This window comes from Pseudophryne corroboree, chromosome 1 (assembly GCF_028390025.1).
Source record: "Pseudophryne corroboree isolate aPseCor3 chromosome 1, aPseCor3.hap2, whole genome shotgun sequence".
In the NCBI taxonomy this organism is placed as follows: Eukaryota; Metazoa; Chordata; class Amphibia; order Anura; family Myobatrachidae; genus Pseudophryne; species Pseudophryne corroboree.
Genome location: NC_086444.1, coordinates 974,393,966 through 974,454,913, shown reverse-complemented (window position 1 = coordinate 974,454,913; position 60,948 = coordinate 974,393,966). Strand labels below are relative to the sequence as shown.

General features: G+C 44.9%; 2 pseudogenes; one reads left to right on the top strand and one right to left on the bottom strand.

Moving 5' to 3' along the window:
• Nucleotides 1–13,889: 13,889 nt before the first annotated feature.
• On the bottom strand, nucleotides 13,890–14,008 carry LOC134949560 (5S ribosomal RNA; annotated as a pseudogene).
• A 336-nt stretch (nucleotides 14,009–14,344) lies between these two features.
• LOC134949556 (5S ribosomal RNA) lies at nucleotides 14,345–14,463 on the top strand (annotated as a pseudogene).
• Nucleotides 14,464–60,948: the final 46,485 nt, after the last annotated feature.

The following is a 60,948-nucleotide window of genomic DNA, read 5'->3' as shown; positions in this document are numbered from 1 at the left end:
GTTTGTATTGTGGTGGTAAGGGACATATCGCACGTAACTGCCCGAACAAGCCGGGAAACGCTCTGACCAAGTGAATTGTGAGGGGGTTCACTTGAGTCTGCAGTTAATCTCCTCTAATAATTCTCTTTTAGTTCCGGTAAAGATTTCCTTTGGCAGCCTCAGTTCGTTGGTGTCGGCCTTCATCGACAGTGGAGCTGCAGGAAATTTTATGGATTTAGCTTGGGCTAAGGCTTTAGGCGTTCCACTTATACCCTTAGATAGACGTATCACCATGCACGGCTTGGATGGGGGTCCGCTTTCCAATGGGGTTATTACTCACCGCACACCTTCAGTATTGCTGACAGTGGGGGCCCTACATTCAGAAGAAATAGAATTTTACCTTACACATTGTCCGGCAGTTCCAGTAGTTTTGGGTCACCCCTGGCTTGCCTTTCATAATCCCACCATAGATTGGCGGTCTGGGGAGATTTCCCAATGGGGTTCTTTTTGTGTTAAGGAGTGTATTTCCCATCCTGTCCGGGTTGCGGCAGTTACCCCAGAACTTATTCCTCTGGAATATCAGGATTTTGCTGATGTGTTCTCCAAGGGTAATGCGGACGTTCTGCCTCCCCATCGGTCCTATGACTGCGCTATAGATTTAGTTCCCGGGGCCACTTTACCTAAGGGGAGATTATATGCCCTCTCCGGGCAAGAAACCACGGCTATGGATAATTATATCCAGGAAAGCCTGAAAAAAGGCTTCATTAGGCCTTTGAAATCTCCTTTGAGTGCAGGATTCTTTTTTGTTGAGAAAAAAGATGGGTCGCTCCAGACCATGTATTGATTTTCGGGCTCTGAATAAAATTTCTGTTAAAAACACCTACCCTTTGCCTTTGATTTCAGTACTTTTTGATCAGTTACGCTCTGCCGTTATCTTCTCAAAAATCGATCTTAGAGGAGCTTACAATCTCATCCGAATAAGATCTGGGGATGAGTGGAAGACGGCTTTCAGCACACAGTCGGGTCATTATGAATACCTGGTGATGCCCTTTGGGCTGTCAAATGCTCCTGCTGTATTTCAAGACCTCATCAATGATGTTCTTCGTGACTTTCTTGGAAAGTTCGTTGTCGTTTATTTAGATGACATTTTGATTTATTCTGAGTCTATGGAACAACATATTACCCATGTGCGTCTGGTTCTTCAAAAACTACGGGAGAATCATTTATACGCAAATCTAGAGAAATGTGATTTTCACATCACGGAAGTGTCCTTCTTGGGGTATATTATTTCTCCCCAGGGATTTTTCATGGAACCGAAAAAACTCCAGGCCATCCTTAATTGGGCGCAACCCACAAATTTAAAAGCAATTCAGCGCTTTTTAGGGTTTGCAAACTATTATAGGCGGTTCATTCATACCTTTTCTGATTTGGTCGCTCCTATAGTAGCATTCACTAAAAAAGGAGCGGACCTTTCCAATTGGTCGCCTGCTGCCGAGTCTGCCTTTCGGGCCTTAAAACAGGCCTTTGTCTCGGCTCCTGTTCTCAGGCACCCTAACCCGGAGCTCCCCTTTATAGTCGAGGTAGATGCCACAGAGGTTGGAGTGGGGCCTATCCTATCTCAGGAAGATCCGGAGTCTCAGGAATTACACCCTTGTGCCTTCATGTCCAGGAAATTCTCCTCCGCAGAATCCAACTATGATGTTGGTAATCAAGAATTGCTGGCAGTTAAATGGGCTTTCGAGGAGTGGAGGCATTGGCTGGAGGGAGCTAGGCATACTATTACAGTGTTTACTGACCATAAGAACCTGCAGTATATTGAGTCAGCTAAATGGCTTAATGCTCGGCAGGCACGTTGGGCATTGTTTTTTACTCGTTTCAGGTTTATTATGTCACGATCCGGGTATCTGGACGCCATTACTTACCCTTCAGATGCCTCCTAAGGCTGGCTCAGCGTTCCAGGACCGGATCCCGCTGTTTCTGAGTTTCCACATGCAGAATGTCAGAGTGGTGATTTCATCAGCCGCGGCCTCCGCTGTGCCCGCGTGGTTAAATGTGCGCTTGTCAGTCTGGCGTCTCCTGTCTCCTGTGGCCGGCGTCGCCATTACTGTTTCAATTCTCACATGGATTACAAACCAAACTTCCCTCCAAGTGTCTGCATGGGCGCAGCCATCTTGGATTTTGTCATCTGAGCATTTCCACCAATCTGCTGTCTGTATTGTTGATTTGCATAATTGCCTAGCCAACCCCTTCCTTGCTGCAGGTATAAGTAAGCTGTGCCTGAGCAAGGAAGGCGTCAGTGCTTTGGTTGTCTAACCTAGTTCCAGTTTGTCTCTCTCCTGTGGTTGTCTTCCAGGTTCCAGCTCCTGTCTCCAGACTTCTGCTATAGAGACCCGCACCAGCATTCCATCTGCGGTGTAGCCTGACTCTCCGATCCATTCTGGACTCACCTGTTTCCAGCTACTACAATCACCTGCTTCCAGCCCAGCTTCCAGCAGTGTATAGCTTCTCTTAAAGGGCCGGTGTCCTTTTCTGCAGTTTACCACTCTCCACCGGTATTATTATTTCACCGCTCTCAAACTCCAAACTTCATTATTATTTCACCGCTCTCAAACAATCACCTGCTTCCAGCCCAGCTTCCAGCAGTGTATAGCTTTTCTTAAAGGGCCGGTGTCCTTTTCTGCAGTTTACCACTCTCCACCGGTATTATTATTTCACCGCTCTCAAACTCCAAACTTCATTATTATTTCATCGCTCTCAAGTTCGTTTATTATTTAACTGGTTCCAGCCAGTATCCACTCCGTACCAACAACAGTCTGGTTCCAGCCAGTATCCACAACAGCCGTTTTACCTTCAGCAGCCCAGCCTTTCCTGGAACATCAGCTGGTACGATCCTGGGTTCTCTCCATTGCTACAGTCAGGCCTGGTAAGGACTTTCCGACTAGAAGATTATAAGAACTGTCTCACACTACCAGTGCCTGTGGCCCTTGCCACCCTGTAGTACCCAGGAATTGTATTTATCCTCTGTTGACTTTTATGTTTCCTTTTACTGCTGCTGTGTTACGGAGTTTGTCATAATAAACATCATTGACTTTTATCCTGGTTGTCGTGGTCACGCCTTCGGGCAGTTATTCTACATGTTACTTACATGTCTAGGGGTCTGATACAACCTCCCAGGTTCCGTTACATCTCAGCCCCTACAACTGAGGCTGCCTCCCGTCAGCTCAGGCCCTCAGTTGTGACAGTAAGCACTGACCTAATGAATCCAGCCGGAGACCAGGATCAAGCGGCCAGGCCGATGCAAGAACTGGCAGCCCGACTTGAACATCAGGAGGCTGCACAGGGCCACATCATCCGCTGTCTCCAGGATCTCTCTACACGGCTGGATGGGATTCAAACGACCCTCCGTGGACCTGGCACGTCCGGTGCGTCCACTACAGAAACACCAGCTGTAACCCCACCCACCTTACCCATTTCCAGTCCACATCTTCATCTTCCAACGCCAGCAAAATTTGATGGATCTCCAAGGTTCTGCAGGGGATTTCTCAATCAATGTGAAATCCACTTTGAGCTTCTACCTGGCAATTTCTTCAGTGACCGTACCAAAATTGCCTATATCATCTCCCTTCTCAGTGGCTCAGCCCTTGACTGGGCATCACCTTTATGGGAGAAGTCTGATCCCCTGCTATCCTCCTATACTGACTTTGTAGCTACATTCAGGCGCATCTTCGACGAGCCAGGCCGGATAACATCTGCTTCATCTGAGATTCTCCGTTTACGCCAGGGAACACGTACTGTGGGACAGTATCTTATACAGTTTAAAATCCTGGCATCCGAACTGGCATGGAACGACGAGGCCCTGTATGCTGCATTCTGGCATGGCTTATCAGAACGCATCAAGGATGAGTTAGCTACCAGAGACTTGCCCTCTAAGTTGGATGAGCTAATTTCTCTTTGCACGAAGGTTGATCTACGTTTCAGAGAGAGAGCAACCGAGCGAGGAAGATCATCTACTCCTAAATCTTCTGCTCCTCCTCCTCGTCAACCATCTCCATCCAAGGATGAGCCTATGCAAATTAGTCGTTCCCGTCTATCTCCCGCTGAGCGCCGAAGACGTCTCTCTGAGTCTCTCTGTCTCTACTGTGCAGCTCCGTCGCACACTATCAATGCCTGTCCCAAACGTCCGGGAAACTCCAGATCCTCGCTCGCCAAGGAGAGGGCCGGCTAGGAGTAATGATCTCCTCTCCATCTCCTCATGACTGTAACCTCCCAGTGTCGCTCCAAATTGCTCAACGTTACAGGAACGTCATTGCCCTCCTTGATTCCGGAGCAGCTGGGAATTTCATAACCGAAGCTTATGTTAAACGGTGGTCCCTACCCACCGAGAGACTGTCCTCGTCCATCTCTTTGACTGCCGTGGATGGCAGCAAGATTTTTGACGCAGTCATTTCCCTAAGGACTCTTCCAGTTCGTCTGAGAGTGGGAGTTCTTCATTCTGAGTATATTTCTTTTTTAGTGATTCCAAGAGCCACACATCCAGTGGTTTTAGGCCTTCCATGGCTCCGTCTCCACAACCCATCAATTGACTGGACGACTACGCAAATACTGGCATGGGGTCCCTCCTGTGCTGAGACTTGTTTAGCCAAAGTTCTTCCTGTTTGTTCTTCCTTCCCCAGGTCATCTGATGTTCCGCCTCCTCCATATCAAGACTTCACGGACGTGTTCAGTAAAGCCTCTGCTGATATCCTTCCTCCTCATAGAGAATGGGACTGCCCAATCGACCTCATTCCAGGGAAGGTTCCACCGCGAGGCCGAACTTATCCGTTGTCTCTGCCTGAGACACACTCCATGGAAGAGTACATCAAAGAGAACCTGGCGAAGGGTTTCATCCGACCATCTTCTTCTCCAGCCGGCGCAGGCTTCTTCTTCGTTAAGAAGAAAGACGGTGGTCTGCGTCCGTGCATCGACTACAGAGGTCTGAACGACATTACCGTCAAGAACCGATACCCTTTACCCCTGATTACCGAGCTCTTTGATAGAGTTAGTGGTGCAACTATTTTCACAAAGCTGGACTTGAGGGGTGCCTACAATCTCATCCGAATCCGTGAGGGTGACGAGTGGAAGACCGCCTTTAACACCCGTGACGGACATTATGAGTACCTCGTCATGCCCTTCGGATTGAGCAATGCTCCAGCAGTCTTCCAGCACTTCGTGAATGAGATTTTCAGGGACATCTTGTACCGCCATGTCGTGGTTTATCTAGACGACATCCTCATCTTTGCTAATAATCTCGAAGATCATCGTTTCTGGGTAAAAGAGGTTCTTTCCCGTCTCCGTGTCAATCACCTCTATTGTAAATTGGAGAAGTGTGTGTTTGAAGTTAAAACCATTCCGTTTCTAGGTTACATTGTGTCCGGTTCCGGACTAGAGATGGATCCTGAGAAACTCCAAGCAATCCAGAATTGGCCTATACCCTTAAGCCTCAAAGGGGTCCAGAGGTTCTTAGGGTTCGCCAATTATTATAGAAAATTTATACGAGACTTTTCCACCATTGTGGCGCCTATCACTGCATTAACCAAGAAAGGTGCTAATCCGTCCAAGTGGTCCGAGGAAGCTACACAGGCCTTTCACCTTCTGAAGCAACGGTTCATCTCTGCACCAGTTCTGAAACAGTCCGACACCGACTCTCCTTTTATCTTAGAGGTAGATGCCTCCTCCGTTGGAGTAGGAGCAGTGTTATCCCAGAGGGCCAAAGATGGACATCTACATCCTTGCAGTTTCTTCTCCCGGAAGTTCTCCCCAGCTGAGCGCAACTATGCCATTGGCGATCAGGAGTTGCTAGCCATCAAGCTCGCTCTGGAGGAGTGGAGATACCTGTTGGAGGGAGCTTCCCACTCAATCACCATTCTTACCGACCACAAAAATCTTTTATATCTCAAAGGCGCACAATGTCTGAATCCTCGTCAGGCCAGATGGGCACTTTTCTTCTCTAGGTTTGACTTTAAACTCCAGTTCTGTCCGGGTTCTCAGAATCGTAAGGCCGATGCCCTTTCCCGCTCATGGGAGCAAGAAAATGAGTCCGAGTCTGCAGACAAGCATCCTATTATTAATCCGTTGGCATTCTCCACGGTAGGGATGGACTCTACGCCTCCACCAGGGAAAAGTTTTGTTAAGCCAGTTCTAAGGAAGAAGCTCATGCATTGGGCCCATGCTTCCCGTTTTGCTGGACATACAGGCATTCAGAAAACCCTTGAATTTATTTCTAGGTCCTACTGGTGGCCAACTCTGAAGAAGGACGTTATGGAATTTATTGCCTCCTGCCCAAAGTGTGCCCAACACAAAGTCTCCCGCCAGTCGCCTGCGGGGCAACTGGTTCCATTATCTGTTCCCCGTCGACCTTGGACCCATTTGTCGATGGACTTTGTTTCCGATCTACCTATCTGCAACAAGTTTAATACCATCTGGGTGGTAGTTGACCGGTTCACCAAGATGGCACATTTCATCTCTCTCACCGGTCTTCCGTCAGCTTCCAAGTTGGCTCAAGTGTTTATACAAGAGATCTTCCGACTTCACGGTCTTCCTGAAGAGATCATCTCGGATCGTGGAGTACAATTTGTAGCCAAATTTTGGCGAAGTTTGTGTCAAGCCCTCCAAGTCAAGTTAAAGTTTTCCACGGCTTACCATCCTCAGACCAATGGTCAAACCGAGAGGGTGAATCAGGACTTGGAGGCCTTCCTCCGTATATATGTGTCTTCCTCTCAAGATGACTGGGTTCAACTCCTTCCTTGGGCCGAGTTCAGCCACAATAATCAATACCATTCCTCATCTTCTTCTACACCATTCTTCATTAATTATGGATTCCACCCTAAAGTCCCAGAATTCCAACCGCTTCCCGCAACTTCTGTTCCAGCAGTGGATGTCACCTTGCGTCAGTTTTCAAATAACTGGAGGAACGTCCGCGCAGCCCTGCTTAAAGCCTCATTCAGGTATAAGAAGTTTGCCGATAGAAAGCGTAGAGCGGTTCCTGCTCTCAAGGTGGGTGATCGTGTGTGGCTGTCCACGAAGAATTTGAGGTTGAGAGTTCCCAGCATGAAATTTGCACCTCGCTACATCGGACCCTTCAAGATTGAACAAGTCATCAATCCTGTTGCCTACAGGTTACAGTTACCATCCTTCTTGAAAATACCCAGGACATTTCATGTTTCTTTGTTGAAACCGCTGATCCTGAATCGGTTTCATTCCGCACTTCCTCCAGCTCCCAAAGTTCAGACTCAACGGGGAGTCGAGTACGAGGTGGCCAAGATTTTGGACTCACGTTTCCGTTACGGTCAGTTACAATACCTCATTGACTGGAAGGGCTATGGTCCTGAAGAACGCTCTTGGACCAATGCCTCAGACGTCCATGCTCCTGCCTTGGTCCGAAATTTCCACGCAAAGTTTCCTTTAAAGCCTAAGAAGTGTCCTGGGGCCACTCCTAAAGGGGGGGGTGCTGTCACGATCCGGGTATCTGGACGCCATTACTTACCCTTCAGATGCCTCCTAAGGCTGGCTCAGCGTTCCAGGACCGGATCCCGCTGTTTCTGAGTTTCCACATGCAGAATGTCAGAGTGGTGATTTCATCAGCCGCGGCCTCCGCTGTGCCCGCGTGGTTAAATGTGCGCTTGTCAGTCTGGCGTCTCCTGTCTCCTGTGGCCGGCGTCGCCATTACTGTTTCAATTCTCACATGGATTACAAACCAAACTTCCCTCCAAGTGTCTGCATGGGCGCAGCCATCTTGGATTTTGTCATCTGAGCATTTCCACCAATCTGCTGTCTGTATTGTTGATTTGCATAATTGCCTAGCCAACCCCTTCCTTGCTGCAGGTATAAGTAAGCTGTGCCTGAGCAAGGAAGGCGTCAGTGCTTTGGTTGTCTAACCTAGTTCCAGTTTGTCTCTCTCCTGTGGTTGTCTTCCAGGTTCCAGCTCCTGTCTCCAGACTTCTGCTATAGAGACCCGCACCAGCATTCCATCTGCGGTGTAGCCTGACTCTCCGATCCATTCTGGACTCACCTGTTTCCAGCTACTACAATCACCTGCTTCCAGCCCAGCTTCCAGCAGTGTATAGCTTCTCTTAAAGGGCCGGTGTCCTTTTCTGCAGTTTACCACTCTCCACCGGTATTATTATTTCACCGCTCTCAAACTCCAAACTTCATTATTATTTCACCGCTCTCAAACAATCACCTGCTTCCAGCTTCCAGCAGTGTATAGCTTCTCTTAAAGGGCCGGTGTCCTTTTCTGCAGTTTACCACTCTCCACCGGTATTATTATTTCACCGCTCTCAAACTCCAAACTTCATTATTATTTTATCGCTCTCAAGTTCGTTTATTATTTAACTGGTTCCAGCCAGTATCCACTCCGTACCAACAACAGTCTGGTTCCAGCCAGTATCCACAGCAGCCGTTTTACCTTCAGCAGCCCAGCCTTTCCTGGAACATCAGCTGGTACGATCCTGGGTTCTCTCCATTGCTACAGTCAGGCCTGGTAAGGACTTTCCAACTAGAAGATTATAAGAACTGTCTCACACTACCAGTGCCTGTGGCCCTTGCCACCCTGTAGTACCCAGGAATTGTATTTATCCTCTGTTGACTTTTATGTTTCCTTTTACTGCTGCTGTGTTACGGAGTTTGTCATAATAAACATCATTGACTTTTATCCTGGTTGTCGTGGTCACGCCTTCGGGCAGTTATTCTACATGTTACTTACATGTCTAGGGGTCTGATACAACCTCCCAGGTTCCGTTACATCTCAGCCCCTACAACTGAGGCTGCCTCCCGTCAGCTCAGGCCCTCAGTTGTGACATATTATCACCTTCAGGCCCGGTTCCAAAAATACTAAAGCTGATGCCCTGTCACGTTGTTTTCTTCCGGTTCACAATAACCATCCTGCTACTACCCCCATAGTTCCATCATCTGTCATCCGGGCAGGCCTCACACAGGATTTATTTACTCAGTTAGTCCAGATTCAACAGCAGGCTCCTAAACCGAATCCTGCTGATCGTCTCTTTGTCCCTGAATTTCTGAGAGGCACTGTTTTAGCTGAGTTTCATAACAACAAAGTCTCTGGTCATCCAGGTATCACTAAGACCTTGGAGTTAGCCTCTCGCTCGGTGTGGTGGCCTAGTCTTTCTAAAGATGTAAGGGAATTTGTCCATTCCTGTCAGGTTTGTGCACGGCATAAGGTTCCTCGTTCATTGCTGATCGGGCAACTCGTACCTTTAGCCGTTCCTCTCAGGCCATGGTCACATATATCCATGGATTTCGTGGTGGACCTTCCTCTTTCAGCAGGATTTTGAGTCATTTGGGTGGTAGTAGATCGTTTTAGTAAGATGGCTCATTTCATTGCTCTTCCCCGATTACCCTCTGCTCAAGGGTTGGCAGTCTTGTTTCTCCGTCATGAGTTCAGGCTACATGGGTTGCCCAGGGATATTGTCTCTGATCGGGGTCCGCAATTCATTGCTCGTTTCTGGAAACGTTTTTGTGCCTCATTAAATATGAAACTCTCTTTAACATCTGGGTACCATCCACAATCTAACGGACAAACCGAACGAGTTAACCAGTCATTAAAACAGTATTTACGGTTGTATTCGGCCAAACTCCAGAATGATTGGTCTGAATTTCTTCCGTTAGCCGAATTTGCTTATAATAATATAAACCAAGCAATTCCTGGTGCTATGATTCCACAGATGTGGAAGCTGCTCTTTCAGGGGCAATTGGTTATTTGTCCCTAAAATCAAAAACTAAAAAATGCAAACGAAAGAACGCTATTCACATCCAAAGTGGATTTTATTTTACAATACCAAAATATAGCAAATTTACATGCCGGCCGGCAATGCATATACATATATTAAAAATTACAATGTGGCCACATAAAATCCTAAAAAACAAATAAATGACTGATTATATTCAAAGCAATCCTTTACACATGCATGTTTAAGAATAGCCGTCCCATTGATTAATTTATATCTCCTTATTCCTCAGATATCCAGAATTATTGTTATGCTTTCAATCAGCCGGATATTCTGTGGATGCCTTATGTCCAACAATAAAGCAATTATATTCACATGCGCTGCTCACTCTCTCCCCAGCCTCATGCTAGAACGTGCTTATGTCCATATATCCGTTTAAACTGATTAATGTAGCATGTATTCATCATATATAAAGTGCATCCTTATTCACAGCTGGTTCATGATTTAAAGTGATTAGTGCAGAGGTATTTTTTGTGACCAAAAAGTGGGTATACCATGCATATACTTAGGTTTGTTCACAGTGCAGGTATAATTCCTCCTGGCTAATTAACCGTGATTGGCTTTTTATATGGTAGATACAACCTTGCGCTTTGTCCACGGAAAACGTGCTTTGCCCTCCCGGCCGGTGCTCGTATTCTCGGCCTTATCTGGAGTCCGTGGGCAGATGAATCATCCAGCGCTCCCCTCCTCAAGGGTGAAATACAGCCGGCCAGCTGATAACTTTTCCGTCTGCTGTAGTCTGTGATTTGTAACGGAGGTACTGACAGACGTGTTTCCCCGCCTACTACCAAGCATCGGCGGCTTCCTCAGTGTCAGGACACTGAGGAAGCCGCCAATGCTTGGTAGTAGGCAGGGAAACGCGTCTGTCAGTACCTCCGTTACAAATCACAGACTACAGCAGACGGAAGAGTTATCAGCTGGCCGGCTGTATTTCACCCTTGAGGAGGGGAGCGCTGGATGATTCATCTGCCCACGGACTCCAGATAAGGCAGAGAATATGAGCACCGGCCGGGAGGGCAAAGCACGTTTTCCGTGGACAAAGCGCAAGGTTGTATCTACCATATAAAAAGCCAATCACGGTCAGGACACTGAGGAAGCCGCCGATGCTTGGTAGTAGGCAGGGAAACGCATCTGTCAGTACCTCTGTTACAAATCACAGACTACAGCAGACGGAAAAGTTATCAGCTGGCCGGCTGTATTTCACCCTTGAGGAGGGGAGCGCTGGATGATTCATCTGCCCACGGACTCCAGATAAGGCCGAGAATACGAGCACCGGCCGGGAGGGCAAAGCACGTTTTCCGTGGACAAAGCACAAGGTTGTATCTACCATATAAAAAGCCAATCACGGTTAATTAGCCAGGAGGAATTATACCTGCACTGTGAACAAACCTAAGTATATGCATGGTATACCCACTTTTTGGTCACAAAAAATACCTCTGCACTAATCACTTTAAATCATGAACCAGCTGTGAATAAGGATGCACTTTATATATGATGAATACATGCTACATTAATCAGTTTAAAAGGATATATGGACATAAGCACGTTCTAGAATGAGGCTGGGGAGAGAGTGAGCAGCGCATGTGAATATAATTGCTTTATTGTTGGACATAAGGCATCCACAGAATATCCGGCTGATTGAAAGCATAACAATAATTCTGGATATCTGAGGAATAAGGAGATACAAATTAATCAATGGGACGGCTATTCTTAAACATGCATGTGTAAAGGATTGCTTTGAATATAATCAGTCATTTATTTGTTTTTTAGGATTTTATGTGGCCACATTATCATTTTTAATATATGTATATGCATTGCCGGCCGGCATGTAAATTTGCTATATTTTGGATTGTAAAATAAAATCCACTTTGGATGTGAATAGCGCTCTTTCGTTTGCATTTTTTGCTTATAATAACTCTTGTCATTCTTCCACCAAGGAGTCCCCATTCTTTTCAGTCTTTGGCTTTCATCCTAGAGCCAACTCTTTTTTTCCTCATTCTCCAGTCTCCTCGTTGACCTTAACCTCCCATCTCAGAACAATTTACAGAAAGGTGCACCTTGCCTTGAGAAAAGCTGCCTTCCGAGAAAAGACATTTTCTGATAGGCTCCGACGTCCTTGCACTTTTAAGGTGGGAGATAAGGTATGGTTGTCAACTCGCAACATCAAGCTCCGACAACCTTCGGCTAGATTGGGATCCAAATTTATTGGACCATTCCTTATCATTAAGAAGGTCAACCCAGATGCTTTTCGGCTACGCTTGCCGAGATCTCTCAAAATTGGCAATACTTTTCACTGTTCTCTTTTGAAACAGTATTTTTCTTCCAGGAGATTTCCTCGGAGGACTTCCCAGGGTAGATCTTCGGTGGATGTTCAGGGGCAACAAGAGTTCTTGGTGGAGAAGGTTTTAGATTCTAAGCTTTCTCGGGGTCGGCTCTATGTTTTGGTCCACTGGAAAGGTTATGGCCCTGAAGAAAGATCTTGGGTGTTGGATAAAGATTTACATGCTCCCAAGCTGAAGAGGATTTTCTTTCAGGAGTTTCCTCAGAAACCTGGCTCTAGGGGTTCTTTAACCCCTCCTCAAGGGGGGGTACTGTTAGGCGCGGCGGTCTTCAGCCGTGCCCTGACTGAGCAGCGGTCACGGCCGCCGCGCCTCTCCCCTTCCCTGTCCCCCGCACGGCGCCTAGCAACGCCAGGACGCCGTGCGCACGATAGCCGCCGGGTCCCTGGCAACGCAGGACGCCGTGCGTGCAGGGCCGCCGGGTGCATAGCAACGGGGACGCCACAGGTGGACCGCGTTCCCCGTTGCTAAGAATAGTTAATTAGGTTGCTCGTGCAGCAGGGCAGCTGCACGGCAACTAGTAATTAGGGTCTGGGGGCTGGTCCTGCTGGCCCTCCTGTTATTGGCCAGCAGGGCCTTTTTATGTGAGCCAGCACACTGCAGCCCCGCCGGTGATAGCTTCTTGTATGCTGTTCCTGCCTTCCAGAACTCTGTTCCTGTCAGCCGTGTTTGGTGGATCTTGCTCCCTGCCCTTTGGTACTTTGGAGGTCCGAAGCCGGTCCTGGGAATCCTACTAGTCCTTGCGAACCTGTTTGTCATCTGGGGTTCTCGCCCGGTTTCGTGAGTAGCGGCTTCTGCCGCGTGTTGCGGCCTATGCCGCTTAGTGTTTACTTTACTGTGAATTGGTGCATTTGCGGAGGTTTCCGCTTTCACTGTCCTCCCCGGAACTCGGCGGTGCCGTGTAGGGGAGTGGACAGTGGTTTCTTTGTAGTTCTTTTTCCTTTGGCGGCGTGCCGCACATACGTTTAGTTTTTAGGTAGTTTATAGCCCCTAGCGTGGTTGTTTCAGTTAGAGGTCCCCTTGTTATTACCCTGTCTCAGTTCACGCCTTGTCTCTCTTTAAGACCTGAGGGGGCATCGGAGTTGAACATAGAGAGGGGCGACCCGGCACTGGTCATATGGGTAATTCACATTTAATTAAGAAGAAACCAATGTTGGACAATTTTATAGATGATTCATTGGTTCAATGTCCAGCTTGGTGGTGCGCCCAGAGCCAGAAACACGTATGTCAAAAAAAAAAAAGAGGAGAAGAAAGAAGGCTCTTGTGTGGGCGCACTCTTGTCAAATTGTAATCACTATTTGTGATTAACACATTAATTATTCTAATTACTGATAAAACACAGTTTTATTGAGATAAACATTAAGATCAATATAGATGCCCATGTCCAAAATATGCATAATCCAAACTGGTTATAAGGTTAAATTGATAAAATGTTCTGGTCCTGCCTCAGGAGATGAGATAGAAATGGGTGAAGACACTGAGAAGTCATACACCCATTTCACCCGGCCAGTACAGGTAATCTGTATTGATAAGACCGAATTGGTCAATTAATCCATAAGTCTGTCATAGTCAAGGAAAATTATTAGCATTGACTGGACAGTACAAGGTTCTTGTTATCTGTTGCACAACTATGCCGATTACACTGGTACCTCTAACTGTATATATTGTTGGAGGACTAACTGTGGTACCTTCCCTTAAGAGAAGTAGATAGAAAAATAGATAGAAAATAGGAACAAGTGGTGATTCTGCTGTTGAAGTCACATACCACACATCATATAAAATGATTAAAGCTCTACAACACTGGATATTCCCTGTGAGTCTCCTCTTCAGGTACTGACTCAGCCCAACACTGTTTCGCTTCCAAGATCGGACGAGATCGGGCATTAGCAGTGTGGTTTGATAGTAGAGAGTGGTCAGACTCCAATGAGAGTGCACCTATGTAAAAGAGGGTGACTGATGTTGTCACGGAAGATGCAGTGTGGATCTGCTTTTTACGTTAGGCAGGGGACATCAAATCCCACCGAAGTGGTATTGTGCCCCTGGATCATAAATGAGAGTCCACGAAAAATAAAAAAGGTGATGAAAGTTTAAAATGTAGTATATTAATCATTAGCTATGTTTACATATAAGACTATTAGTATAAGGTTCGGAAGGTGCAATCCCAAAATTCCGAACCTTATACTAATAGTCGGACATCAGTCACCCTCTTTTACATAGGTGCACTCTCATTGGAGTCTGACCACTCTCTACTATCAAACCACACTGCTAATGCCCGATCTCGTCCGATCTTGGAAGCGAAACAGTGTTGGGCTGAGTCAGTACCTGAAGAGGAGACTCACAGGGAATATCCAGTGTTGTAGAGCTTTAATCATTTTATATGATGTGTGGTATGTGACTTCAACAGCAGCATCACCACTTGTTCCTATTTTCTATCTATTTTTCTATCTACTTCTCTTAAGGGAAGGTACCACAGTTAGTCCTCCAACAATATATACAGTTAGAGGTACCAGTGTAATTGGCATAGTTGTGCAACAGATAACAAGAACCTTGTACTGTCCAGTCAATGCTAATAATTTTCCTTGACTATGACAGATTTATGGATTAATTGACCAATTCGGTCTTATCAATACAGATTACCTGTACTGGCCGGGTGAAATGGGTGTATGACTTCTCAGTGTCTTCACCCATTTCTATCTCATCTCCTGAGGCAGGACCAGAACATTTTATCAATTTAACCTTATAACCAGTTTGGATTATGTATATTTTGGACATGGGCAACTATATTGATCTTAATGTTTATCTCAATAAAACTGTGTTTTATCAGTAATTAGAATAATTAATGTGTTAATCACAAATAGTGATTACAATTTGACAAGAGTGCGCCCACACAAGAGCCTTCTTTCTTCTCCTCTTTTTTTTGGGGCATCGGAGTTGGGCAGACCTAATCCGCCCTTCAAACGCGGCTGCCATGGGCCCAAGAAACCATAGTCGTTCAGGCGTGAATTGATAACACGGGTAAGACAACGGAGGTAGGGTGCTAGGGGCTATTTCCTTCCCATTTCCCAATCCCAGCATTCCGTCTTGGTGCTCAGGACTCACTACATAAGATCTCCCCTGTCCTGAGCATCAGGATCGTAACACTGTTTTTAGCAGCTTTGCACACGCTAAGCCGCCGCCTACTGGAAATGAATCTTAGCTTATCAAAATTGCGAACGAAAGATTAGCAGAATTGCGAATAGACACTTCTTAGCAGTTTCTGAGTAGCTCCACACTTACTCGGCAACTGCGATCAGTTCAGTCAGTTTCGTTCCTGGTTTGACGTCACAAACACTCCCAGCTTTCGGCCAGACACTCCTCCGTTTCTCCAGCCACTCCCGCATTTTTCCCAGAAACGGTAGCGTTTTTTCGCACACACCCATAAAACGGCCAGTTTCCGCCCAGAAACACCCACTTCCTGTCAATCACATTACGATCACCAGAACGAAGAAAAAACCTCGTAATGCCGTGAGTAAAATACCTAACTGCATAGCAAATTTACTTGGCGCAGTCGCACTGCGGACATTGCGCATGCGCATTAGCGACTAATCGCTCCGTTGCGAGAAAAATATAACGAACAAACAACTCAGAATGACCCCCATTGTACATGGTACCAGCTGCGTGGCAATATTAATGCTATATATGTATACAAAATAGAAAGACATTCACTATTGGTTCTAACAATACTATACTACAGATCTGTCTGTATGTAGCAAATAAAAGCATTGGGATTTTGTTAATATTTTAATCATAACATTTAAGTGTGCATCGTCAAGGGACGCGCGTGCGCACTGCGCATAGTAATTCAGACTGCAATCGCTGCTGCTGCAGCAATGCAGTCTGAATTACCCCCTGTGGTCTCCACTTTCCTCATGACACCAGGCCTGGTGACAGGAAGGTGGATTGGACATTTTACACCACATTGCACATTTATATTTCTACACGGGGCGGATCTACTGTGAAACTAATGAAGCTTAAGCTTCTAATCCTAGAGGAGTCCTGAATCAACTTTCTTTTTTAATGAGTGAATATTTCAACAAAATCGATGAAGTTTTTTAAATGTGTGTTATTAAAATAAGGTTATTTAGTGGTAGAATCATCACTCATCTCACTAGTGCATTTTAACATAAAAAAAATCAGATTTTTACCTCTTGTTTTTATGTATTGTATGGTTATAGCGCATCACCAATAACACCATGACAACCAGGCTCTTAGTACAGCATAGCTGCTATTACAGCTTAGATGCACTTCGCTTAGTACTGCGGGAGCTACTAGGAGATGTAGTCTAGCTCTGTGATTTACGCTCTGTAAATAGCGTGAAACCTGTATCCGTTTTAAACTACAATTCCCGACAGACTGCACAACTTCTTTTTGTGACATTCCCAGGCATAGCAGAGCCTCAGAGGGCCCATCCTAGGAAGGAGGCTGGGAGCAATGAAAGGTGAGAAGGAGCCCGGGACAAGGAGGCTTCTTATAATGTAATTTGCTGGTGCTGAGCTGTGTGCAATTTCCTTGCAAGGGTAGCAAGGCCCTGGACCTACTTGGATGTTGCCCTACTGTTGTTGGTTGTGAAGGGACCCCATAACAGTTCAAGCTTCAGGGCCCCAAAAATGTAGGTCCACCACTGTTCCTACAAAATGTCACACTACATGCTATTCAATTTTCAGTCCATTGTTTGACATGCCCACCTTAATCTTGGATGATTTTAACATCACCATTGATTATCCATTTTTTCTTTGTGCCTCAAAACTAATTTCCCTATAAACTCAGCCATTACACACTAAAGAGACATGATGCATAAGAATATTTCTCCTAAAACAGAACAATTATGGTGAAAGTCTCTCATTTGTAATGATTGCCAAAAATGCTTTCCATTGAAATACTCTGGACATTGCCAATCATACTTCCAATATATCTAGCTGCTGAAGCTTCTACAGATCCTCCAATTCTCCATTAATACATTTAAATCTCTTCTCAACCATTCCAAGCCATCCTCTTTGATGACTGCTGGTGCCCATGTACTTTCTTCTTATTTCAAGATCAAGATTAACAAGATCCTGGATGAAATGATACACTGTGTAGCTTTCTCTGACCAACAACCTTCTCAATTACTCTTTGCTACATCCTCAGGTACCTTACCATCATTACTGAAGCATACTGTTATTGATAATATTCTGAAAAAAGTTATTACGACCCACAGTCTCTTTCAGATTACAGTTCCATCTCTCAACTCTGATGGCCTTCTAAGCTTTCTTCGAGACGTGCTTACACTCAAAGACAGTTATTACCTGCTCCCATTCCCAGAAATAGGACTTTTACAGGTTGCACGCTCTCCTTTGTAAAATTAGACTTTTACTTAACCCCCAAATATTCAAGGGTTCCATAAATCTCATGTAATCGGGCAACCTAATTAGACTCCCAACCACCCATTTAAACTTTAGTCCATTTTAACTAAGTACCACCACTCTACAGTTCACTCAAACTTACATTTAGAGATCGATTTATTAGAGCCAGAAATGTGCTCAATATTCCAAAAACACAAGAAAGAAATGGAAGGTATTAACACTAGCCCAAGTCGTTGTCCCTCCTTACCTGGAAGCAGCAGCTGCAGCTCTTCTCCTCAGCCCAGCACATGCAGCTGTGTGGCCAGTTAGGTGCTTAAAGTACTATTGTTTCTAATGGTGCAGAGCCACGCCTCCCATGATTAGGTCCCACCCCCTGAAAAGTACCTGGGATCTCTACTGCCCTGCAGGAATGATGTTAGGAAAGCAGCAGTAAGCTGCACCAGAGATCTGTGCCAAGATGTGAGCAGTCAGGTAGAAAACTGCTAAAGGGGTCTCACAATTTCCATTGCACTTTCATGTTGTAAAGGATCCCAGTACTGTACTTTCCATATCTGCATCAATAGGTTATTTGACAGACTAGTATATACAGTAACATACCTGCAAAGAATTACCAATTTTGAGCCCCTTTATATTTTCTGTGCCTCACTTTATCAGAAAATGGCCCTAACACTTTCAAGTTCCAACTCAAGATGAATGTCATTTGTATACATACATTAAAATAATTGGAAATTATTCATATCATGATAATTTATGTCTAATTGAGAAAATGATTAAATGTTTATTAAATGTTTATAAGTAAATAATATTTTTTATTATACAAAATTTCAAAAAGTGTAAAATCCTGGGACTGTTCCAGCCTAATAGCATGGCTATAACAGATAAATGTGAGGTCTGGTGTGACAATCTAACACATTTTTTGCCGGAAGACCTAGTGTGACTAAAAGTACTGGGGGTATATGTACTAAAGTACAGGTGTTTTTAGAAGTGGAGACAGTGTAGGACTGGGGCATGAAAGGCCCACCTTGGGAATGCAACAGTAGGGGCCCATGCTTGACCAACCATTAGAGAGGAAATAACCTGCAGACAATAGTGCCTGTACCTATATAGTAGAAATGTGCGCTAGCCCAAATCTTGGATTTTGGTTTTGGATTTGTATATACTTCATGTTTTGGATCTGTATTGGTTTTGACAAAAACGCCCTTGCTGGTTTTATTTTTGTTTTTGGATCTCCATAATTTTTTTTTAAATCATAAAAACACCTAAACTCATAGAATTTGGGACTGTTTTTGTTCTTACAGAATTATGAACCTCAATAACATTTATTTCCTGTCAGTTTCTCTCTATTCTGACCATTTCACAGTTCACAATATTCATTTAATCCAGTTTAAGACAAAAGGTTGCACGAAGCTAGCTGACTGACTAAGCTAAGCGACAGCAGTGGGCAGCAAACACGTGGCAGTTAACAATATATTTTTAAATGCTGTAATCATCTGTTAAAATTATTTTCAAAGTAGGATCAAGTTCTCCTGTACCTTAAAGATATCTTTGACATGGAGAAGGTTCGCTAATCATCCGTTAAAATTATTTTTAAAGTAGGATCAAGTTATTAATTTCCTGAAAGATATCTCTGACCTGGAGAAGGTTCGCTAATCAACCATTAAAATTATTTTCAACCTCAATGTAGGATAAAGTTCTTAATTTCCAGAAAGACATCTTTGACCTGGAGAAGGTTCGCTATTCGAGCATGGAGAGTTTGTTAGAAGATATCATGCAGTGTTTGACTTGTTTGTACCATTGCACAGAGATGTTTTGGGCATATATTGGAGCCAGCTCACTGAAGCCAATTTGTGTCCAATCCTATGTGAACCAAGTTCAACCAGCCATCTAAAACATGATCATCTGAGTGACATCTACAGAGCACCTGTCGCAAACACACAGTGTGTGCAGCCATTTTGTGCCACATCCTCATGAATATTGATAACCATAGGGAGCAGACTATAAATGGCTGCTCCCAGTGTGACTGAGTGACAGCTATGCTACAGTATATATTTTTTTGTACATCTAATAGAAAGGTGGTGGCCTTGTTTGTGGAGGTGCTAATAGTACACACTGTAAACAGATGTTTAGTTTGTGCTCAGGGTGTTTGTTGGGGATAATGGGACCAAGATTTGCTGTTCTACATCAGAGAAAAGCAGCCTGTGGCTCGCCAGCTGAACTATACCTCCCAGGATTCATGATGTTTGTCGGCCCTGCTGGAAGTTGTTTGTCAACAACGGATGGAGTGCCTCAGGTTGCCTCAGCCAGCTTTACACGCAGTACCAAGTTTTAAATATGTATGTTTTTGACCAATATACACAACTAATTTTTGTATTAATTACTTAACTAGATCAGGGGCCTATGGGAGGTAGAGTATGTATGTAGTTGAAGAAAGGATTGATTAGTAATTTAATTTAATTTGTTTGATTCTAAAAATGTAAAATAATCAATGGGGGCATTGGTGACTGTCTTTATTGCAAAGACAACAATTTTTTTTGGCTATTGCAGTAATCCGACTTTTACTAATCCAACCTTTACTTTTTCTTTGATTTTACATGCCCTGACTTTAGCCGTCTATGCCATTGGGCTTCGACCTTAGTAGATGACGTTGATGGACTTGTTTCATCATGACTGGTGGCAGCACCTGCGGCAGTAGTAGTATGTGCTTCCTCCTCTCAATTGCTCGTCCTTCATATCTATCATCAAACACGAACTAAGTGGGATACAGCACACACAATTTGTACAAAAAATGTACCACCTACAGTGTTACAATATGTGTATGAGTCAGATAAAATTCTAACACTACGGTTTATTTTCACTTACAATGTCACACAATACGTGTATGAGTACGAAATAAAATATATTACTGCGGTACCACCTTCACACACAGTGTCACACAATACATGTATGAGTATGAAATTAAATATATTACTGAGGTATCACCTTCACCCACAGTGTCGCACAATACGTGTATGAGTATGAAAATATATTACTGTGGTACAACCTTCACCCACAGTGTCGAACAATATGCGTATGAGTACGAATTAATAATATACTACGGTCTGATCGGCAGTGTCACAGTACTTATGAAAATAATATACAGTAAAAATTGTATAGTACACTGGGGTACAGCACAAACTAAAAATTATATATATATTTTATAATTACATTTTAGGCATTTTAGTTTTCAATATTTTAAGTTTACTCTGGGGCGGAGCCCCTGGATGGATTCACCCAGTGGCGTAATTACTGTAGGTGCAGGGGGTACAGCTGCTATGGGGCCTGAAATGCTTCAAGGGTCTGCAGATCCCCTGCACCCAGTCACAGGCTGCACCTGATGCCTGCCGCTCTCCTTTCACCCCACCCAAAGGATGAATGGCCGCCTTAACACCCCTTTGCAGCCATGTGGAGGATGAGGCAGGGGGGTGGGAAGGCCCTACCTGGAAGACTCTGAGCACCTGCAGCAAAGCAGTGCAATGCTGTGATTCAAAGGGATTTAGGGGTGGGGCCTAATGCCATGAATCCCCACCCCCAACAGAGTCTCTGCTGTAGCAGGAAATGTATCTTCTGCTCGCTCCCCCCTCTCTCTACCTTCGCTCTCTCCCTGACACTTTCTTTCTTGCTAACCTCTCTCTCTCCGTTACACTATCTCTCTCTCACTCCCTTAACACTGTCTCCCTGACACTCTCTCTCTCTGTCACTGTATCTCCCTCTCTTACTCTCTCTGACACTGTCTATCTCTCTCCCTGACACTTTCCTTCTCTCTCCCTCTCTCTCTGGCGCTGTCTCTCCCACTCTCTCTCTCTCATTCGCTGACATTGTCTCTCTCGCTGGCATTGCCTTTCTCTCTCCCTCCCTCTCTTCCTCCCTGACACTATCTCTCTCAATCTCTCCCTCTGACACTCTCTCTCCCTGATACTGCCCCCCCCCCCCCCTCTCTTTGCACTCTAGGGGGGGAAGGGGCCCTTTTAAGATTGTTCTATGGGACCATAAAGGTTCTGACCATGATAGCACCCCTTGTCAGATACAGCAGACGACAGACAGAGCAACCCTGGACTGAGACTGATAGGACACCCCAGCCCCTGGATGTACACAGTTTATTGGGTTTTTAATTAACGCTCGGACAGAGCCCCTGGATGTATGGACAGATCGCTATGGGGTGGTCATAGCACCCCTTGTGAGATACAGCAGACGAAACACAGTGCACCTCTTGACTTATATTAATAGGGCACATCAGCCCCTGGATCAGTATACTGGGTTTTCAAATGACACTGGGGAAAAGCCTCTGGATGTATGAACAGATTACCCCTAGGTGGACAGATACACCAGACAACAGACAGAGCACCCCATGACTGATAAACCGGGCCCCCACAGAAGCCACCAACCCCATACCCACGATATATAACCCAGCATTGAGACAGACACCTCCGTTCAGTACACTCTCCACCCCTGGGTTGAAAATGGTGCCAATCATCAGAAATTTATAGAATCCAAAACCCAGTGAGAATCTGACAGTGGTATCATGACGTTTTGCCTCGTTTTGGGATCCAAGTCTCATGGAAAACCCTGAGCTGGACATTTTGCCATCTTTTTGATATCTTATCAGCCATAAGAGGTGCAAATTGACGCCATTAGAAGGAGCCAGCAAAAAAACTGATGATTCCCATATCATAACATCCTTCTCCTTCTCACCCCCCCCCCAACTGATTTCTTTAACCAGCTGCTGGCCAATACATTGCTCCTGCCCGTTGTGACACTTGTATTCTATGATGTCACAATGTGCAGCTGGAGGCCAATAAAATGCTGCCAAGCTGCAGCTGCACATTGTGACATCTTAGAACACACTCCTAAAGCCTCATATTGTAAAATGTATGGCAAAATGTATTATTATTATTATTATTATTATTATTATTTTAATCAGTAATGTTTGAATAGATTACCTGCACTTGTTCTCTTTGTGTATAGTATCAGAAAGGTCAGGCTCACACATAGCACTCATGGACACACTTATAATATCAGGGATTTGTGACATTGTGACAGCACTAATTTTCTGGTTTTAATTTTTTTGTCTCTTCTTGACTTTGAGTGAGAAGGGTTTGCATCATCATGAGAGGCAGAAGAAGATGCCTCACTGACAGTTACAGAACCACTACTCATAAATAAAGGCCAAGGCCTGAGCGTTTCATTGCCACTGCATGTGGTGAATGGCATGTTGGCAATTTTGATTATTGATTTCAGATGGCCTAACTTAAACCCTCTATGCATCAGCTTTAGTTAGGCTGACCATATAATCCCTTTAACCTGGGACACTCATGAATTACACAGGTTCTGTGACTACTTAAAACTAGAGATGTGCACCGGAAATTTTTCGGGTTTTGTGTTTTGGTTTTGGATTCGGTTCCGCGGCCGTGTTTTGGATTCAGACGCGTTTTGGCAAAACCTCCCTGAAATTTTTTTGTCAGATTCGGGTGTGTTTTGGATTCGGGTGTTTTTTTTCAAAAACCCCTCAAAAACAGCTTCCACTCATTTACAGTCTATTCTGAACACCTCACAATACAATTTTTAGTCCTAAAATTTGCACAGAGGTCACTGGATGACTAAGCAAAGCGACCCAAGAGGGCGGCACAAACACCTGGCCCATCTAGTAGTGGCACTGCAGTGTCAGACAGGATGGCACTTCAAAAAATTTTCCCCAAACAGCACATGATGCAAAGAAAAGAGAAAAACAGGTGCACTGTGGTCACTGGACGGCTAAGCTAAGCGACACAAACATCTCAATATCACAGGAATTATTCATTCTAATCAATGGTATTATTGGTCCAAATCACTGGAAGAAAATGACAAAATCACTGGAATTATTCGTTCTAATCAATGGTATTATTGGTCCAAATCACTGGAAGAAAATGACAAAATCACTGGAATTATTCGTAAACATTTGTAGAAAGTCGCTGCTTTCTGATTACAGAAATGCTCAGATATTCCTGCGAATCCACAATCCCTTCCCAGAGGAAAAAGAAATTGAGAAACCATTGTTTAAGAACGTTTGTTCTCTTTGCCTTACAAAGGAACAAACCACTTTCCAAGAAGACTGACGTTTTTGGGATTATGGAGACATAATGTTTTGGAATATAAATCCTAAAGTAGGTGGTGTATTAGAGCAAAAGAGTGCAAGAGACCAGCCATGCAGTTTCTGAAATATTATGAGAAAATGTTACTGTATTTCATAAGCACTCATTCCTAACTCTGCTAAGTACTGTTTGGTATACTGTATCTGGTTTCCATGAGGTAGTTGTCCATTATTTCAGCTTTCATTGACCTTTTTGAAAGTAGTAGAAGTTATCGAATCTTTTTTTTTTTTTTCCCCTATTTTTAATTTTCTCCTGCATAGCCCAGTAAAATGTTGCAATGTTAAGTATTGACTTGTGCCTTCTGGGGTCCACCACTTCACCAAACCCAGCCAAATCTCATCCTAACCCTCTGTTCCACGCTCTCTATGTACCCTATCTGTGTCACCCATGTCTGTCTACCCCTCCCCTTTAGATTGTAAGTTCTCACGAGCAGGGCCCTCTTCCCTCATATGCCTATCCTTTGTCTTTAATATTCTTCAACTGTACCCCATCCAGCAGTCTTCTGCCACCTGATACTTATTCCAGTGTCATCTGCTGATGTAACTATGTGTATTTACCCTGTACTTGTCCTATACTGTCATCAACTGTAAGTAGCTGTTTTCCTGTTTGATTATTTATGTACTCTGTAATTGGGCGCTGCAGAACCCTTGTGGCTCCATATAAATAAAGGATAATAATACTACTACTACTAATAATAATAATAATAATATAGGGTGTATAATCCCCAGGTGTATCTCACACATCACACAGTACAGTATATAGGGTGTATAATCCCCAGGTGTATCTCACACATCGCTCAGTACAGATTATAGGATGTATAATCACCAGGTGTATAACACACGTCGCACAGTACAGTATACATACTGGTCACAACAATGCAGCAGATATTGAGAACTGATCAGGATACTAGAAGTGACACAGAGCTGCAAGATACAGCAATGGCCTACTGTACTGTACAACTATATATTGTTGGTCACCAAAATGCTGCACTGTAATACTATATATACTGCTCACAAAAATGCAGCACAGATATGGAACGGATACTTGCAGTGACACAGAGCTGCAAGATGCAGCAATGGCCTACCGTACAACTAAATACTGTTGGTCACCAAAATGATGCATGTAATACTATATATACTGCTCACAATAATGCAGCACAGATATGGAATGGATACTTGCAGTGACACAGAGCTGCAAGATATAGCAATGACATACTGTACTGTACAACTATGTACTGTTGGTCACCAAAATGCTGCACTGTAATACTATATATACTGCTCACAAAAATGCAGCACAGATATGGAGTGGATACTTGCAGTGACACAGAGCTGCAAGATACAGCAAATGCCTACTGTACTGTACTATATATGTATACTGCTGGTCACCAAAATGCTGCACTGTCCTACTATATACTGCTCACAATAATGCAGCACAGATATGGAATGGATACTTGCAGTGACACAGAGCTGCAAGATACTACAGCAATGGCCTAATGTACTGTACAACTATATACTGTTGGTCACCAAAATGCTGCACTGTCCTACTATATACTGCTCACAATAATGCAGCACAGATATGGAATGGATACTTGCAGTGACACAGAGCTGCAAGATACAGCAATGGCCTACTGTACAACTATATACTGTTGGTCACCAAAATGCTGCACTGTAATACTATATATACTGCTCACAAAAATGCAGCACAGATATGGAATGGATACTTGCAGTGAGTGACACAGAGCAGCAAGATACAGCAATGGCCTACTGTACTGTACTACTATTATACTGGTGGTCCCCAGTCCCCACAATAAAGCACACTGAGCACAGATATTTGCAGCACACTGAGCACAGATATGGAGTGTTTTCAGGCAGAGAACGTAGATATTTTCAGCATACTGAGCACAGATATTTGCAGCACACTGAGCACAGATTACGGAGCTTTTCAGCCACGTCTTCTCCGTTCAATCTCCAATGCACGAGTGAAAATAGCGGCGACGCACGGCTCTTTATATAGAATACGAATCTCGTGAGAATCCGACAGCGGAATGATAACATTCGGGCGCGTTCAGGTTAACCGAGCAAGGCGGGAAGATCCGAGGCTGCCTCGGAACCGTGTAAAATAGGTGAAGTTCGGGGGGGGGGGGGGGGGTTCGTATCTCAGAGAACCGAACCCGCTCATCTCTACTTAAAACCAGGTGAAATGCAGGCTTGTAGTCAGCCAGCCACAGAACCTGTGTAATTTATGAGCGTCCCAGGTTAAAGGGATAATATGGTCAGCCTACTTTAGTAGATGATGTTGAATGACTAACATCAACACAACTGGTGGCAGTAGCTGCAGCATTAGTATTTGGTTGCTGTTCTTTTCTTCTTTCCACTGATCGTGACCAATAACAATGAACACACACAAGTTGTACAAAAAACAAATTTAATATTTATTTATGTGAACTTATTTTGCAAATGACAACACAAACTGTGGACTCACAGTGCTTATATTTATGTGAAGTGAACACAGTGGGGTATTGCATTTAAAGCACACACAAGCTGTACAAAAAAATAGGATTTTGATACCTACCGGTAAATCCTTTTCTCCTAGTTCGTAGAGGATGCTGGGGATGACATCAAGACCATGGGGTATAGATGGGATCCGCAGGAGACATGGGCACTCTAAAGACTTTTCATTTGGTGTGTACTGGCTCCTCCCTCTATGCCCCTCCTCCAGACCTCAGTTGAAGGAACTGTGCCCAGGGAGACTGGCATTTCGAGGAAAAGAATTACTTAACTAGTGGTGCGATATCTACCAACTCACACCCTCAACCATGCCGCACACATGGCATTCAACATAACACACGCCAACAGGCATGAACCAAATGCAGCAACATGCTGAAACTAAGATAACACAACTTGTGTAACTGTAATAACTAAACTGCAGGTAAAATACGCACTGGGACGGGCACCCAGCATCCTCTACGGACTAGGAGAAAAGGATTTACCGGTAGGTATCAAAATCCTATTTTTTATACGTCCTAGAGGATGCTGGGGATGACATCAAGACCATGGGGTCTATACCAAAGCTCCAGTACGGACGGGAGAATGCGGATGACCCTGCAGCACCGATTGACCAAACTTTAGGTCCTCATCGGCCAAGGTATCAAACTTGAAGAACTTAGCAAATGTGTTTGAATCTAACCAAGTAGCTGCTCGGCAAAGTTGTAATGCCGAGACCCCCCGGGCAGCCGCCCAGGATGAGCCCACCTTCCTAGTGGAGTGGGCCTTTACTGATGTCGGTAACGGCAATCCAGCCGTAGTATGAGCTTGCTGAATCATATTCCCAATCCAACGTGCAATAGTCTGCTTGGAAGCAGGACAGCCAATCTTGTTGTGAGCATACAGGACAAACAGAGCCTCTGTTTTCCGTATACGAGCCGTTCTAGCAACATAAATTCTCAATGCTCTAACAACATCTAGAGATTTTGAATCAGTGAATGTGTCAGTAACTACTGGCACTACAATAGGTTGGTTTATGTGGAAAGACAAAACCACCTTCGGAAGAAAATTTTGACGAGTCCTCAACTCTGCCCTATCTTCATGGAAGATCAGGTAAGGGCTCTTGTGAGACAAGGCACCAAACTCAGACACCCGCCTTGCGGATGCCAAGGCTAAAAGCATCACCACTTTCCAAGTGAGAAACTTCAACTCTATCTCTTGTAGAGGCTAAAACCAATCCGATTAAAGGAACTGCAATACCACGTTAAGGTCCCATGGTGCTACTGGAGGCACGGATGGAGGCTGGATGTGCAGAACCCCTTTCACGAAGGTCTGAACCTCTGGAAGAGAGGCCAATTGTTTTTGGAAGAACACTGACAAGGCCGAAATATGGACCTTGATTGATCCCAATCGGAGGCCAGCCTCCACACCATCCTGCAAAAAATGGAGAAAACGTCCTAAGTGAAACTCTTCTGTAGGAGCTTTCTTGGATTCACACCAAGACACATATTTTCTCCAAATATGGTGGTAATGTTTCGCCATTACTCCCTTTCTGACCTGAATAAGGGTGGGGATGAACACCTTGGGAATACCCTTCCTGGTTAGGATACGGCGCTCAACAGCCATGCCGTCAAACGTAGCCGCGGTAAGTCTTGGTACACGCACGGCCCCTGCTGCAGCAGGTCCTCTTGAGGAGGAAGAGGCCGAGGATCTTCTATGAGCAACTGCTGAAGATCTGGGTACCAAGCCCTCCTTGGCCAGACTGGGGCAATGAAGATTGCTGAAACCCTTGTTTTTCTTATGATCCTAAGAACTTTTGGGATCAGTGGAAGTGGAGGGATGACATACACTGACGGAAAAACCCACTGGGTCAACAGTGCATCCACTGCTACTGCTTGAGGGTCTCTCGACCTGGAACAGTATCTCTGAAGTTTCTTGTTGAGATGAGACGCCATCATGTCTATTTGAGGAACTCCCCAAAGACTTGTCACCTCTGCGAAGACTTCTTGGTGGAGGCCCCACTCTCCTGGATGGAGATCGTGTCTGCTGAGGAAGTCTGCTTCCCAGTTGTCTACTCCCGGAATGAAAATTGCCGACAGAGCATGTAGATGTTTTTCTGCCCAGCGGAGGATTTTTGTCGCCTCTGCCATAGCCGCTCTGCTTTTCGTTCCGCCCTGCCTGTTTATGTATGCGACTGCTGTTACATTGTCCGCCTGGATCTGCACGGGACGGTCTTGAAGAAGATGTACCGCTTGTTGAAGGCCGTTGTAAATGGCTCTTAGCTCCAGAACGTTTATGTGAAGGCAGGCTTCCTGATGTGACCAACGTCCCTGGAAGTTGTCTCCCTGAGAGGCTGCTCCCCAGCCTCGGAGACTTGCATCCATGGTTACCAGAACCCAGTCCTGAATCCCGAACCTGCGTCCCTCTGGCAGGTGAGAGCTGTGCAACCACCACAGGAGCGAAATCCTGGTTCTTGACGACAGGATTATCTTTCTGTGCATGTGTAGGTGTGACCCCGACCACTTGTCCAACAGGTCCCACTGGAATACTCTGGCATGGAACCTGCCAAACTGTATGGCCTCGTAGGCCACTACCATCTTCCCCAACAACCGAATGCATTGATGGATTTACACACTTGATGGTTTCAATATCTGCTTTACCATTTTCTGGATTTCCAGAGCCTTTTCCAGCGGAAGAAATACCCTCTGAACTTCTGTGTCCAGGAAAGACAACCTTGTCATCGGTTCCAATTGTGACTTTGGGTAATTTATGATCCACCCGTGTTGTTGGAGTATTGACAGAGAGAGTGATATGTTTTGTAACAACTGCTCCCTGGATCTCGCCTTTATCAGGAGATCATCCAGATAAGGAATTATATTGACTCCTTTCTGACGAAGGAGGACCATCATCTCCGCCATCACCTTGGTGAATACCCTCGGCGCCGTGGAGAGACCGAAAGGCAACATCTGGAATTGGTAATGGCAATCCTGAACCGCGAATCTCAGATAAGCCTGGTGAGGAGGATAAATGGGAACATGCAAGTAAGCATCCATTATTTCCACCGACACCATGTAGTCCCCCTCCTCCAGACTGGCAATCACTGCCTGAAGTGATTCCATCTTGAACTTGAACCTTCTCAGGTAGCAATTCAGATCTTTTAGATTTAGGATCGGTCTGACCGAGCCGTCCGGCTTCGGAACAACAAAGAGGCTTGAATAAAAACCCCGCCCTTGTTGTGACAACGGTACCAGGACTATGACCTGGTCTTGACATAATTTTTGGATTGCCGCTGTTATTGCTTCTTTCTGGCGGAAAAACTGGCAAGGTCGATTTGAAAAATCGGCATGGAGGCACGTCTTGAAACTCCAGTTTGTATCCCTGGGATACTATTTGCAACACCCAGGGATCCAGGCCAGACAGAATCCAACCCTGGCTGAAGAGTTTGAGACGTGCCCCCACCTGAGCGGCCTACCGCAAGGGAGTTCCAGCGTCATGCTGAGGATTTGGCAGAAGTAGGGGTAGACTTCTGCTCTTGGGAACCTGGAGCCGCTGTGGGCTTTTTTCCCCTTCCCCTTCCTGCAAAGAAGGGGGAACCTCTCGCCTTTTTGTATTTATTGAGCCGAAAGTACTGCATTTGCGGGTGATATGTTTTTTTTGCCGGTGCAGGCGCAGAGGGCAAAAATGTCGACTTACCTGCGGTAGCCGCCGAGACTAACGCATCCAGGGCATCGCCAAATAAGGCCTCACCTTTATATGGGAGCGCCTCCATGTTTCTTTTGGAATCCGCATCCGCGTTCCACTGGCGAATCCACAATGCCCGCCTAGCCGATACTGCCATGGTAGCGGCTTGTGAACTCAAAAGTCCAATATCCTTCATTGCTTCCAGCATGTAGGCGGCAGCGTCTTTGATATTCCCTAACTTAAGGAGTATCTCATCTTTATCAATCGTGTCAATTTCTGATGACACGCTTTCTGACCATTTTTCAATAGCGAGACTCACCCATGCGCAGGCAATTGTGGGCCTGAGCAGCGTACCATTGGTAACATAAATGGATTTCAATGTCGTTTCCATTTTACGGTCTGCCAGCTCTTTAAGAGAAGCCATGCCAGGAGCACGGAGAATCACCTTCTTTGTCAACCTGGAAAGTGCACTGTCTAACACAGGGGGTGACTCCCATTTTTTCCTGTCCTCAGCCGGGAAAGGGTAAGCTATGTGAATCCTTTTGGGAATATGACATTTTTTATCAGGATTCACCCACATCCCTTCAAACAGAGCATTTAGTTTGTGTGAAGGAGGGAACGTGACTTTGGATTTCTTTTCCTTACATAAATAAACCTTCTCCTGAGGTACAGGAGTGATTTCTGTAACCTCCAACACGTCCCTTATAGCCACAATCATATATTGTATATTTTTTGCCAATTTATTTCTATCTCTCTGGATTCACTATCGTCGACACAAGAATCAGAGTCTGTGTCGGTATCAGTGTTTACAACATTTGCAAATGGTCTCTTATGTGACCCAGAGGGGCCGCTGCATAAGGAATAACAGCATCCTGAAAAATCACATCTTCCACAGATTTTCTCCAGCATGCAGCCTTAGATTCAGACTTATCTAACCTTCGGTTAATCAGATGCATACTGTCACGTTTCTCTTTCACCCATGCAGGCTCTTGGTGTGCCGGTAGCGCCACCACATTACAACTCTGTGTCCCTAAAATGGCTTCCTCCAGGGAGGAACTCCCTGCCTCAGACATGCCTCACACGTGTACAGCACACTCACAGACACACTGGGACTTATTTTGGGGACAGACCCACAGTAAAATCTGTCAGAGGGACACAGGATAGGAGCAGCCAGTTCACAATCCCAGCGCCAGTGTTGCCTGTGAACACAGTATGCCCACAGCCCAACAGCGCTTTTAAATAGTAATTTACACTACTATATGCACCACAATCACTTTGTGCCCCCCCTTAAAAGCACCCTGTACTTGTCAGAAGTGGAGGAGAGGACCAGCGTGTTCTCTGCAGCCTGAGCAGTGTGCTGGCTGCCTGAGGAAGAAGCTCCGCTCCTGCAATGGCGTGTCCTTACACTCAGTATACTTTCTAAAATTTATACTGGCGGGGGTAGGGCTGTGCCAGCGGCATCTTATGCCCCCTTTTAGCCAGTTTGTGGTATTTTTCTTGCTGCCCAGGGTGCCCCCCCCCCCGCGCCCTGCATCCTTCAGTGCCTGTGTGTGTGGGCAGCAGTGGCGCGTTGCGCTCCCGCAGGCCGCGCTTCACCTCAGCCGTCATTTACTTGATTGAAGATCATTCTTCTCATACTCACCTGTCTTCTGACTTCTGGCTCTAAGAGGGGGGTGACGGCATGCTGTGGGAGTGAGCATCTAGACACGGCTAGCATTCAGTACCCTTCAGGAGCTAATGGTGTCCTGTCAGAACCAGAGCCATGAAACTCTTTAGGAAGTTGGTTCTGCTTCTGCCCCCTCAGTCCTACAAAGCAGGGAGTCTGATGCCAACAGATCTCCCTGAAAATAAAAAACCTAATATAAGTATTTTCAGAGAAACTCAGTAGAGCTCCTCAGAGTGCATCCAGTCAGCCTGGGCACATTTCTAAAACTGAGGTCTAGAGGAGGGGCCAGTTCACACCCAATGAAAAGTCTTTAGAGTGCCCATGTCTCCTGCGGATCCCATCTATACCCCATGGTCTTGATGTCGTCCCCTGCATCCCCTAGGATGTATGAGAAAACAACTTTAATATTTATTTATTTTAAGTTTTTTGCAAATAACAACTCACACTGCAGACTCACGGTGCTTATATTTATGTGAAGTGAACGGAGTGGGATACAGTACATACAGCATATACAAGCTGAAAAAATATATATTACCAATGGGCCACAGCTGCACTGCGGGAAATAACAAAAAAATACAATACTAGTGTGACACTTAGGGTTACGCAGCAGCACCAATGTGACACCCTTAGACAATGGATGTAACTAAAGCTAAATATACACAGTGAAATTTTCTGTGCAATATGGCATATTGCACCGTGTGTATAAACTTGCTATGCTGATGCGCAGTCCCGCGGGATTGGCACTGCAAGAAAATATAGTGTGTGCAGGCGGGGCCGATACTGACTACATGCCTCTGGGCACAATATAGTCAGTATCGGCCAAAAGCCTGCATCGCACTGGGTGTATGCAGCTATAGTTCCTACACTATAAAAAATAATAAACAATGACTTGCTAACTGCCTGTAAGGCCATTAATCACTTCTTATTATTCTTTATCTCTCTGCTGCTTTTGACACTGTTGACCACGTTCTTCTTATACAAACACTACAATCCCTAGGTATTCAGGACACAGCCCTTTCTTGGTTCTCTTCCTACAGTACCTATCAAATCACTCTTTCCGTTTCTGCTTCTCTGAATCCACCTCCTCTCTGCTACTTTTGTCAGTTAAGGGATTTTACACACGGAGAGATCCGTGTTTAAAATCTAAGCAATCTGACTAGATTGTCACCCCCCCCCCCCCCCCCCCCCCCCTCGCTCAGCACACCGTGCTGTGCTGAGCGGGGGGAAGAGATGTGTGTAGAGGGGTCTGTGTTAAAATCACTCAGCACACATCTCTCCTGTCAGTACCCCCCTTTAGAGTATGGCAGTCTTAGATCCTTTGCTTTTCTCTATCTATACCTAATCTCTTGGCAAGCTAATCAACTCTTTTGGATTTAAGTATCACCTGTACACGGATGATACTCAAATCTACCTGTCCTCCCCAGATTTGTCATCTGTATTGGCCCGCTTCACTGATTGCCTTTCTGTCGTTTCATCTTTGATGTCATCTTGAGACCTCAAACTTAATATTTTCAAAACAGAATTAATTATATTTCCATCAACCAATAGTAGTTACCAACCCGATATCTCTATCGAGAACTCGACAATCAATCCTACAGTACCCCACAAGCTTGCCTCCTCATTGTCATCCGTGACTCTGAACTGTCCTTTGTTCCCCCATTCACTCTTTCTCCAAATCATGTTACATGCATCTAGAAAATATATCCAAAATACGACCATACCTTACACAAGACACTGCAAAAACTCCATGCTCTCATTATCTCCTGCATTGATTATTACAATAGTCTCCTTACTGGTCTTCCCAAAAAGAGACTCTCACCACTACAATCAATTCTGAATGCAGTTGCAAGGCTAATTTTCCATGCTAGACTTTTTTTTGTCTGTGATAGGTCTGCTCAGCAGCACTAGAGTGAATGGACACTGGATAGATAGGTCAGCTCAGCAGCACTGGAGTGGATGGACACTGGACAGATAGGTCTGCTCAGCAGCACTAGAGTGAATGGACACTGGAAAGATAGGTCAGCTCAGCAGCACTGGAGTGGATGGACACTGGACAGATAGGTCAGCTCAGCAGCACTAGAGTGGATGGAGACTGGAAAGATAGGTCAGCTCAGCAGCACTGTAGTGGATGGACACAGGATAGATAGGTCAGCTCCGCAGCACTGGAGTGGATGGACACTGGATAGATAGGTCAGCTCCGCAGCACTGGAGTGGATGGACACTGGATAGATAGGTCAGCTCCGCAGCACTGTAGTGGATGGACACTGGATAGATAGGTCAGCTCCGCAGCACTGGAGTGGATGGACACTGGATAGATAGGTCAGCTCTGCAGCACTGGAGTGGATAAACACTGGATAGATAGGTCAGCTCCGCAGCACTGGAGTGGATGGACACTGGATAGATAGGTCAGCTCTGCAGCACTGGAGTGGATAAACACTGGATAGATAGGTCAGCTCTGCAGCACTGGAGTGGATAAACACTGGATAGATAGGTCAGCTCCGCAGCACTGGAGTGGATGGACACTGGATAGATAGGTCAGCTCTGCAGCACTGGAGTGGATAAACACTGGATAGATAGGTCAGCTCCGCAGCACTGTAGGGGATAAACACTGGACAGATAGGTCAGCTCTGCAGCATCAGAGTGCATGGACACTAGACAGATAAGTCATCACAACACTGGAGTGGATGGACAGACAGGTCAGCACAAACCATTAGCAGCACACAACTCTTCTGCATCTGCTGTCAAATGGCCCCCAAACTTCAAGCAAAGCCTTTTATCAAATAAAAACCTGCGAGATCCAACGCCGAGATGATGACATTTTGCCTCATTTTGGAATCCGAGCCTGCCAGGAAAACCCGAGCATGGGCTCAGATTCCCTCGGATACCTAAAAGTTCAGGGTGGACTCGGTTTTCTGAAAACTGAGCCTGCACATCTCTACTTGATACATTTTTCCCAAAAAAATGTTGGGATTATGGAAGCAGATACCAACATGATCTGAGATTCTTTGTATATTAGGGCTGCTTTATAGTCCCAGGCCAGCACTGACCTATTTTTGAATAAGTGATGACAAACATTACAAATCGCTACGAAATCGTTTTCTAGAACAATTTAAACTTTCAACTAAACATTTACTATTTAAAACAAACAACATAAGCATCTTGGCAGGTTATTTTGAGTCATTGTTTTGCAAACTTAAAGTTGGAATGAAATATTATGCATGTTTAGTGATGATTTTTACAGTGATCTGAAAATCCAAAGAATTACATTTCCAGATTTTAAACTGCAAAATAAATTAGTCATGTGTATTGTTGCTATCCATGTCCTGCTGTTAGGAGAGACATTGTTTCTTTGTTCCTCTGAAACTAGCCTGAAATGTATCAAGCAGTGTCTGAAAAGAACTTCCTTCCTAGATCCTTACTATATCGCTTTGTTACAACTTTAATTTCTTGGTGGAATTGAAGTTTATGGGAAAATTAGAGGATCAAACAATTTGGGTTCTAGCTCTTACAGTAACTATAGAGCTTATTAATTACACAACTAATGCAGAAGTTTATTGTCATTGGAAGGAAGCACTGCAATGTAGAGTGTAAATACACCCAGCAGAAGTGAGTTTTCATCTTGCAGACACTTTGAACTTAACAGTTACTCAATCAAGTTCATTCAGGGGAAATCCTACAGTGCCTTTAGAGCAATTATCTCCGTATTAAATGACTTTCCTGTCTGATATGTTCCAGACCCCAGAGAAACAGAAAAGGGGTCAGGAGGAAGATTGAAGACAGCTTTGCTAAAGCATAATAACACACAAATGCCTCGAAATCACACACAACTGTGAACTGATGCTCTATTAAAATTCATAAAACATATGAAATCTACCTACACAGCAAAAAATATTTAAATTGTCATTTACATGATATTTACCTAAAATAAAGTTTAAGAGAACAATAGTGTTAGTTCTCGATAGCAAAAAAGCTGGTCAGCAATAGACAAAATACAGTTTATTATCTTGACAAACTAAAATAGAGGTATTGGGTTACTCAGTATCATGAGTGACATACCTGTAGCTTTCCCATTCTCAATTATATATTCTACACAAAATTGTTTTAGTTTTTTTTTTTGTATTTTATTCTAAAAAATTGTCCTTAAATGCAGAAAGAAAGGGAAAAAAAAAGCTTTTGCTCTTTTATATAAAAATAATAATAATAATAATAATTATTATTATTATTATTATTATTATTTTTGTCATTTGGTATTACACAATTATACAGCCATGTACAGTAGGGAAGCATAGTCAAAAACTTGTAGAAGACCAAGAGGCAAATTGATGAAGTTTTTCTGACAGACGAAACAGGTCGGAACTGTGATTCCTCTGTGGACAGATAAACTCTCAGTTTATGTCTTTTTTTAAAGCGAATCTAAGATAAGAAAAGCTACTTATTATTGTATACTCACCATTTTGTGTTTGAGGTGAAATGCGTGATCTTATTCTGTATGCACTGTTAGGCACTTTATTTTTCCTCTCTTATACCTAATTTCTGTGTGACCTACCATCACATATTGCTGGTAAAAAGCTGCCACCAGATGTGTCCCTACCTGTGGTGACACCCTATGAGGCAGTATCGTAGTGTGCTCATCATTCTCATCATGTTGGCCAGCCCCCAGCCTCTCTCCCTGCACTCTTGTCACCCTGGGCAGCCCCTAGCCTCTCTCATGAGTGCCTGCACAAGAAAACAGTGTGGATGCTGCTTTGTGACACCATACAAGAGGGTAACCCCAACATAGCAGAGTTGCTCTGCTATGTTGGTGTCACCCAGTGCCAGAGCCAGATTAAGGAGGATGGGGCTGGGGGTTAGTACCCTGGGCCCTCCTTTTTAAATGCCCCCCCCCCCCCCCCCCCCCCCCCCCCGCGCCACTCGCCAATGATTGAAATCCGATCTGTGCTGCCAGCTCTCCTGGCTCCCCACTGCCATGTGAGCCATGGTGCTGATGCCGCATTTCAGTACAGGATAGCTGAGCAACGGCTCAGCTGTCCAATACTGCGTAAACAGGCAGCTTGCAGCTCAGTCAATGACTGGGCACGCAGGCTGCTGGAAAGGAGAAGGAAGAGATCCCAGGCAATGCATGGAGCCGAGACAAACTTTCTCTTTCCTGTTGTGTCAGGGGCGGAACAAAAAGTAAGACTGGCTGAGTTAAAATGCTGCTGTAAATTAAATTAGAATAGCAGGGTCTGACTGTGTGTGTGTGTGTGTGTGTGTGTGTGTGTGTGTGTGTGTGTGTGTGTGTGTGTGTGTGTGTGTGTGTGTGTGTGTGTGTGTGTGTATATATATATATATAAGTGGGGAGTGCCGTTAAAAGTGGGGAGTGCAGGACCCTGGATATATATATATGTTTTTTGTAGATACCATCGTCTTGTTAAAGTATTGCAGGATACAATCAGTGCCAGTAACTATTGGAGTAATACAGAATTGTTTATGTGATAATGACATGTGGTTGTTTTAGTAATAAGATTTACATGTATTGTACTAACAATAGGTCTATTATGTGTGGCACCGGCTTGTTGTATTCATCAGGTGCTGGGTATCTATTAGGTATGATCGATATTTTATTTATGCATGAATTCATATTTTATCAATAATCGTTGGTAACTAAGGGGATAATAATTGCGGGCTAGTTGATGTTATGCACAGGTCACTTGAATATTGATTGTCATCACTGTTTACAATAGGCTGTGACCGGATTGGTTGGTCGCGGCAGTGTTTGATGGTTTCCCTGGTTACCTCTGTCCTAGCCTCACCACGCCAGCTGGACGGGCCGGAGTCGCGTCATATCCTGTGGGCGGAGTGACGTCAGTACCGGGACCCGGGCAGCGCGGACGGAGGCGGCGGTGTGGACCTCCTCTTTGTACAGGTATTTAAACACTGTTTGTATCACTGTTATGCATCCTAACGAAGGGGCTGCGACCCCGAAACGTTGAATAAATAGCACATTTTGATTTCACTACTTTGAAAAGTCTTCGAGTGCCGTCCTTATTGCCAGCAGTTGTATGTGGGACGAAGTTCCAGGAGGAAAGGCACGGGAGCAGTTTCTATCTACGCTGGGGAGCGTGAGGAGTGCCGGATCACTTTGGACTGTTTGTATACCAGGGGCTCTGTGGCTACAGGGATCCCCTAGGTAAGACCAGGGCACCCTCTATATACCCTATTCACCATTCGCAGGAGGTTCTTTTCCACCAGCACTTTTAGCACTTTATTGCACAAATAACCTTTTGGATACACTGCATGGTTAGTGCACTTTCTGTGACTGCCTAATATGTCTAGCACTGGTGATACAGCAGCGGAGGGTGCCACGTTGTTCCTTCAGTGTGACACATACGACACACTCAGCTTTTCTGAAGCAGAGGCAGAAAACAGTAAGGAACCGGTGTTTGACGCTGATTTGGGGACGACCAATGAGGACACATATAGAGAGTTCCTGAAATTACGCAAGAGAGAAATTGATTTTCTTTATCATGCAATGACCCTCTCGGACTACCACAGAGCCAAGCAAATCCCACGTGGATTTCGAATCCACAATATGCCAACTATTGGTCGGTATGATGTTAATTTCTGTAAGAGGTGGATAGCAGTCCTTAATAAATGCTCGATGGACTTGATATTACTAGTAATTGAAGAATCTACCCGGGAATTAACCATTACTAGGAACAAAATAGCACTGTTTGAGACAGAGCATGACCTGAAAAAGGTCCCTGTACCAGACTGGTTAAGCAAACTCTCTGATGAGGTTGAGCAGTATAAGGTGAACCTTATTAAGTTCAAGAAGCAGAAGAGGGTAAGAGTCCAGCAAGATTATGATCAACATAAGGTGTACTCATTGCTGGGCAATCAAGCCACACAGTCTCGCAGTGGACAACCGACCTCTTACAGACGCAGGTTCCAGCGTCCTCATTACTCAAGTACATCAGCCAGTGAGATGGAGGAGAACGCACAGGGCACCCCACAAAACAGAAGGGAAATCCCTTTAGGGGTGCGGACCAGGGCGATACTGGCTGGAAGAGAGGTGCCCCAACGAGGCGAGGGGGGCAAAAAAGGCGGCAGGCGAGGAGCAAATCCGGGCACCAAGCTACCGAGGGGAAAACGCAATTAATTTTTGATTTGTCGACAGGTCACATTTCTGAAATGGAATCTAAAGTGCTAAGCAGGGGACTTTCATTTATCCCAACGTCATCAGCAGATCCATTTCAATGTAAAGTGGAGAATTATAAGCTCATTAGGACATTGAAGTTAAAAGAACATTTTGCCAAGAATGAGGTGATGACAGGACCTATGGGAACCACATCACTCCCACCGCAGGTGAGAAAATTAAGTAGATCGACCTTTGAGCCTTATACTTCAAATGCCTCAATTAAGACCTTCAGCCGCATGCTAGAGACACTAGAACAGGATACTATGGACAAAAGATATCCCAATATGTCTAAAGCAGAATTTGATGCGCTAAAACCCCTAGGCAAAAGGGAAGACATTATCATTCGTCAGGCTGATAAGGGAGGGGGGATTGTCGTTCTTGATACAGTCAATAATAAAAATGAATGTTTACGTTTACTGTCTGACACCAACACGTATTCAAGGTTGGATAAAGATCCCACTGGTAAATTTAAGAGAGATTTGGATGGGTTATTAAAACAGGCAGTAGATGATGGTGTCATTTCTACAGCGGTTAGTAAAGCATTAAGTGTGGAATTCCCAGTGGTGCCTATTTTTTATGTTATTCCAAAGATTCATAAGGATCCGGTGAATCCCCCTGGCAGACCGATTATATCAGCCAGGGGATCCCTGTGTGAAGCCTTATCGATCTATTGTGACAGTTACTTCCAACCATGCATACAAAATACGCCTACACATCTTAAGGACACATCATCTCTACTACAGCTTTTTGGGGATATGGGGAAATTACCCCGCGATGTGGTCCTGGCGTCAATTGATGTGACAAGCCTATACACAAGTATCTCCCATGGGGCGGGGATCTTAGCAGTAGAACATCTTATAACTAACAATCAGAGATATTTAGGCCCAGATATCAAGTTCTTCTTGACACTGCTAGAATACACATTGACGCACAATTATTTCCTCTATGATAATAATTTTACATCCAGCGCACAGGTTGCGCTATGGGTTCTGCCATAGCTCTGGCATTTGCCAACACGTTTATGTGGGAGGTGGAAAGGGAATTATTCCTTCAAAATACAGCCATCTCGTCACAATTATGCCTATACCAGCGCTATATTGATGATGTGTTGATTTTTTGGGGAGGTAACAAATCTTAATTATTGGCCATTATAGCACAGCATAATTCCACACAGAGCCCGATCAAATTTACCATAGAGGTTAGTGAGGAACAGATTAATTTTCTGGATGTATGCATTTCGATTAAAGAGGGGGTCATTAATACTAAGTTATACACAAAGGCAACTGATAGGAATAACTTATTAAAATTTGACAGTTTCCACCCGCAGTCCACAGTATGGGGTTTGCCATATTCCCAACTTTTACGTGTCTGCCGTATTAATAACATAGAGGCAGACAGAGATAGACAATTAGAGGAGATGGTCATCAAATTTAGAGAAAGGGGGTACCCGCTGGATCTCCTGGAACAAGCTAAGTGCAAAGCACTAAGAGTCGCATGCCAGCAGCTGTTAAAGTCTAGTGAACAAAAACAGCTAAAGGGTAGGCTCCCCTGGGTGACACGATCTAATACTAGCAGTAAAAACCTAGCTAAACGCACTAGACAGCTGTGGCCCATTGTAGCTTCGGATAGGGAATTAGGAGATGTATACCAGTCAAAATTGCTGTCAAGCTACTCTAGAAGCCGCAGCATACGAGATTACGTGGTCAGAACGGATATATCTATATTTAGTAAAGGCCAATCTAATTTGAATTTCCTTAAACGTAAGAATGGGTGCTACAAGTGTAGCGGCTGCACTACTTGTAGCTATCTGGTAGCCGGAGATACCTTCCAACACCCTCATACGGGGAAGAAGTATTTTATAAGATATCTCTTATCATGTGACTCTAAATTTGTCATCTATTTACTGACGTGCCCATGTGGACTGACGTACGTGGGCAAAACCGAGTGTGCCTTCAAAACGAGGATGGCACAACATCGGTATGCCATACGAGAAGCCATCAAATCAGGTAATAGTGACCAACCGGTGGCGCGTCACTTCGTGCTAGCGAAGCATGGGATTGCGACATTACGCTATAAAATAATTGATCATGTACCATTCTCCATACGTGGGGGTGATAGGTCCAAGAAACTTCTACAGGTAGAAGCAAAATGGATTTTTATTTTAAATACACAATTCCCCAAGGGATTGAATGAAACCCTCAGCTTAAGATGTTTTTTGTAGATACCATCGTCTTGTTAAAGTATTGCAGGATACAATCAGTGCCAGTAACTATTGGAGTAATACAGAATTGTTTATGTGATAATGACATGTGGTTGTTTTAGTAATAAGATTTACATGTATTGTACTAACAATAGGTCTATTATGTGTGGCACCGGCTTGTTGTATTCATCAGGTGCTGGGTATCTATTAGGTATGATCGATATTTTATTTATGCATGAATTCATATTTTATCAATAATCGTTGGTAACTAAGGGGACAATAATTGCGGGCTAGTTGATGTTATGCACAGGTCACTTGAATATTGATTGTCATCACTGTTTACAATAGGCTGTGACCGGATTGGTTGGTCGCGGCAGTGTTTGATGGTTTCCCTGGTTACCTCTGTCCTAGCCTCACCACGCCAGCTGGACGGGCCGGAGTCGCGTCATATCCTGTGGGCGGAGTGACGTCAGTACCGGGACCCGGGCAGCGCGGACGGAGGCGGCGGTGTGGACCTCCTCTTTGTACAGGTATTTAAACACTGTTTGTATCACTGTTATGCATCCTGACGAAGGGGCTGCGACCCCGAAACGTTGAATAAAGAGCGCATTTTGATTTCACTACTTTGAAAAGTCTTCAAGTGCCGTCCTTATTGCCAGCAGTTGTATGTGGGACGCAGTTCCAGGAGGAAAGGCACGGGAGCAGTTTCTATCTAAGCTGGGGAGCGTGAGGAGTGCCGGGTCACTTTGGACTGTATATATATATATATATATATATATATATGCACAAAGGTCCCCTGGGTGGGCATGTGGCAATCCCCCCAATGGCAAACAGGAATCAGGCGGCACTAGTTGGATTTGATGAAAAAGTTATGTATTAAAGATGAAAAAAAGCATAGTGATAAACCAACGTTTCAACGCCGCGCAGGGCGTTTTTCTCAAGGTGACACAGAAACCCTAATCATCTGCGAGCGCGGAAGTCCATCTTTGAGAGCCTTAGGGTGATGGCTGTTGGCCCTCAACAGAGTATTCCTGTCTGTGGGTTTAGTGTACACTCCTGTGTGCAGTACACTCCCTCTGATGGTAATCTGGACATCAAGATAATGTGCTGAGCTAGTACTGGTCTGGTATGTATATTTGACACCTGTCAGCCTAGAATTGGTTGACTGCATTAGCTGATCGAACACTTCCGCTCCCCCTGTCCATAGGATGAACAAGTCATCTATGTACCGGGTAAAAAATAAAATATGACGGAAAACGGATTCGTCCAAAAAGAACACATTCTCCTCCTCCTCAAACATAAAGATGTTGGCGAACGATGTGGAGACATTGCTCCCCATCGCACACCCCGTCTTTTGGCTATAGAATTTACCATTAAATAAGAAAAAATTATTTTCCAAAGTCATTCGGAGGAGGTCCATGAACAGTGGGATGTCCAGCCCTTCCATATTTGCTTTTTTCAGAAAGGATTCCATTGCTCCTAGACCTGCCACATGGGGTATATTCGTGTAGAGGCTGACGACATCAACCACACATATGAGGGTTCCAGTTGGTATCTGTCGTATCTCCCCCAAACGGTTGAGAAAACTGGTGGTATCTTTAATAAGTGCTTGTGCTTCAAAATCAGGGGTTGCAGGATGCTGTCTAGAAAGATAGACATCGGATGAAAAATTGATTCTCTAGCAGCAATGATGGGTCTACCTGGAGGAGCATGTAAGTTCTTGTGTAGTTTGGGGACCGTGAAAAATATAGGCACCAAAAGGTATTCCTGAAAAAGTGCTTTGTGCAATTGTGTGGTTATTTTGCCACTGTCTTTAGCCGCATCTAAAGTGCTCTTCAGTGCTTTCTGGTACTCAGGAGTAGGATCACAGACCAGTTCCTCATACACATCAACATCTGCTAGTTGGTTCTGTATTTCCTCCACATAGTATTCCAAATCAAGTATCACCACCCCTCCCCCCTTGTCCGCGGGATGAATAACTATGTCCCTATAGTTCCCGAGTTGTTTCAACGCTGCTCCCTCCGCTCTGGATAGATTGTAATGTGTTGGAACTGCAGCCACAGCATTATTGTATTTATGGACAGAGTCATCCAGCAGTCTGCTGAAGGATTTAATGGAAGCATTGGCTGACATGGGGTCAAAAGTGGATACCAAGCGCTTGTTTAAAAAATCTTGATGTATATGATCCATACTAATAGGTGGAAGTCCACTCCCTGGAGAATTTTGGAAAAATTCCTGGCGTCTAAGTTTACGTGCATAATGGTGAAGTTCAATATGCCACCTGAAGTCATTAAAGGTGTTGGTGGGAACGAATGACAGGCCCTTCTCCAGCACAATCTGCTCAGCCTCAGATAGCGTCCTCTTAGAGAGATTATAAATTAGCGTTTTTTGTTTGCTGAGGCACCTCTGGTCCCGCGTGTATTGGCCGCCCCTGCGGGTGGCCTGCCTCTTCTTCCTTTTTCTATTTGAGGTGTTAACAGGGTCCCTAAAGGGACACTGGAGTCCTGAGCAGGTCCTTCAGAATCACCTGGACCAAATTCGCTGTCACTATTAGAGGTGCCTACTGCACTCTGCTGCATTTCTCTCCTTTTGCGCCAGCTATGCCTGCTTCTATGATTGTAGGGGCCTGATGACGGTACACTCTCTCCCATCAACCACCTGTACACCCTGTTGGTGTCGTAGTCTTCCTTCACCGTATGTTGTTTACTTCTTTTGAACTTTACCAAATCTCCTTTATATCTATCAATCTGGTGCTGCAGCTTAATTAGCCAATCCTTGTGCGCATCGTTCTGTAATACAGATTTGTGCGTAATTTCAATAACGTGTATTTTCTCATGTGTCCCACTCAACTCCTTGCCCGCTTCTTCCACAACAAGTAACATAAGGTCTAAACTGCATTTGTTCAGGATCCCTACCCATTTTCTACAAAAGTCTGCGCTGTGTCTGCCTATAGTTGGCACGTTTCTGACACGAAAGCCCCGCGGTATCATCTTTTGCCTATGATATTCCGACAGGGAAATCCCATGCAGTAAAAAGTCAACCTCCCTTCGCTTTAGCTTAATGAGCTGGTGATACAAGTCCTCAATGTTACCCTCAGTGTCATAGGGATCTAGCTGCTCTTTAAATCGTAAACGCTCTGCATCATCGTCTGTAAAACTGAAGGATTCTCCCAGCGTGGGATACATCCCTCTGCAGCCAGGGGAATCGTCTGTAGCTGCTGAATCCATAAGTGCTCAGTGCAGGTGCTTGTGCCAAAGTGCTGTCAGTGCTGTGCAAATGATGCTCACTCCCGGCCAGAGGTTAACTTCAAAAAAGAAGATACGCTGTAACGTTGGGGGTGCCCTGACCCGAGTTGGGGTACAGGCAGCCAGGCTTCCAGTGTCTCCAAATATCATAGAAAGTCTGTTAGGACCGGCACTCCCCCATTCAACTCTCAGTGCTCAGGTGCCTTCTTAGGTAAGGATGGATAAGTAGAACAAGTAAAGCGGCACTCTGAGTCTGTCAAATGTCAAATATATTTCACACAAAAGTGATCCGACGTTTCGGGGTCTATGCGTGTTATGCACACCAGTGCCTGCAGGAATGTACTGGTGTCTGAACTGTTATGCACACCAGTGCCTGCAGGAATGTACTGGTGTCTGAACTGATAGGGATGCAAAACAAATGAACTCACAGACAGACTGGGGAATATGACATTACGTACACAGAAGGTGATAGGGTAACAAAATAAACACAAAGTGAACAGATAAGCCCAGAGGCTAAGAAACTGGGTGTCTCCCTAGTATTAGGAATGCTCAGATGGAAAAAGCAAGATGTTGTGTTTTAATACGTAGAGAACCCGAAATGCTGTTGCTAAGGGCAACAGCAAAACCCTAAAGGGTTACCAACGGGTGTGGCAGTAAACTCCTTGGTCAGAGATGGAATGATAGACACAAGGAGAGTCTCCACAATCCTAATCCTCACTTGCAGTGCACAGGTTCAGCTTACTGCCACTAAACTGACACCTGAACACCTTTGCACAGTGAGAAAGGATTTAGGCAGGCAAGTCTGAGAATACAGCCGCAAACTTGCTAAGTTCACAGAGTAGCAAAAGAACCCCAGCAAGTTAAACGACTGACTCCAGTTTTACTGCTAGGTCTGGATTGGCAGAGTGTAGTACCAAACCCCAAGGCCTATTTGCAGTAAGCAACAACAAATACAAAGCTACACAGTACTGGCTAACTTTCAGGAACTGACTAACCAACAAAGATTCAGCAGCATCTGCTTAACCTGAGAAGAGGCCTTATATAGCAGGTGCTGTCCACGCCCCACTCAGACCTCACAGACTGTGAGCACAAAAACCAGCACCGGATCCCCTGCCGTGCACAAAGCCTGTAACCACTGCACAGCAAAAGACCCGAACCGGAGTATCAGCTGCGCTCAGGCCACTCCGCTAGCACTTGTCTCCCGGTTGCCATGACGACGTGGCAGCACAGGGCAGGAGACCCTAACAGTACCCCCCCTCTGACGAGGGGTCAAAGAACCCCTACCACCGGGTTTATCGGGGAACTGCGAGAAGAAAGAGCGTATCAGTCTGGGGGCATTAAGATCACAACTGCGCACCCACAACCGCTCCTCCGGGCCATACCCCTTCCAGTGCACCAAAAATGACAGCCGACCCCGAACCATCTTGGAGTCAAGAATCCTTTCAACAACAAACTCCCTCTGGCCACGTATCAGAAGAGGAGAAGGTCTTCCACTGGAAGAAGGATTACTAATCGCCCGTTTTAAAAGGGAACAATGAAATGTTTTATTGATACCCAAAGAACGGGGCAGATCTAACTGAAATGCCACCGGATTGATAACCCTGGTGATCTTATAAGGGCCGATGAACCGGGGGCCAACTTCAAATTCTTGGTAGACAACCAGACGAAGTCTCCTAATTTGAAGCTGCAGGGTCTTTTCCGCTTATCAAAAACCCTTTTGGTCACTAATGACACAGACACAAGGGCTTTATTCACTTTCCTCCAAATACCTCTAAGGACCGAAACCACAGAGGAACCACCAGGCGTGGAGTCCAGGGGGTCAAAAGAATTGGCCTTAGGATGATGCCCATACACACAAAGGAAGGGAGAGATCCCTGTAGCAGAGTGAGCCGCGTTGTTATAGGCAAACTCCGCCATGGACAGATGAGCAACCCAGTCAGTCTGACACTTGGAGACATAACACCTGAGGAACTGCTCCAAGGACTGGTTCACCCTTTCAGTCTGCCCATTAGACTGCGGATGGTAGCCTGACGACAAGCTGACAGAAATCTGGAGATCGGAACAAAATGCCCTCCAGAATTTGGCCACAAACTGGGATCCGCGGTCAGAGACCACATCAAGTGGCAACCCGTGGAGACGCACAACATGCAGCATAAATAATTCAGACAGGCGTCTGGCCGATGGCAGCCCAACCAGTGGAACGAAGTGCGCCATCTTCGAAAACCTGTCAACGACAACCCAGATGGCTGTCATCCCCGAGGATTTGGGCAAGTCCACCACAAAATCCATTGAAATGTGGGTCCATGGCTTAGATGGAATAGAGAGTGGATGTAATGGGCCAACAGGAACCCCTCTAGGAGTCTTATTTCGGGCACAGATGTCACATGCCCGAACCCACTGATCCACATCCTTAGCCACCGAGGGCCACCACACCGCCCTAGATAGCAACTCCCGAGTTCTGGCAATACCCGGGTGACCTGCCGACTTCTTGGCATGGAATTCCAGGAACACTCGCTGTCGTAACCTAGGAGGCACAAACAAAAGACCTACCGGAAGGTCTGGAGGAGCCTGCTCCTGTGCTCTAAGGACTAATGACAAGAGGTCCTGGGTAATGCCCACTTTAATACATGATGGGGACACAATGGGCAATGGCTCCTCGGTGGTCTCCTGGATTGGAGCAAAACTCTGCGAGAGCGCATCAGCCTTGATGTTTTTTGACCCAGGGCGATATGTTATCAAAAAATTAAAGCGAGCAAAAAACAAAGCCCATCGTGCCTGCCTGGCATTGAGACGCTTCGCTGACTCTAAATATGCCAGATTCTTATGGTCGGTGAGAATTGAGACCACAAACTTAGCCCCCTCAAGCCAGTGTCTCCACTCCTCGAGTGCATCCTTAATAGCCAACAATTCCCGGTTACCCACGTCATAATTCATCTCGGCAGGCGAAAATTTACGGGAAAAGTAAGCACAAGGATGAAGGCGATTATCAGACACTCCCATCTGAGAGAGCACTGCCCCAATACCCATCTCAGAGGCATCCACCTCCACCACAAAAGGACGCTCTGGATCTGGGTGTCGCAGCACCTTGGCCGAGACAAATGCCCTTTTGAGACGGGCAAAAGCCGCTTTAGCCTCACAAGACCAGTGAGCAACATCCGCCCCTTTCTTAGTGAGTGCCACCAAGGGCGCCACTATAGACGAAAATCCAGCGATAAATCGTCTATAAAAATTCGCAAAGCCCAGGAAACGCTGAAGCGCCTTCAAACTAGTGGGCTGCACCCAATCCAGGACTGCCTGTACCTTGGAACCCTCCATTTGGAAACCTTCTGGGGAGATAATATATCCTAGAAATGCGATTTGCTGAACTTCAAATTCGCACTTCTCCAGCTTCGCCCCAAGCCGGTGGTCTCTGAGTTTCTGGAGGACTAAGCGTACATGCTTCCGATGTTCCTCCAGGGAATGGGAGAAGATTAGGATGTCATCTAAGTAAACAACTAAGAATCTATCCAAATATTCCCTGAGTACATCGTTCATGAAATCCTGGAAGACTGCCGGGGCATTACAGAGCCCAAAAGGCATCACCAAATATTCATAATGCCCTGAGTGGGTATTAAAGGCAGTCTTCCATTGATCCCCCTCTCTTATTCGGATTAGATTGTACGCCCCGCGTAGGTCAATCTTAGAAAAAATGGTGGCAGTACGAAGCTGGTCAAACAAGACCGAAATGAGAGGCAGTGGGTATGAGTTTTTAATCGTGATACGGTTCAATTCCCTGAAGTCGATGCAGGGTCGCAACGAACCGTCCTTTTTACCCACGAAGAAGAACCCCGACCCAACTGGAGACTGTGAAGGTCTGATAAATCCCTTAGCCAAGTTCTCCTGAATGTACTCTGCCATAGCCTGAGTCTCAGGACGTGACAGGGAGTACAACCTGCTCTTGGGAAGCTTAGCATTCGGCAACAAATCAATGGCACAGTCATAGGGGCGATGGGGAGGTAGAACCTCTGCAACTTTTTTGGAGAACACGTCCGAAAAATCTGCATAACACCCTGGCAATCCTGGCAAACTTAGCTGCGAGAGCCTGACTGGAAGGCTCAAGCAACTCCTGAAACAATCAGTACCCCAACTAAGAATCTCCCCAGATACCCAGTCAAATTGAGGATTGTGGGCCCTTAACCAGGGTAACCCCAACACCAATCGGGCAAAAGTACAGACAGTCACATAAAAGGACAATTTTTCAGAGTGTGTGGCTCCAATAAACAAAGAAATCTGGCGAGTGCAAGAGGTAATTTTACCTTGGGATAATGGTTCCCCGTTTAACCCACAAATCTCAATTTCCAATGCCAAGGGTACTAAGGGAACAGAGTGTTTCAGGGCAAATTGGCGGTCCATAAAAACCCTGTCGGCCCCACTGTCCACAAAGGCCTCAGTCTTGACAGTTTGACCGAGGATCTTCAAGGTCACCGGAATGATAAAAGTCTTCTTGGGAAATTCTGACTTCTGGCCTGACAGGATATTTCCCATCACCCTCAGGCCCTGAAGTTTTCCGGCTTTTCTGGGCATGATACTACCACATGACCTTTATTCCCACAGTACAAACACAACCCCTGCTGTCTCCTCCGCGTCTTCTCACGCGAGGAGAGGCGGGTAGCCCCAATCTGCATAGGCTCCTCGGAAAATTCCTCAGAGTCTGAGGTTCCCTTGGGAAAGAAGGAAACCTCGGTCTCCCTTTCAAGCCTACGCTCTCTCAGCCGTCTATCCACCCTGATGGATAACTGCATGAGCTGATCCAAGCTATCAGGCAAAGGATATTGTACCAGTTGGTCTTTTATCTGGTTAGAAAGACCTCTTCGGTACTGGTGTCTCAGGGCTGGGTCATTCCACTGGGTATCATGGGCCAACCTCCGAAACTCCGTACAGTAAGCCTCAACTGGCCTTCGCCCTTGCTTAAGGATCGAAATCTGAGCCTCGGCTGAGGCCGTCTTGTCAGGGTCATCATACAACATGCCCAGTGCCGTAAAAAAAGCATCAACACTTTTAAGCGACAGACAGTCAGGCTGCAACCCATATGCCCAGACCTGTGGGTCTCCTTGTAGCAAGGAAATCACTATGCCCACCTGCTGAATCTCCGACCCAGAAGACTGAGGCCTAAGCCGGAAGTATAGCTTGCAGCTCTCCTTGAAACAAAAGAACTGCGAGCGATCTCCAGAAAAACGATCCGGGAGATTTACTTTCGGCTCCTTAACCCCTGAAGGTGCTGCTGCTGCGGGAGCTCCGCCAGCGGCCTGGGAGGTGTGCATTTTAATGGATAAATCATTAAATTGTCGAGTCAGGACCTGCACCTGATCGACCACCTGTTGCAACGTATTTTGAGGGGTATGCTCCATATTCCCACAAAATTTCAACAGGAGTATTGGGCTGCTGAATATGTTATGCACACCAGTGCCTGCAGGAATGTACTGGTGTCTGAACTGTTATGCACACCAGTGCCTGCAGGAATGTACTGGTGTCTGAACGGATAGGGATGCAAAACAAATGAACTCACAGACAGACTGGGGAATATGACATTACGTACACAGAAGGTGATAGGGTAACAAAATAAACACAAAGTGAACAGATAAGCCCAGAGGCTAAGAAACTGGGTGTCTCCCTAGTATTAGGAATGCTCAGATGGAAAAAGCAAGATGTTGTGTTTTAATACGTAGAGAACCCGAAATGCTGTTGCTAAGGGCAACAGCAAAACCCTAAAGGGTTACCAACGGGTGTGGCAGTAAACTCCTTGGTCAGAGATGGAATGATAGACACAAGGAGAGTCTCCACAATCCTAATCCTCACTTGCAGTGCACAGGTTCAGCTTACTGCCACTAAACTGACACCTGAACACCTTTGCACAGTGAGAAAGGATTTAGGCAGGCAAGTCTGAGAATACAGCCGCAAACTTGCTAAGTTCACAGAGTAGCAAAAGAACCCCAGCAAGTTAAACGACTGACTCCAGTTTTACTGCTAGGTCTGGATTGGCAGAGTGTAGTACCAAACCCCAAGGCCTATTTGCAGTAAGCAACAACAAATACAAAGCTACACAGTACTGGCTAACTTTCAGGAACTGACTAACCAACAAAGATTCAGCAGCATCTGCTTAACCTGAGAAGAGGCCTTATATAGCAGGTGCTGTCCACGCCCCACTCAGACCTCACAGACTGTGAGCACAAAAACCAGCACCGGATCCCCTGCCATGCACAAAGCCTGTAACCACTGCACAGCAAAAGACCCGAACCGGAGTATCAGCTGCGCTCAGGCCACTCCGCTAGCACTTGTCTCCCGGTTGCCATGACGACGTGGCAGCATAGGGCAGGAGACCCTAACAATGCGCCCCTTTGTCAAGGTGAACAATACCACACATTATCAAACACATACCTTATAAAGCTGAAGAAAACACGCCAGTGCCCGTTCACGCCCGCCCGGCTGCATGCAGTCCGTCCCCTCTTCCGGCTCCAGAAGCTGACGTCATGCACAACGCTTCCCGCGTGTGCGTCGTAACCATGGTGACTCGATACTATAGCCGGCCGGGCTGCGGCGCTGATAAGAATAAAATTGAAACAAGTGCATGATTCTACTCCTACAGAAACCCACACACCATATAAAATGAAAAACTGTAGGACACTCATTTTATCTAAAGTGGAAGCTGAAAGTGCACATAAAAGAAAGAAAATAGCAGCACAGCGATGTTGAACTCCCTGATCTCCATTAGCATAATACCCTTTGCCACCGGGCGGTATTACAGACACAGTGCTTATACAATATTATTCATCACTATTGGGTTCCCTGGACCAAATCCGCATTACGTCCTTCAGCTGCCACCTCAGTCAAATGTAGTGCCCCCTAACTGAAATTCCTAATACACACATGAGGCTATCCACAGGTAATGGCTACTAATGCTGCTATAAGGGATACCAATACTACATTCTGGAAAAAGCTCCTACTGTATTATATGAATGTCAAACTTATTTAAAAATATTCCAACTAAGCTTCTCGTTCAGTCCATGGGGGTTGTAAAGTGCATCAGTGAACAGAAATAAAGTGCATCAGTGAAAAAATATAAATAAAACAGTGTTACAAACAGTATTAAAAAAGTGTACAAACTGATCACTCATGTGCTATCATTAATATAAACCTCATGACCAGCTCTCCAGTCAGTGGGCAGGTAATTTGTCACATCCCCGCTTACGGCTCTCAAGTGTTAAATGTGCAATATAAGTGTAGGTAACCTGTAGCCTATTCTGTACTCCAAGGTCGCTTCCCGAACAATACCTCTGACATAAAGTAGTGACAACCCTCATTACCACCCACAATTAATAATAATACAATTAAAACATAAGCAGCCAATACATAAATGAGATCTGTGTGTGAATGTCACAAATACACATAAATAATGAATAAAAAAAGCTGGACATGAAAAATAAATGATAAATGAAGCACATAAGGACAGCACATATAGACTCCACACAGTGGGCAGCAACAACTTGTTAAATGGAAACATATCCATTAAATTTCAAGTAGAGCTATGTAATAATTACTTATACCACAGGGCCATGTTATGTCATCAGACCACCTACTGTATAATCCCCTCCAATCAACCTCTGGACCCTTTCTCTCTAAACAAAATGGTTGAGACCCAGAGATTCATTGAGACCCTTTGGCCGTATAGTATCTAGTCTAAAGATCCAACGGGACTCAAGTTGGAGTAGTTTGAGGGCCCTATTGCCCCCTCTAATCGATTCTGGAACATGGTCAATGATGCGATACTTTAAAGTTGCCATCCCATGTTTGAACCCTACAAAGTGACGGGCAACCGGCTGATCGCTCGAACCTGAATTCAAGGCAGCCCTGATGGCCTGTCTGTGTTGGGCCATTCTGGTTTTGAACTGACATTCCGTTTTCCCTACACAGTAGAGTCCACACGGACAAATGATGACATAGATGACAAATTTGGAATGGCATGATAAAGGCCAGTTTATTGTAAACGTCTTACCAGAGTGGGGATGTGCAATTATGTTGCTAGCAGCCATATATCTGCACGTAGTGCATCCGATGCATTTATAGCATCCGTTTCCCCTACTTAAAAAATGTTGTGGAACTTCTTTTTTAAATTTACTTAAATCGGTCTTTACCACCAGGTCTTTGATATTTTTACCCCTTCTATAGCTGGGCATGATCCTAGTGTTCCTTAAACCCTTTAAATCGGGGTCTGATGTAATCATCGGCCACAGAGCCTTAGCTCTCTTGCTGGTGTGTCTGCTCATTGTGTCATACGTATTGACCCAGGGTAACCTCTCTTGCTTGTTTTGAGTGGTCTTTTTAGACAACAGCTTACCCCTCCCCTGGGCAATAGCCTTAGCACGAGCTTGTCTCAACAGAGACCTAGGGTAGCGTCTCTCTAAAAACTTGTTTTCCATGATGTCTAGTTGTATCTCTAAATCTCTGGCCGTGCTTGTAATTCTACATACTCGTAGAAACTGGGAATAGGGCAAACCCTGGATGGTCGGAGTGGGATGAAAACTATTGTAGCTGAGCATGGTGTTTCTGTCAGTAGGTTTAGTGAACAAGTTAGTAATAATCTCTCCACAGATCTTGATGGAGATATCCAAAAACTCAATCTGTGTCATACTGCATTTGAGGGTCATTTTAATGGGACCGGTAGAGTTATTCTGTGCCCTGATGACCTCCTGGAGCATTTGCTCACCACCTGTCCAGAATATTAACAAATCGTCTATATAACGATAGTAAAGGAAAATTTCCTTAACCACACTAGGATCATGCCCAGCTATAGAAGGGGTAAAAATATCAAAGACCTAGTGGTAAAGACATCAAAATGTCATACTGATATCCAAGTCATACTGATATCCAAAAGGGTCTCCCCTTGTCTAGATGGGATGTTTGTAGCCACCAGGCTAATGACTTTCTTACTTTTACCAAAAGTACCATAGTCTGTTTCTTTATCGTCTGATGTACTCCATTCCATTTGGCAAGAATCAGATGCTGCAGAAGTCTTGAATGGAATTGTGCATACACCACCATGTCGAATGTTGACACCATCAAACCCATCACTTGCATTGCTGCGTGAATGGATACCGTTTGACTGCGTAACAAGTCCTGAATCCTTGACTGTACCTTGGATATCTTGTTCCGATGTAAAAATACTCTCTGCAGACCTGAATCCAGTACAGCCCCCAAGTGAGTCATCCGTTGTGATGGAAAAAGAGATTATTTTGCCCAATTTATGAGCCACCCGTGCCTCTGCAGACATGTTATTGTCTGCTGGAGATGACACAGGAGCAATTCCTGTGACTGTGCCAGGATTAAAAGGTCGTCGAGGTATGGAAAAATTCTTATCCCCTGCTTGCGGAGATAAGCTGCCATAACCACCATAATCTTGGTATGTGGTCTGTGGATAACCCAAAGGGTAAGGCCTGGAACTGAAAATGCTGTTGGATGATAGCAAACCTGAGAACACTGATGGGACAGTGCTATAGGAACATGAAGGTAAGCATCCTGAATATCCAGGGATACCATATAATCCCCTGACTCGATGGGCAAAACTATGGAACGTAACGTTTCCATGTGAAACCGTGGTACCCAAATGTATTTGTTTAGCATTTTGAGTTTGAGAATGGGCCAAAATGACCCATTTGGCTTCTGAACCAAAAACAGGTTGGAATAAAAACCCTGTCCTCGTTGTGCAGGGGGTACTGGAATGACTACTCCTGACTGAAGCAATTTCTGAACTACTTCTTGCAAAGCCCTGGCCTTCGTCTCTACCTGATACGGGCTGGTGCTTCTTGAAGGGATAAACATAACCTAGAGATACCGCTTCCTGCACCCAGGCATCTGTTGTAGACAGCTGCTAGATCTATGCAAACTAAAGAAGTCGGCCCCCTACCCTGGGGTCCCCAAGGTGGAGGCCCGCACCATCAGGCTGATGGCTTGTCTTCTGGTTTCGAAGCCGGCCCTCTGGTAGCCCAATGCTTTTTTGACTTACCAAACTTATTGTATTGGGGCTGCTTGTGATCACTTTTTCCCTTTGCTCTTCCTTGAGACCGAAAGGGACGGAAATCTGGACCCTTAGGTTTGGAGTTATATGAGGAAGGAAACTTGACCTTTTTGGATTCTGCTTCTGACTCCAGAATATCTGTCAATTCTTTACCAAAAAGAATATTTCCAGAAAAAGGCAAAGATTCAAAAACCTTCTTAGATTCTGAATCAGCTTTCCACGTACGTAACCAAAATGCTCTGCGAGCAGCTTTTGTTGAGGCTGATGCTCTAGAAGCAATAGTACCCATATCTAATGCTGCTTCTTCCAAGAATATTGCAGCCTGTTTAATATGAGCTATATGGGATTTTTGCTCTCTAGAAGCTAATAAAAAATCCCCTTCCAACGCATCAGCCCAGGCAGCCACTGCCTTTGCCATCCAAGCTGAAACCATGGCTGGCCTTATGACTGCTCCAGACAGAGAAAATATGGTTTTTAGAAAACCATCCACTCTCCTCTCTGTGACATCATTTAATGATATTGACGGCAAAGGCAAAATAGATTTTCGCACTATTCGAATCACATGTGTATCTACTTTAGGAGCCACCTCCCTTTTTAAACAATCCCCAGCTGGAAAAGGATAATTGAAATCCCATTTTTTGGGGAATCCTATATTTTTTATTGGGTGTAGCCCAAGCCTCTTCCATGATTTCCGTCAGCTGATCTGACACTGGGAACTCAGTCTCAACTGTTTTGGGACGTTTAAACACAGGTGACTTGGTTTTTAACACAGGCTCTGCTGAATCTTCTAAGGATAAAATGGCTTTCATTGCCCTTCTTCCTCCTCTTTGTATGCCGAAGTAGAGTAAATTGAGCTTTCATCTTCCGATGAATCCTCATGTGTAGCCTGTGATGGTGAAGATTTACTTACCATCGGTTTATCATCTTGTTTCATTTGAGAAGCTGCTGGGGGAAATGATATACTGTAGGTAGGGAGCTGCAAGTATAGGTTAATAGTGTACCCCATTCCTGGTACAGAAGCTGTAGGAATTATCTGTTCAGCTATATTGGATAAAGTCTGTGCAAACATAGCCCAAGGTGGATACATCTGTACCTGACATTGTACATGGATCTGCCTTGTATTTTGCGGAAAAGCAAAACAATTTGCACATAAACCATCCTGAACCAGATCCTGAGAGGATAATACAGTTTTGCAAGACAAACACGATATGAGTGTTGGTATTGCTGTAAGTGTACCTTTGCCGCTCTTAGACATGATAAATAATCAGCACTTTGACAGTGTACTACACAATTTGTGACTGTAATCACTTTAAACTTTCTACAATCTGACTCTACCCATGCACCAGCATTGAGGATCAGAAAAAACAACTGACAACATATAGTAAAGTCAGCAATTACATTAGTAGTCAGTCACATGTTATATATTAGTCATATGAGCACATCATCAACTACAAACACATTTTTAAGTATGTAGTAGAATATATTACTGAATACTGTTTAAACAGATGTAACGTATTCAGACGCAATGCGACAGAAACCACAGTAAATGTATACAGACTCATATGTAATAGGCACTTATCTAACTATTCGTACTCAATAAAGTAGATAGAGATTTAGTGCTGTATAGCCCGTACTCAGTAGAGTGAGATACAGGGAGACTCACCTCGCTTCTAGGATCGATCAATACATTAGCGCACGCTGAGTGGATCCAGACGCTACTAGTGTACACTGCCGCTTCATGAACCCATAGTGAACACAGACGCTCAGTGAACACAGACACACTCGTCACACAGCAGCCTATGCTGCGACCGGGACCCCTCGGGGTAGCGCTCAGTGAACACAGATGCACCGGTCATACAGCCGCCTATGCGTGGTAGCGTCTGGGACGGAAGCGATGAAACAGTTCATGGTGGGAGACTCGTGGAAACTGGTCATGAACCAGGGGGAGGGGCGACCAGGAGAGCGTCTGACTCCTCCTGCTGACATCAACCCTAGGGATTGCTATTCCTGGTGCCTAAGATCCCTAAAGCATAGCGCTGGTGCACCCGCAGTGGCAGCCGCATCAGTTACTGTTTGGTAGTCTCCTCCCAATACAATGCGACTGTGTCCGTATTCCATCTACTAAGCGGAACCAATACCTTACCTTCTCCCCGTGCTCCGGCCACAGCCTGGTAACGTCTGCTGGACCTGCTAGTATATCCGACACAGATGCCCGCCGAAACAGCACTGTACTCGTGGGTAAGCGTTGTCGTGACCCGGCGGAGAGTTGTTAGAGCGACTCTTTCTAAGCGTATAAGACGCTGTTTAGAAAGATCACTAAAAAAACTAGTAAGACTACAAAAATAACATAAGAAAGCTTAGGGCTGCTAAAAAAACAGCAGCCCTCTGACCATGGTCCGGCTCCTGCCGCACCAAACAAAAAACTGATTTGCTGGAGCCAATGAGTGGGGATATATGGACGGGCCCGTTGCATCCTGGGAGGCCAGAAAGCTTTGATCGGTTGGTGGCATTCTGCTGTCGCGCCATCATATCCCATTGTTGTCCTATGGATAACCTGTGGACCCTGGCGGAGAAAAGTATTATTCATTAGTAACTATTAAAACTAAGCAGCATATGAACTAACAATTCCCCAAGACTAGTTAATATATACCAATTGGGTTTTCACAATAAAATAATATTTTTATAGAAAACACTGTAATCCTAGATTTTCATTAAGGCCCCTTGGTGATTCCGTATCTAATGTATATATCCACCTGCTTTCACGTTGCAGGAGGATTTTGTTACAGTCAACTGAGCTATAATTATGGCACGCATGCTGGCTATATTATGCCTTGCCTGCAAACAATGTCCAGCTACCGACTGTTCACTAGTGCCCTTCTCAATGGCATGTTTTATGGCACTGCGGTGCAGGGCCGTACGTTCACGAAATTGTCGCTGTGACTTGCCTACATAGGCTAAACCACAGGGGCACTTCAAAATATAGATAACATGTGTAGTGGTACAGGTATGTATGCAGCTATGTTGTATTTTATAACATCTACCAGTGTGTGGATGATTAAAGGTAGAGCCTGTTAGTAGGGTATTACACGTAGAGCAACCCAAGCTTCGAAAACAGCCTAATTTAGGTCTTAAAAAGTGGGTCTGTTGTTGCTTGGTTAGTGGAAAAACATCCAATTTGAGCACTTTGTCAGCTATACTCTTACCCTGTGTATAACTTAGAAGTAAATGGGTATTAGGGCTGGTAAATCACTATCAGAATTAACTATTGGCCATAGCTTCCTTGCTTGTTTGGTAATGCCATCTGTGGCTGTAGTGTACCGATTATTTACCTATGGGATAGGGGGAGACCGTTGTTGGTTAATCCATATGGATGATTGTGTATGCTGCAACAAAGATTCTCGGGTTTTACTGAGAGCTTTATCTTTGCTCTCCAAAAGTGCTCTCCTTGGATATCCCCTTTGTGCAAACTTTTCTACCATCTGCTCTATGGCTAGTGCATCATTATCATCATATAAGCGGTGAAGGTTTAAATTATGTATCACTTTGCTTATATACAGTATTGTGTTTTTTTACAGCGTCATCTAGCAACGCTTGTTGCACCTTCCTATTGGCTTCCCTGTACCGACGCGCTTGCTGAGGTGAGTCTCCGGCATCTCCGTTTGAGTGAATCAGGACGTGGTGGGAGCAGCGGCACTGGACAGGTGAGTTCAATTTGTGCAATATATGTTTGTCCAGGGTTATAAATGCTGTCTGTTTGACTTGTACCTTTATGGAATGCATATCCCTGATGATGGGATAGTCCCCGAAAATGGCGTAGGACCGAATAAATAATCCTCTTTTAACTGCAACAGACTGTGGGGTGCCGCTCTTTCTTCGCTACCTGTATATTACATATATATATATATATATATATATACTGCTCAAAAAAATAAAGGGCACACTAAAATAACACATCCTAGATCTGAATGAATGAAATATTCTTATTAAATACTTTGTTCTTTACATAGTTGAATGTGCTGACAACAAAATCACACAAAAATTATCAATGGAAATCAAATTTATTAACCCATGGAGGTCTGGATTTGGAGTCACACTTAAAATTAAAGTGGAAAAACACACTACAGGCTGATCCAACTTTTATGTAATGTCCTTAAAACAAGTCAAAATGAGGCTCAGTAGTGTGTGTGGCCTCCACGTGCCTGTATGACCTCCCTACAGCGCCTGGGCATGCTCCTGATGAGGTGGCGGATGGTCTCCTGAGGGATCTCCTCCCAGACCTGGACTAAAGCATCCGCCAACTCCTGGACAGTCTGTGGTGCAACGTGGCGTTGATGGACGGAGCGAGACATGATGTCCCAGATGTGCTCAATTGGATTCAGGTCTGGGGAATGGGCGGGCCAGTCCATAGCATCAATGCCTTCGTCTTGCATTAACTGCTGACACACTCCAGCCACATGAGGTCTAGCATTGTCTTGCATTAGGAGGAACCCAGGGCCAACCGCACCAGCATATGGTCTCACAAGGGGTCTGAGGATCTCATCCCCCCCCCCTCCCCCCAATAGCCTTAATACGGCTCTGCCCTGTACATCCAGCACCTCCCTAGTGAAGCCACTGGCTGCAACTGACAAATAAAATGTGTAAAAGAGTGTTATTGATAGCTGTACATGCTCTATGCTCTTTTTTTCTGTATTGAACATTGTTTCCTGCGCTCCATTTTTTCTTCCATGTACATCATTTACTATAGATATTTATCAGGGCCTCGCACTAATAACATGAAAAAACTAATTTACTAAGGTGGGAGTTATTTTTAGAACTGGTGATGTTGCTCATAGCAACCAATCAGATTTCACTTAACATTTATCTAGCTGCTTCTAGAAGATAATAGATAGTGGCCCAGATGCATCATCGTTTGGAAAGTGATAAATTGGAGAGTGAAAAAGTACCAGCCAATCAGCTCCTAACTTCCATGTCACAGGCTGTGTTTGAAAAATAGCAGTTAGGAGCTGATTGGCTGGCACTTTTTCACTCTCCATTTATCACTTTCTAAGCGATGATGCATCTATCTGATTGGTCGCTTTGAGCAACATCACCAGTTCTAAAAAAAACTCCCACCTTAGTAAATTTACCCCACTGTATCTGCACGTCAGCATGTTAAAACTGACTGTGGACCTGATTCAGAGATGTATGTAAAGGCACAGTTTGGGGGCGGGGCGGTGTATTTACAAGAAATTGAGGTGTATTAGCCCCATTTCCTGGGAATGACATGGCCAGTGTGTACGTATTCTGATGAAGAATCACTGGCCTCGCAAGTGGACAGGAGGTGGCCATTCTTAGTACGCTTGGTGATCCGATGCTGCATCTTTGGATGCAGCTCTAAGATCTGAGATGCTGGCAGGAGGCATACAGTATTTTCCCTTCAGATGCCTCCTACGGGCATCAACATACTTATTGCACAAAAGAAGCTGGCGTACAAAGCATTGGTGTGCAAACTGGTGTATAAACTGTCCATCTCTGACTCAGGCCCTATGGGACTAATTCAGAGGTGACTGCAATATTGATATTGTATGCAGTGGAGTGATTTTTTTTGCCACTGTGCATGCTCCGAAGCTGCACTGTGCATATGCAATGATTAATTAGTGACAGCTCACACACAGAGGATTTATTTGCAAAGTTAGTAACAGGTAGTCAGCATTTGGGGAGTTGTAACGGAGGGGGCGGGGCTAGAAAAACACAGACATGTCAGCCTTCAACCGCTGCAAATTAATTCACAGCGGGAGAAGCCCAGACATCTCAGAAGATCTGCTCTGTCTGAGACAGCATACATTTACTCAGAAGTTTGATGGCCAACTGATATACATCCAATGTTTGCCAATGTTTCCACTTTTATACTTAAGTGGCAGATTTTCGCATTAGCACAGTGAGCGAATCTGAATCAGTGTCTATGTCCAGAGTCCTTGGGTTATGTTTACTAAAGGTTTATTTTGTTCGATTATAGAACTTAATCGATGTTAGGCTTTCAGGGTTGAAACACACATTTACTAATATTTAAAAAAAAATATTCAAAAAATGATCTGCTAATAAATGTGTTGTTTAACCCTGGAAGCCTAACATCGATTAAGATCATCAATGAAATCTATCTGAAATCGAACAAAATCAACTTTTAGTAAATATGCCCCCTTATGTCAACATGACAATGTCTGCACTGGGATCCCAACACAACTACTTAGAGCATTTTCACCATGCGTATCTTATAACTTTAGCGTACCACTTACCAGTGTGTTTACAGTTATAAGACCCGCATAGTGAAACTGCTCTAAGAAGCATTAGATCTGTATTGTCATGTCGATGTACTGACTGTAGACATAGGCTACATATCATGCCCAACCCTTACACAGGCTGTCCCACACTACATCTAGTACCACGTGGACAGTAGGTGCGTCACAGTACAGTAGATGCCTCATATGTAGTATGCATATCATAGCAAAATTGAGCCACTGGAATGCTCTGATGCAGGTGTGCCTCACATGCCTAGTGGGAAATCCAGCACTGGCTTATTTACGGTACAGTTGGATGTACAGTAAGTACTGTACATTGTATGATGCTCTTCTCAGACAGTGCAGTACATGTTCTCTTCAGTGTGCATAGGTGTTGTTTTCACAATCTTTTTTTTATTGTAAGCAAGTATGCTTCACGGGAATGTGTTTTTTATTTGTGAATTAAATGTTGCTAATGTTAGTATGCTGCCATTTTGTTGAGATTTTAGTCTAGTTCTCAGATATATGTCAATTATTTAATAACAA